Source organism: Salvelinus fontinalis, chromosome 19 (genome assembly GCF_029448725.1).
Source record: "Salvelinus fontinalis isolate EN_2023a chromosome 19, ASM2944872v1, whole genome shotgun sequence".
Classification (NCBI taxonomy): Eukaryota; Metazoa; Chordata; class Actinopteri; order Salmoniformes; family Salmonidae; genus Salvelinus; species Salvelinus fontinalis.
In genome coordinates, this window is record NC_074683.1 from 47790983 (window position 1) to 47863071 (window position 72089).

The following is a 72089-nucleotide window of genomic DNA, read 5'->3' on the forward strand; positions in this document are numbered from 1 at the left end:
TAACGAGTGAAAAGATGACCGGAGAAATATAACAGGCTAAACTAACGCTTGGAACAGGAGAGGGTCGGTGTCTTCCACGCGCGTTACGCAGCAAGAAAAGACTTGCTAGCTAAAGGTTTTTTTCATTTGTAGGGCCTGTGAACGAGCAATCGAGCCCGTTGGAATCGTCATCACGTAAAGGCATCCAGGGGAAGACGTAAGAAGTGTCCGTATAGTCATAGCAACGACAGTGCCCTTTTAACTGACTTCAGAAAAGTGCCCAACATTTCTCAAATCTGACTCCATGTCAGGGAAATTGCTGTAGAATGGGCTCTGTTCCACTTAGAGACAAAATTTCAACTCCTATAGAAACTATAGACTGTTTTCTATCCAATAATAATAATAATATGCATATTGTACGATCAAGGATTTTGTGGGAAGCCGTTTAAAAAATTAGCCACATTAGCATAAATAGTCTAAACAGCGCCCCCATCCCCAACAGGTTAAAGTACTCCATTCTACACTCTATTTGACTCTCCTGCGCCTGACTTCCTCTGCCACTTATACACGCCATTGTGACAGAATCTCTGACCATAAAAAATGAAGTCAGCAGGAGGAGGCACTTCGCTAATGGAGGTTGAGGAACGCGTCCTGGAACACGCGGCGGAGATTTACAGTCTGTGCGCTGCCATGGATCGCATTGTCCAGAGTATGGACCGCTGGGAGAGACAGGGAGCTTGTCCAGTACCTCCACCACCACCTGGAATTCCTTTGAACGTTTTTTATCCTCCGGAACAGAACAGGATCCAGTTATCCCTACCCACGGGATACAATGGAGATACTGCCAGCTGCCAGGGTTTTCTCCTAAAACTGAACTTGTATCTGGCCACGGTCTCTCCAGTACCATCAGACCGTGAGAAAAGCTTCGCCCTCGTCTCATGCCTTACCGGGAAAGCCCTGGAGTGGGCCAACGCTGTGTGTGGAGAGGATAAGGCGTTGGACCATTTTAAGGAGCTCATCTGCCATTTCCGGAAGGTATTCGACCACCCATCCGAAGGCAGAGCAGCAGGTGAGCTCCTCTATCATCTGAGGCAGGGGAAGAGGAGTGCTCAGGAGTTCGCGTTGGAGTTTAGGACTTTGGCTGCCGGCGCTGGATGGAGCGACAGGGCCCTGATCGACCACTACCGTTGTAGTCTACGCGAGGACGTCCGTCGGGAGCTGGCCTGTAGAGACACCACCCTCAACTTCGACCAACTGGTGGATATGTCCATCAGGCTGGACAACATGCTGGATACTCGGGGACGTCTAGATCGGGGTCTGGTTGTTCCATCCTCCCGCACTCTCTCTCCCGAACCTATAGAATTGGGAGGGATGGTGCGCAGGGAGACCGGAGGGGGTACCCGCTCGAGCACCATCTATGATCGCAGAGATCACACTGCTGATCGGTGCCGGGTTGGTTCCTCTGGGAATAGAGAAGGCAGGCAGGGCACTCTGGCATCACCCCAGGTGAGTAGGCACCATACTCATCCAGAGCCCTCTGCTGCACTTATGTTTGTCTCTGTCACCTTTCCGGATTTTTCCCTGCATTCCCAGTATAAGGCGCTAGTAGATTCAGGCGCGGCTGGGAATTTCATTAATAAAAATTTTGCTCATAGTTTAGGGATTCCTGTTGTTTCTGTGGATATGCCTTTCCCTATTCATGCCTTAGATAGTCGACCAATAGGGTCAGGGTTTATCAGGGAGGTCACCGCACCTTTGTCTATGATAACGCAGGAGGGTCACAAGGAGAAGATTAGTCTTTTCCTTATTGATTCCCCTGCGTATTCTGTGGTGTTAGGCCTACCCTGGTTAACTACTCATAACCCCACTGTTTCTTGGCCACAGAGGGCTCTCACGGGGTGGTCGCGAGAGTGCTCAGGTAGGTGTGTAGGGGTTTCCGTTGGTGCTACTACGGTGGAAAGTCCAGACCAGGTTTCCACCGTGCGCATTCCCTCAGAATATGCCGATTTGGCACTCGCCTTCTGTAAAAAGAAGGCGACTCAATTACCACCCCATCGACAGGGGGATTGTGCGATAGATCTCCTGGTAGACGCTGCATATCCCAGGAGTCATGTGTATCCTCTGTCGCAAGCGGAGACAGTGGCTATGGATAATTATATCTCTGAATCCCTGCGTCAGGGGTTCATTAAGCCATCCATTTCACCCGCCTCTTCGAGTTTCTTTTTTGTGAAGAAGAAGGATGGCGGTTTACGCCCGTGCATTGATTATCGAGACCTTAATAAAATCACGGTAAAATATAGTTACCCGCTACCTTTGATCAATACAGTAATGGAGTCACTGCGCGGGGCCCGCTTCTTCACAAAATTGGATCTCAGGAGTGCGTACAATCTGGTGCGTATTAGGAGGGGTGATGAGTGGAAGACGGCATTTAGCACCACCTCAGGTCATTATGAGTACCTGGTCATGCCATATTGGTTGATGAATGCTCCATCAGTCTTCCAATCGTTTGTAGATGAGATCTTCAGGGACCTGAACGGGCAGGGTGTAGTGGTGTATATCGATGATATTTTGATATACTCTGCTACACGCGCTGAGCATGTGTCCTTGGTGCGCAGGGTGCTTGGTCGCCTGTTGGAGCATGATTTATATGTCAAGGCTGAGAAATGCTTGTTCTTCCAACAATCCATCTCCTTCCTAGGGCATCAGATTTCCACTTCAGGAGTGGAAATGGAGAGCGACCGCATTACAGCCGTGCGTAATTGGCCGACTCCAACCACGGTAAAGGAGGTGCAGCGTTTTTTAGGGTTTGCCAATTACTACCGGAGATTTATCCGGGGTTTTGGTCAAGTTGCAGCTCCCATTACCTCACTGCTAAAGGGGGGACCGGTGCGCTTGCAGTGGTCGGCCGAGGCGAATAGGGCTTTTGGTAAACTGAAGGCTCTGTTTACCTCGGCGCCTATGTTGGCTCATCCGGATCCCTCTTTGCCATTCATAGTAGAGGTGGACGCATCCGAAGCTGGGATAGGAGCAGTGCTCTCTCAGCGTTCGGGTGTGCCACCGAAGCTTCGCCCCTGTGCTTTCTTTTCGAAGAGGCTCAGCCCGGCGGAGCGTAACTATGATGTGGGGGACCGAGAGCTGTTAGCTGTCGTAAAAGCCTTGAAGGTGTGGAGGCATTGGCTTGAGGGGGCTAATCACCCTTTTCTCATCTGGACTGACCACCGCAATCTGGAGTACATCCGGCAGGCGAAGAGACTAAATCCTCGCCAGGCAAGGTGGGCCATGTTTTTCACTCGTTTTGTGTTTACGCTTACTTACAGACCAGGCTCCCAGAACGTCAAGGCAGATGCATTGTCTCGGCTGTATGACACAGAGGAGCGACCCATGGATCCCACTCCCATACTCCCAGAGTCGTGTTTGGTGGCGCCAGTAGTGTGGGAGCTGGACGCGGACATTGAGCGGGCGTCACGTGCAGAGCCCTCTCCTCCTGAGTGTCCAGCTGGTCGTCTGTACGTTCCGTCTGCTGTCCGCGACCGATTGATCTATTGGGCTCACACATCACCCTCCTCTGGTCATCCTGGGATAGGTCGGACGATGCGCTGTCTTGATGGGAGGTACTGGTGGCCCACTTTAGCTAAGGACGTGAGGATTTATGTTTCCTCCTGGTCGGTGTGCGCCCAGTGCAAGGCTCCTAGACACCTGCCTAGAGGTAAGCTTTTACCTTTACCCGTTCCTCAACGGCCGTGGTCGCACCTGTCAGTGGATTTTGTGACTGATCTTCCACCTTCACAGGGTTACACCACGATCCTGGTCGTTGTGGATCGGTTCTCTAAGTCCTGTCGTCTTCTCCCTTTGCCCGGTCTCCCTACGGCCTTACAAACTGCGGAGGCTCTGTTTACACATGTTTTCCGGCATTATGGGGTGCCTGAGGATATAGTGTCTGATCGGGGTCCCCAGTTCACGTCAAGGGTCTGGAAGGCGTTCATGGAACGTCTGGGGATCTCGGTTAGTCTTACCTCAGGTTTTCACCCCGAGAGTAATGGGAAGGTGGAGAGAGTTAACCAGGATGTGGGCAGGTTTCTGCGGTCCTATTGCCAGGACCGGCCAGGGGAGTGGGCGAAGTTCGTGCCCTGGGCAGAGATAGCCCAGAACTCGCTACGTCACTCCTCCACTAACCTTACCCCTTTTCAATGTGTATTAGGGTATCAGCCGGTTCTGGCTCCTTGGCATCAGAGTCAGACCGAAGCTCCTGCGGTGGACAATTGGTTTCGGCACGCTGAGGAAACTTGGGAGGCAGCCCACGTCCACCTTCAGCGTGCCATAAGGCGCCAGAAAATTGGCGCAGACCGTCGCCGCAGTGAGGCCCCGGTGTTCGTACCAGGGGACAGGGTCTGGCTCTCGACCCGAAACCTGCCCCTCCGCCTGCTCTGCCGGAAGCTGTGTCCGCGGTTTGTGGGGCCGTTTAAAGTCCTGAGGAGAGTGAACGAGGTATGTTATAGATTACAACTGCCCACTAATTACCGTATTAACCCCTCGTTCCATGTGTCTCTCCTCAGGCCGGTGGTGGCTGGCCCGCTCCAGGAGGCTGAAGTGCGTGAAGTTCCTCCGCCTCCTCTAGACATCGAGGGGGTCCCGGCGTACGCTATTCGATCCATTTTGGATTCGAGACGTCGGGCGAGGGGCCTTCAGTACCTCGTGGACTGGGAGGGGTACGGGCCGGAGGAGAGATGCTGGGTTCCGGTGGAGGACGTTTTAGATCCTTCCATGTTAAAAGAATTCCACCGCCTCCATCCGGATCGCCCTGCACCTCGCCCTCCGGGTCGTCCCCGAGGCCGGTGTCGACGCGCTGCTGGAGCCGCGCGTCAGGGGGGGGGGTAATGTCAAGACTTCTGCCGAAGTCGTTGCCTCTCCTTGTCCGGGCGGTGTTCGGCGGTCGACTTCACCGGTCTTCTAGCCATCATCGATCCATTTTTCATTTTCCATTGGTTTTGTCTTGTCTTCCCACACACCTGTTGTCAATCCCATTCATTACCTGTTGTGTATTTAACCCTCTGTTTCCCTTCATGTGTTTGTCAGAGATTGTTCGTTGTCAAGTGTTGTGTTGATTGTGTATCGGTGTGCGACGGGTCTTCGTACCCAGATTTGTTTTATATTTTTCCCGTGAGTGTTATGGAGCAGATTACTGGGACTTTAATTAAAGTACTCCATTCTACACTCTATTTGACTCTCCTGCGCCTGACTTCCTCTGCCACTTATACACGCCATTGTGACACTCATGGAGTCTGTGAAGATGGAGAAACCACATGGAAAAAGTTGTAAGCAAGTTAGGACCAAAAAACAGATTTTCACCAAAGTCAAATTAATTGATTGTGTTAGAGGTTTCATGATGCTTGTATCTAAACAAAAATAGATAATTTAAAGATTGTTCTATACATCAGTTGGGGTCTCTAAAAGCTTCAATATGAGGTCCTAAACTTAGCATGAAAGTCTGTCCTTGTAGCTGTGTGGGCTAATATAGTCAAACAGTTCAGCCAATGGTTGAGTCAATGGCAAGTTGAGCAAATTGAAGTGTTTTGTTCCTAGGCATAATATAAGTTATTATTGCTAGAATATGAGGTAACAAAATGGCTTGGCCTATTTTAAAAGCTTTTTTAAAAAAGGTATAAAGTGTTTGTTAGGTGTTAAGCCTGTGTTAAAAAGCAATCGTGATTGTGTTGAATTCTGCTTGGGAAATAAAGATAGACATGGTTTTAAAAAGGTAGTGGTACTATACCCCTTGACTTTTTTCACATTTTGTTGTGTTACAGTCTGAATTTCAAAATGGATTAAATTGAGATTTTGTCACTGGCCTAAACACAAAACGCCACAGTGTCAAAGTGGAATTCATTAAAAAGGAACAGCTGAAATGTCTTGAGTCAACAAGTATTCAACCTCTTTGTTATGGCAAGCCTAAATAAGTTAAGGAGTAAAAACAAGTCACGTAATAAGTTGCATGGACTTATTCCATGTTCAATAACAGTGCTTAACATGATTTTGAATGACTACCCCATCTCTGTACCCCACACATACAACGATCTGTAAAGTCCCTCAGTCGAGCAACGAATTTCAAACACAGATTCAACCACAAAGACCAGGGAGGTTTTCCAATGCCCCGCAAAGAAGAGCACCTATTGGTTGATGGGTAAAAATATCAAAAGCAGACATTGAATATCCCTTCATGCATGGTGAAGTTATTAATTACACTTTGGATGGTGTATCAATATACCCAGTCACTACAAAAATATAGCCATCCTTCCTAACTCAGTGGCCGTAGACGAAGGAAACCGCTCAGGCATTTCACCATGAGGCCAATGGGGACTTTAAAACAGTTGCAGTTTTTAATGGCTGTGACATATATATATATATATATATATATATAGGAGAAAACTGAGGATGGATTAACAACATTGCAGTTGCTTCACAATACTAACCTAATTGACAGAGTGAAAAAAAGGAAGCCTGTACAGAAAAAAAATATTCCAAAACATGCATCATGTTTGCAACAAGGCACTAAAGTAATACTTCAAAGCTATTCACTTTTTGTCCTGAATACAAAAGTGTTATCCAATACGACACATGAATGAGTACCACTCGTCCAGTAATGGAAAACATACTCAAAAGTCATACTTGAGTGAAAGTAAAGATACCTCAATAGAAAATGTCTCAACTAGAAGTGAAAGTCACCCAGTAAAATATTACTTGAGTAAAAGTCTAAAGGTATTTGGTTTTAAATATACTTAAGTATGAAAAGCAACTGGAATTGCTAAAATGTCCTTAAGTATCAAAAGTAAAAGTATTAATCATTTCAAATTCCTTATATTATGCAAACCAGATAGCACAATTAATTTTTTTTTTTTTATTTGCGGATAGCCAGGGGCACATTACAACACTCTGACATTAATTTACAAACAAAGCATTTGTGTTTAGTGAGTCCGCCAGATCAGAGGCAGTAGGAATGAACAGGGCTGTTCTCTTGATATGTGCGGGAAAGTACTTTTGGGTGTCAGGGGAAATGTATGGAGTAAAAAGTACAATATTTTCTTTAGAAATGCAGTGAAGTAAAAGGAGAAGTTGTCAAAAACATGAATTGTAAAGTAATGTACAGATTACTCAAAAGTAGAACTACTACTTAAGTAGTACTTTAAAGTACGTTTTACTTAAGTACTTTACACCACTGCACTCCTCATCTTTTTAAGCATTGTGGTGGCTGTATCATGTTATGGGTATCTTTCTAATCTTTAAGGACTGGGGATCATTTCATGATAAGAAAAGAGGATGGAGCTAAGCACAAGTAGATTCCTAGAGGAAAGCCTGGCTCAGTCTGTTTTCCACCAGACACTGGGAGATTCATTCACCTTTCAGCAGGACAGTAACTTAAAACACAAGGCCAAATCCACACTGGAGTTGCTTACCAAGAAGAGAGTGAATGTTCCTGAGTGGCCAAGTAACAGTTTTGCCTTAAATCTACTTGAAAATCTATGGCAAGACATGAATATAGTTGTCTAGCAATGATCAACAACTAATTTGACAGATCTTTAAGAATTTTTAATCGCTGTCAAAGCTGCTTCTACAAAGTATTGACTCAGAGGTGTGAATACTTACACTACCGTTCAAAAGTTTGGGGTCACTTAGAATTTTTTGTCCATTAAAATAACATAAAATTGATCCAAAATACAGTGTAGACATTGATAATGTTGTAAATGACTATTGTAGCTGGAAACAGCAGATTTTTAATGGAATATCTACAATATCTACAATATCTTCTTTAGACTAGTTGAGTATCCGGAGCATCAGCATTTGTGGGTTCGATTACAGGCTCAAAATGGCCAGAAACAAATAACTTTCTTCTGAAACTCGTCAGTCTATTCTTGTTCTGAGAAATGAAGGCTATTCCATGCGAGAAATTGGCAAGAAACTGAAGATCTTGTACAACGCTGTGTACTACTCCCTTCACAGAACAGCGCAAACTGGCTCTAACCAGAATAGAAAGAGGAGTGGGAGGCCCCGGTGCACCACTAAGCAAGAGGACAAGTACATTAGAGTGTCTAGTTTGAGAAACAGACGCCTCATAAGTCCTCAACTGGCAGCTTCATTAAATAGTACCCGCAAAACACCAGTCTCAACGTCAACAGTGAAGAGGCGACTCCGGGATGCTGGCCTTCTTGGCAGAGTTCCTCTGTCCAGTGTCTGTGTTCTTTTGCCCATCTTAATATTTTATTTTTATTGGACTGTCTGAGATATGGCTTTTTCTTTGCAACTCTGCCTACAAGGCCAGCATCCCAGAGACAAAATGTGGAGTAAGTCAAGGGGTATAAATGCTTTCTGAGGGCACTGTATTTCATTCAGAATATACATTTGTAGGCGGCTTAACGTACCCGGTCCTGCGGCTCAACTTACTCCATACCCGGGATAAGTTGTGCCAAGAGACAACTTTTTTTGGACAAGCTAAGTTTTCAAAACTGTAATGAAATCTGATTATTTCCAGGGATGCACAACATCCTGAAATATGTGTAGTTCTCTTTGTTAGAAAGAATATTATATTTCCCTTGACGGAGTGATGTTGATTGTAAAAAAGAGCCCAGCTTGGTTAATTGACAACCAGTTGGTAAAACATCATAAACAAATGACTGAGAATAAAATCCATCAGAACTATTATCTTTTATTTCTATGGTTCAGACTTCACAGTGAATCACCCAAGTGGGTGTTTTACACCCAAGTGGTTGAAATTCCTCACTAATTGCGCCTGCACGTCCAATATCTAGTTGAACAATAACGTTACAAAGAATTATGACTCTGAATAAATGTGTAGCTAACAAACTGGGGGCTTCCCCCTGTCGGGCTGTTTGGATGGAGTGATGGCCGCCACAGGTCATAAATAAGAGGAAGAATGTAGCAGGCCAACTTCCTGCATAATTAAAGAAACGTGCTGCGTGTGATGCTTTGAATGCCTGCTGTTGTGTGTGTGCACCATATGTGTGTATGATACACACATACACACACACACACACACTTTCTCTCTCTCGCCTCCACATCAGCATGAATGTGTTTGTATGAATGAACATAAAGCAGTTTCCTGATCTCTTAATAGGGAAGGCTGAGGGCTGAAGGCAGAGCTCCAGCTCCAGTCTGGTTTTATAAATAGCACTTGACCGCATTTGGGGAGGAAAAGGGCTTTACCAGTCATGGCCATGAGCTGCTTTAACACTGGCTGAATTTAGTGTGGGTGGCTGCTATCCCCATTATGGATAGGCCTTTATTATATTATGGCCTTCAAGAAATAATGAATGAGTAAAACTTAATAAAGACTTGACTGGAGCCAGTAGACTCAGCCAAGAGGAGAGAATAAGCTCTGACCACATAGAATAATCATGCAGGATAATGCATTTTGAGTGGACTGGTAATGGAAAATATCCGACCACTGTTTGTCATTTCAAACAGTCACATTGTAATTACATTAATAGTTTAGTCTATATGAACAGGCAGCGGCACCTGAAATATGCTTTACATAAATATTTACGTTGAATAAGGTAGCACTATACCAAAAGGCCTAGCTTCCAATCTGAAAATGTACGCCAATTAAAGTGTGAGAGGCAGTGTGTGTGTATAGTACGGATGTTTGTCTGGCCCTTGGTCCCATGACCCCAAAGAGACCCAAAAACACCCTCTAAAGCACTGAACTGCCTCTCCAGCTCCGGGACCCGTCAGTCGACACCTCTCGCCAACACACTCATTGTGTCAATCGTCGCTCCTAGTGATAGAGATACCAGCGCCAAGGGATTTCCAAAGGCAAGAGAAAAAGGGCCTGAGTAGCTGTGATTGTTCTCGTGCTCCCCAACTGGCTCCATTGTCATTTTCAGGAGGGCGATCACAGTAATAGCCTTGTAATTGGCTTTAAGTGGATTAGGCCAGAGGCATGGCAGGCAGAGCTGCTCTGGCCTGGAGAGTGAGAGAGCTACACAGCTTGCTGCCTTGGCTGGACTGGGCTGAGCTGGGCCGATCTGTGCTGTGGTGTATGAGTATGAGGTCTGGGGGAACTAGCCTCTAGGACAGGGATCATCAACTAAATTCAGTCACGGGACGATTTCTTCTTGAGCGGACGGTCGGGGGGCCGCAACATAATTACAAATAATTTGTAGACTGCAAATTGACCGCAAGAAGCCCAAACAGAAATAATATTTGACTAAAACATAATCATTTTAAACCTTACTTACATTTGTATACCATCATGTGTCTGTCTCTCTGTTATGGTTGGGAATACTGGGGAACAGATTTCAAAACTTAACTTGGCGCCGATTTCCTGGTGTTTTTACAATCTTTTATGTCCAACAAAAAATTAAAATAATAATTTGCTCAGAAAACTAAATTCATCCCGCGGGCCGCCAGTTGGGGGACATTGCTCTAGGAGACAAGAGGTGCTACTGAGACCGTTTAGGCCTCAGTCGGCAGTCGGCAGTCGGCACCTAGCTATTACTAAGGCATGGGTTGGGGTCAATTAAGATTTCAATTCAGTCAATTAAGGAAGTGAATTGAAGATTTGTTTTCTTTAGTGATTTTTAAATTCCTTAAATTACATTTGTATTAACTTCCTAAATGAAGTGAATTGAAAACTACATTGACCTCAACACTGAACTGGGCTGAATGATGTCTTCAACATTGAGCCCTGTTTATTTCACTATTAACATTAAATCAACCCAGGAGCCTAAGGCTCCTGCATGCAATTTCCTCTCATCAAGTTAAATACAGTTTACTTCATTGATTAGAGAAACCTGTTTAATTAACAGGCTCTTTCTAGCAGGGGTGTCATGCCCTCCAAAAATCTGAGTCGGCACAAAGTATGTGAGGATGGCTGGAACATCTTTTTGAAACAGCTTTTCCCTGCAATTTAGAGTCACAATCATTATACTTCATTCAATGTAAAAAAAAAAATATGTATATTGAGGGGGCACGTGCCCCTGTGCCCCCTATGGGCATGACACCTCTGCTTTCCAGTGTGTCTCTCCTTCCTTGCTGTTGTAAATTTAACTTGGCATTCCTTTGTGAAGCAGGTGTTGGGGATTACGAAGCAAACTGCTTGGTCTGAGGAGAGAGGGGGATGGGGCATTGGCAGGGATGTGTAAAAAACAAGACTGCAGGGTACAGTTGCTGTGGGACATTTGAATTTGAACTTTGTGTCTATCCTATGTTAAGCCTGTTTTTTCCTACAAAGTAAGGTCTTCATATTTTCTTCTAGAGGCATTGCTTTGAAAGGAATGCATGAAACATACATCACACAGGAAGAGAGCAATGTTCAAAGAGCAAACATTATCCTTCACCCATATTAATTGAATCCTTTCTCTAAAAATAGTCCATTCCTCTTTGCCCTGTGTAGCGATGGTTGTGTGTTGTTATGCTGGAGCCCCACCTGCCACACCTCTCCCACCTGACTCCCTGCCCCTCCATCCCTCTCAGCACCTGCCATCTATACTGAGAAGACAAGTGTTGCTTGTGAACAGCCTTAGCCTGTAGTAACCTCTTGTTTCCTTTAAAAGCCTGATGGCTGTGAAACAAAAGCTGCAGTAAGATATTGAGAATCCGATTGGCTGGCTGACTGTGCCCACAGAGGACCAGGCTAGGTCAGAGGCCAGCCTCCCTATTCTCTTTCACACTGTCACTGCCTTTGGCATACCACACACACACACACACACACACACACACACACACACACACACACACACACACACACACACACACACACACACACACACACACACACACACACACACACACACACACACACACACACACACACACACACACACACACGCACACACACAAAACAAAACAAACACACAAATACACATCCTTTCACATGCTCGGCCTAGGACTGGTGTGTGTATCAGTATCAGTAACTAAGCACTGACACTCACACACATGCACAGACAACCTTTGTTTTCCAACTATCTGCATGTCAGGGACTTAAAAGGGGCTTTGGTTGAGGGAAAGCAGTTGTTCAGGGTCACAGTCCTCAGAAAGACGTGGGTTTCAGGCACTTACTGAGCGTGTGCAGCAATGCCAAATTCCATCAGGGGAAGGAGCGAGCTAACCCAGCTTCCTGTTTTCCGAAACCAGCCCACGTCGCAATGTGACCTGGGCCAAGGCCTTTGACAAGCATGATGAGCACGGGTGGCGAGGCAGCTTTCAGCGGCCCTGTTACCGGGGATTATGTCTGTGTTGTTTAATAGCGCTATCATAACCAGAATAGAACGCAGTTTATCCAAGTTATCAGTCAGACCTGTGCTTTGCTGAAGAGCTGTTAGGGAAAGGTCGCCGTGAAATTTCTGCGAAACCCTCTTTGTCTTGTTTCTGTCCAATAGATCCAGGTGAGGGTCATGAAGGAATGCAGCTGCCAGCCACAAACCTGCATTCAAACACGCACCCATGGCATATGCAGCCTCCATAGATAGATTGATGGTGGGGGAGCCGAGCGAGCGACGCATGACAGTCCCAAAATCAGCCCCAGCCAGCCATGTTGGCCTTAACACAACGGACACGCTCTTAAGCCCACAGCCCTAGTAACATTTTATGTGACAAGCATTATAAAGGTGATTTATAGTATGCATGTGTGTTGGCAGAATATTTTCCAGAATATTTAGATGGGGGGATTAGCTGGGCATTTTCAAATGCTTGAATGATGGTTGTCCACCGCGTCCATCTATCGACTGTTAAACAAATTTCATCTGAAAATAACGAGTGGCGACTCAGAATGCCTATTCTGAAGGCCCGTCAAGGACAAGAGATGCACTCCGTGCCAGAGCTGGGAAATGTGCCAATTAAAAGCATTGTGTTGTTTTACGGGCCTTTTTATTTATGGCACGGAGCTTTGCTATACCCCTATAATGCTGGTTATACATCCAGAACCACTTGCATTTTTATCCCATGATCACCCCTGAGATGTCTCAATGTAGACTCAGTGTCCTAGATAACACTTTACATGAAGTTGCTATTTACACCTGTGCAGTAACACTGTCTACTACCATACTCACAATCACACATTGTCATCACAATCTTGAGGAGATCAGTGATGGCATTAAATGATATCCATAAGAAATCTCTAATTTTATTGCCACCAATCATCGTATTCAGATCATGTTTGAGCTGCGCAGGCTCCAGACAAAATGAGCTGCCGTTCCTAATTTTATTTTCTCCTGGTGGAGGCACAGGGACACCTGTTTCGCTTTTTGAGGGTGTATCTGGGCACCCTCAAACCCCCCCTTCCCAGCACACCGTACCTCCCACCCCACCAACGAATCCACATATGTGTGCTGTTCCACCACCACCCCCCAAACCACCACAAGACCAGGCCTTTTTCTCAACCAGGTCTCTTACTCAAGTGCGGGTTTTGCTCAGCTCTGAAGGCAATTTGAAACACACAACCTTTAATCGCTCAACATCGCTCCGCTCTCCCCTCTGCGTTCATACCTTTTCTCAAACCCTGGCCATTCCCACACAGCTCAGTCTGGCCCTTGTCGGAGTTCAGTATCCAGGTCAGCCGTCCAGGCCGCTCCGGACCGGACCTCTTTCATTAAGCCAGGGAGGTGACCCGGTGGGACGTCTATGTACTCAGCAGGCCACCCGCCACACGAGACCTCCGGCCGCTTCCATCTAGGCCCTCAGGTTGATCAGAAACACCTGCCTCTGGGGTGATGGTATCTCAAACATCTCTGTTCCCTCCAGAAGAGAAAAATAATCATTTAAAGAATTTCCTGTTGACCTGTGCATCCACATTTCAGAGACAGGTTATGTGTGTGTGTGTGTGTGTGTGTGTGTGTGTGTGTGTGTGTGTGTGTGTGTGTGTGTGTGTGTGTGTGTGTGTGTGTGTGTGTGTGTGTGTGTGTGTGTGTGTGTGTGTGTGTGTGTGTGTGTGTGTGTGTGTGTGTGTGTGTGTGTGTGTGTGTGTGTGTGTGTGTGTGTGTGTGTGTGTGTGTGTGCGTGCGTGTTACCTCATAGACATATGAGCTGCTCTATGCTGTTTTTCTCACACAGAGCAAAGGGAAACCATGAATCACCAACCAGTTAGATCCAGGACACGTTCTGTCCTCCTTCTCCTCTCCTCCCCCTCCTCTTCTCCTTCTCCTCCCCCTCTCCTCCTCCTTCTTCTCTCCTTTCCTCCCCCCCTCCTCTCCTCCCTGAATATGGAATAAAAACTAGAAACAGAGAGGAATTATTTTCTCATACTTACCTCGGCAAGAGGTGTCTATCCAGAAAAGTTCGTAAGTCAAATTTGATAGCCGGCTGTAACTTTACATTCCTTAATGAAATGAGATAAAAAGTATTTTAAAGCGTTTAATGTGTCATTTGCGTTTAAAGCGTTTAATGTGTCGCAGTTGGCAATAAATCAACATGTTGCTTTAGTTGGACACTCAGTGCTCAGATCTGCATCTTGATGTGTTACTCTCAAAATACATTCAATATGTAAAATAAAAAAGGTATGCAAGGTATTTGAAGGTATTGGAATCTCAGTTGTGACATACAGGTGATTTAGTTTTGTAATACACTTGTTGTACAGTAACACATTGAGATAGTGAATCTGCTGACAGTTAGTGACTCATGATGGACCAGTAACACTTAACAATCCACAGCAAAGAGGAGAATAAACACAAGAGGGCAATAGTTTACCAGAAATCTTAGCATACTTTCTTATATACCCAACCAGCAGTCCGGACTATAAAAAAGAAAAGCTATCCTAGTGTCCCCAATCAAAGTGACGTTTTTTTTTATCCCTTTTTTCAATAATGGTCTTCAGCCAGACTTGCCCAGTAGGGTTCCCTGGGGACAGATTGCACGTTCTGGAAGTATGTAAAACGTCTGAAATCTGCTCTGAGAGAAAGATCAATGACAGCAGAGAGGATTATGGGATACCTTCCAGTCAGCGTGCTGTCACTCAAAAATGGCCTCAAAGCCCAGCAGGCACTGGAACCCTCTCAACTTTGCTAGAGTGTCTCGTAAAATATCCAGCCTGTCAGAAGTGTTTTTGGAATCTTAAATTGTTCCAGTTTCATATTTTACTATATGGCAGGCATACATCTATTAATCAATCAATCAGATTGTTTGCATATTTTACTGCTAATGAAAGAAGCCTAGATGAAAGGATGTAAGGGGGTTGTTATTCAAGCCGTTCTTTTCCACTTCAGAACTGATCTGACATTGGAAGACAATGTTTTGATACGGTAGTGCTGTGCTATAGCAGACTGCGATGTACTGTGTCCTTTGCTTTGTAGATTTCTACTCTGTGTTCTTCTTACCATGTACGTGCCTTTCCTCTGTAAAGCTAAGGTAAGTTTGCGGTGAAGAGAAGTTGATTTTAAATGCTCCTGGAACCGAGTAGGGGGACATCAGACAAATAACGTAAATAATTATTGCAAATAATATTCAGATACATGGAGTTATGGCAAATTACGAAATCATTGCTGCTCTTCTCTCCAGTACATCTACTCATTACTGTGGTCACGGTTGGAAAACAGGTGTTTCCAATAGAGCCCTGTCTCCACGGTCCCGGACCCCCTTCATTTTCTGATGATGGTTCAGATATGATATTTCATGGGTAGAACCGTACTCATGATAGGAAGTGATTGGGCAAGAACGTTCTCCTCTGAGCACATCTATGTAATGGATGCTGATTGGCCTGCTAAATCACTGTGGTCTGTAAGGCTCTAATGAGGGACAGCACAGATCAAGAATAGAATCATCATAAATACTGTATGGTTTCCTTCTCTCTCTCTCTCTCTCAAATGTTCAAATGATTACGAGCTACTTTTCTCTGGCAGACAGAACCAGCAGGACTGGGCTGTGTTTTTTCAGTTTGATAGATGTGCTGTTGAGTCATTGATTAAAACCAACGAGAGCAGATGTCTGTTTACAGGACCTTAAGCTTGTGAGAATAAGATCATTCTTGAATACTGTTTCTTAAATACATGATATACTGGTTAATCATTTTCTCCATCTTTACTGTTCCATACTCGAATAGTTATATAGTATTGCAGATTTCCAATGTTAAAGCCACAGTTAGTAAGATGTCCTGTTATTTCAACTAATGAAATAAACCTGTTTGATTTTGAATAATATATCATGCTGTATATTCAGTGCCTTCAGAAAGTATCCCTTGACTTTTTCCACATTTTGTTGTGTTACAGCTTGAATTTAAAATTGAATAAATTGAGATTTTGTGTCACTGGCCTACACACAATACCCCATAATATAAAAGTGGAATTACGTTTAAGACATTTTTACAAATTGATTAAAATTGAACAGCTGAAATGTCTTGAGTCAATACGTATTCAAGCCCTTTGTTATGACAAGCCTAAATAAGTTCAGGAGTACAATTTTGGTCAACAAGTCACATATGCTGCATGGACTCACTCTGTGTGCAATAATATTGTTTAACATTATTTATGAATGACTACCTCATCTCTGTACCCCACACTTACAATTATCTGTAAGATCCCTCAGTCGGGCAGTGAATTTCAAACACAAATTCAACCACAAAGGCCAGGGAGGTTTTCCAATGCCTCACCCAAGAAGGGCACCTATTGGTAGATGGATACAAAAAAAAGAGTAGACAATGAATATCCCTTTGAGCATAGTGAAGTTATTAATTACACTTTGGATGGTGTACTGTGTCAATACACCCAGTCACTACAAAGATAAAGACATTATTCCTAACTCAGTTGCCCTTAGAGGAAGGAAACCACTCAGGGATTTCACCATTAGGCCAATGGTGACTTTAAAACAGTTACAGAGTTTAATAGCTGTGATAGGAGAAACTGAGGATGGATCAACAACATTGTAGTTACTCCACACTACTAACTTACATGACAGAATGAAAAGAAGGAAGCCTGTACAGCATTTAAAAAAAATCCAAAACATGCATCCTGTTTGCAATAAGGAACCAAAGTAAAACCGCAAAAATGTGGAAAATAAATTAACTTTATGTCTTTTATGTTGGGGCAAATCCAACAACTCCAAATGTGGCAAATCCAACACAAGAAATCACTGAGTACCACTCTATTTTTTAGCATGGTGGTGGCTGCATCATGTTATGGGTATGCTTGTCATTGGCAAGGACTAGGGAGATTTTGGGGATAAAAAGAAACGGAATAGAGCTAAACACAGGCAAAATCCTATAGGAAAACCTGATTCAGTCTGCTTTCCAACAGACACTGGGATTTCAAATTCACCTTCCAGCAAGAAAATAACCTAGAACACAAGGCCAAATATACACTGGAGTTGCTTACCAAGACTATGTTGAATGTTCCTGGGTGACCTAGTTACAGTTTTTACTTAAATCGGCGTGAAAATCTATGGCAAGAATAAAAAATGTCTGCCTAGCAATGGTCAACAACCAACTTGACAGAGCTTGGTGAATAAAAAAAAAAAATAATGTGCAAATTTTGTACAGGTGTGCAAAGCTCTTAGAGACTTACCCAGAAAGACTCACAGCTGTAATTGCTGTCAAATGTGATTCAAACACATATTGACTCAGGAGTTTGAATACTTATTTAAATGAGAAACTGTATTTCTGTATTTCATTTTCAATCATTTGGAATACAAATTATAAAAACGTGTTTTTGCTTTGTCATTATAGGGGAATTATGTGTAGATGGGTGAGAAAAATATATATTTAATCAATTTTGAATTCAGGCTGTAACACAACAGCATGTGGAATAAGTCAAGGGGTACTTTCTGAAGGCACTGTATACCATATATATATATATAGATATATGGTAGAATATCATAGTAATCAAGTTCTATTTGCATGGGAAAATGTCAGGGGATGCATTTACTCTATTGCTTGTGTTTTTGTTAATGGTCCACTTTGTTGAATATATGCACATCTTACAAAGAGTGACAGCTGTAAATGAATCAAAAACATGTAAATGAATTAAAATGTTTATTGAACTTTTGTGTGCTTGGCACCTGTATTTACAGTTTTTTAAAAGGCCTTTCAAAATAATAATTTTGCTATTTCCATTTTTTCTCACATTTGTTTTCATGATAGATTGGCCCATATAATTGTATTATTGCTTGGCACTTAAATACAATTATCTACAACACACCAAAACATACTATAATTACTCTGTTTCCTATTCTATCTTTATAACCTTTCACACAACAACTGTAAAGCTTATGGTTTTTGCTTGCATTCGCCATCTTATATATGCTTTTAAAAAGGTAATCCACTCAAAAATAGTGAAGCCATTCCAGTCTGTGAGGAAAGGAGTTGATAAGATTGTGGTGATTTCACTGTATTTCACTATATGTTCAGTGTCCACTTGAACAGAGCTTCTCGTCCAGCGTGTCCACTGAGAGGTGCAGGGCCAACAACTGGACCCCACTGTCAGACACACATAGTTCCTCCCTCACCCTGACCTTTAGGTTTTTGACTTCATCCTTCCAGCATGTGCTGTATTATATTATATTCACCCTCTGTGCCTCATCCATTATCCTCCCATCATCCCCGCTGAGTGGCCAGAGGGGAAAACCTTCATATTGAAGTCCTTCATATTGATCCGGCACTGTTAATATCCACAACCCTCTCAGTTCTCTCCCAATGTTGCCACAACGTTATGGCATAATGTTGCATAAATGTCTTGTTAAAACTAGAGCAGTGGAAGTGGAGGTGAAGTTTCTGGATCACACAGAGCCTCTGTCACATCCTGTCCGGGACTGGATAGAGTCCATAGCAACAAGGCTGAGTTACTGTAGAGACTGTCATTACTATTGCACCATAACAAATTCATGGGTTCACTCCTGAGAATCCCTCGACAGTAAGAGTATGTGGTCTACTCTCTTTCACATATCCCCCTGTATGTCCCCATGGTTGGGGTTAGTGTTCTAAACAGCCACATGTGCACTGAGAGCACGGTATATGGTTCCACTTCCCCTTTTTAACACTATTGTGGTAATTAAATAACAGTTCCTCCTCCTTGTTTAAAGCATGTGAGGTGAAATAAAAAAAATAAAAAAATAAACACTATGAGATGAAAAGTCTGTTTTTTGAAAGATTCACTTTGTACCTCAGTATTACAAACAACGCTAAATGTAAAATGACTCATCAATAGCATATCTTAGTAGAAGAGACAGAACTTCTTGAAATAACAGGACAGTGAAAATTGGTGTCAGAAGTGGGATCTCAGTTTTTACACCATGTGCATTGACATCTGAGAGGAGGAGCCATACTGACGGCCATCACAGGAGCCAGCCCCCTGCTGGCCAGCGGAGGGATTGCCGATCATGTGCATGCTGTCCATGCCACCGTTGGACAGGTACTGGCGCTCAGCAAACACCCCGGCAGAGGAGGAGGAGCACAAGAGGCCGCCCTGGGTCTTCTCAGGGCTGGAAGCCAGGCGAGGGGAAGTGGGGAAGTTGTATCCATACAGGTTGTAGGGGTTGTGGAGTGAGAAGGCGTTGTAGGATCCCTGCTGCACGTGGTGGTGGCCCCCGCTGAACATGTGGGCAGAAGAGGGGGAGGAGCCTGAGGAGGAGGAGGAGCCAGAGGCAGAGCTAGCTCCACCCTGCATCACATACTGCAGCTGGGAGGCCGGAAATGAGGTCAGCTGACCTCCGTAGGCATCCATCTTCCCGCCACCGCTGCTTCCAGACAGAGGGCCATGGCCACCCCCTTGCATGCCTGCAGCGATCAGGGAGGATGTCCTCTGGGGCAGGAAGGATTCAGACTGCTGGGTGGAGGCCACAGCGCCTCCTGCTGCTTGGAGGCGTCCATAGGAGCTGTCGGACAGTCCCCCGTAGCCCTGCAAGGCCGCCATGTTGCTGCGTGCGCAGGCCGGATACTCAGACAGGCCCATGCTGCACAGCTGGCTCTCCCTGCAGCCCACGTTGAAGGTGTTGGGGGCCAGGTGGAAGGTGGGCGGGGAGCAGGAGGGGGACAGGAGGTGGGCCGTGCCAGAAGGGGAGGGGGCTCCTGTGCTGGAGGTGGTGGGAGAGGTGCCCGTACTTCCTCCTGAAAAACACACAGGGACACACACACACTCAATGCAAAGACAGTGAGACAGAGCCAATGCTACGGAGTGAAACAACAACAGAAGCATTGGCCAACAATCACACTCAGAGTATCTCTCATTTCAGCCATTCGACCTATCGCCGCCAGAATGTCTCATTCCAGTGACTGCTGCCGTTTGATCTCAACCGGTCAAACATGAGAGCTCTGTTTAAGGCTGGTGCATAAGCCACTTAATTCACATGTATTAAATAATTTGATATTACATTTACTGGTCAATTTCAGCTGACTTTACAACTTTCATATGCTCAACATCTGATTTTAAGGACTAATTGCATGACCTCATTACTTCTTTGAAATAGTAGTATTTATTGGATCCTAAACCCTAAAATAACAGTACTTGTTTCTGAGCATAAATGTGGCTTCAGTTTGATACAGTACATGTCTGGTCAACAGAGCTCCGAGCTTGCCCCTTTTCTCAAAGAATCATGCATTCATAATTTAGACATGTATGGACATAAAAATATATATTTTTTTATCTTGGCATAGTTTAACATGCAATAAGTCAAGCTTTTGGAATTGAAGGATAGCTGTGGGATATCACTCACATATTTCTTTATTGATGAGAATTTGGCCCGCATTAATTTTAATGTTCGAGAAATTCAGTTTGAAACCAGCTAAAGAAAATAAAAAATTAATGATTCTCTCCTGGCCTGGGTTCTGATTCTGACTGCACCATATGCCTTCGATAATGTTCAGCTCAGTTCTGCAGGGTTCTGTTGGCCAGGAGTGGGGGATATCATAGTGATGTCATGTTTTCCTCTCTGGTCAGACAGGGGTTAGAGCAGCTTCAGCGTTGCTGAGGGGAACTGTTGATTACCCCACTGGAAGGGCTGTTGATTACCCCGCTGGAAGGGCTGTTGATTACCCCGCTGCCAGGGTGTCTGGTGGCGCTGAGGGGAACTGCTGATTACCCCGCTGGAAGGGCTGTTGATTACCCCGCTGGAAGGGCTGTTGATTACCCCGCTGGAAGGGCTGTTGATTACCCAGCTGGAAGGGCTGTTGATTACCCCACTGGAAGGGCTGTTGATTACCCAGCTGGAAGGGCTGTTGATTACCCTGCTGGAAGGGCTGTTGATTACCCCGCTGGAAGGGCTGTTGATTACCCAGCTGGAAGGGCTGTTGATTACCCAGCTGGAAGGGCTGTTGATTACCCCGCTGGAAGGGCTGTTGATTACCCCGCTGGAAGGGCTGTTGATTACCCCGCTGCCAGGGTGTCTGGTGGCGCTGAGGGGAACTGTTGATTACCCCGCTGGAAGGGCTGTTGATTACCCCGCTGCAAGGGTATCTGGTGGCGCTGAGGGGAACTGTTGATTACCCAGCTGGAAGGGCTGTTGATTACCCCGCTGGAAGGGCTGTTGATTACCCAGCTGGAAGGGCTGTTGATTACCCTGCTGGAAGGGCTGTTGATTTCCCTGCTGGAAGGGCTGTTGATTACCCAGCTGGAAGGGCTGTTGATTACCCAGCTGGAAGGGCTGTTGATTACCCCGCTGGAAGGGCTGTTGATTACCCAGCTGGAAGGGCTGTTGATTACCCAGCTGGAAGGGCTGTTGATTACCCAGCTGGAAGGGCTGTTGATTACCCCGCTGGAAGGGCTGTTGATTACCCAGCTGGAAGGGCTGTTGATTACCCAGCTGGAAGGGCTGTTGATTACCCAGCTGGAAGGGCTGTTGATTACCCCGCTGGAAGGGCTGTTGATTACCCAGCTGGAAGGGCTGTTGATTACCCAGCTGGAAGGGGTGTTGATTACCCCACTGGAAGGGCTGTTGATTACCCAGCTGGAAGGGCTGTTGATTACCCCGCTGCCAGGGTGTCTGGTGGCGCTGAGGGGAACTGCTGATTACCCCGCTGGAAGGGCTGTTGATTACCCTGCTGGAAGGGCATCTGGTGCCGCTGGTGGGGACAGGAGTGGAGGTGGGGGGACGACACACGCTCTAGCTCCGAGCACTTACGGAGCGTCCAAAGTTCATCAGCGGCGTGAAGACTCTAATTAACGTCTAATCGGTTTGGAGGAGTTTGTGATAACAAACAGATGTCGGCACAGACAAAATACTGAGTGGTGTAACGTCATCAATACCTCGGAAGAAGGAGCATTGAAGAAATTGGCTCACTTTAAAGCATCGGGGCCTGTGATACGAGCCATGACCAAGACGCTGAGCTATCACTGATTCTACTCATGTCACAAAGCCGTCCAAAAGCAACAGGGTTAATTTAATAAAAAGTTCAGCTGATTCCAAGTTAGGTGCCAAAACAGGTGGTGATGACCAGAGTGATGAAGAGAATTGACGTGTTGTGAGGTAAAGGAAAGATATGAAGTGACAGTGAAATAGTGTATATTGTAGAAGATTGTAGAGATTAGGTCATAGTTTAGAGACAGTTGTACACACCTTGCTGTTTCTGCATGTTGGTGAAGTCCTCAAACGTGAGTGTCCTCACAGGCGGTCTCCAGAACGCATAGGTCTCCATGATCGCCTCTAGACCAGTCCTGTGTGAGAGAGAGAACGAGAGACTGAAACAGTGGAGAAAAAAAAAGAGGGTCAGTGTGAGGGACGGATACATAAAACATAACAAAGGCGGGGTAGGAGAAAGAGGAAGGAAGAGTTGTGATTGCAAAACAGATAGTCGAAGAGAGAGAGAGGGACATAGAGAAAGGAATGAGTGTAAGTGAGAATGAGAGAGGAGGGAGGAAGAGAAGGAGAAGTAGAGTCAGACTGGGAGGAAACTGGAGCCATTAAAATGTGCAGGTTTTTACTGTGATCATAAATCTGAGTGACGTTTCATCTAGAATCTGTACACGGTTCTCCTTACTGCATGATTTACTCCTGTGTGCGCCGCTGGGCCCTGTCCCAGGGAAATGAGGGCCTGTCCCGACGATGTTATTTTAGGGCCAGTAACTCCAGGGCCATTCCAGCTCATTTGCGCGCTACGCTAATCACACTGGCCCTGGCCATCAGTACGCTCATTCATAGCGCTCAGGACCAAAACCCAACAAATGAGCTCTGCCCTGTTTTACCTCATAAAGTCAAGTGTCACCAGTCAAAAAATCTGATTGAGGACATTCATAATTTAATGCCTGAGAGAGCTCTATATTAAGATATAAATTCATAGAGGGGAAACAACTCAGTAGTTAATTAACGAATTAGCTTGTGTCATATGTCCTCGTTTTAATTCATTTCAGTTCGCTATAATGTGGAATAACTGACAGCTTAACAGTGATGTAGTAAATTACTATAATGCATTGGTATGAGTAGTTAGGGGGATATGTGTGAGGATAAATACATTTTCTGTCTATAAATATCTTATTTCTACATAATCTTTTCATCTGTAGTTTTCTGCAATGAAATTCTAATGCTAGTTCATAAATCATGCACTGTATTGTTTGAAAAATGAAAAAATATGTCTCAAATAACTGTGCCGATAATGCGCTCCAGATGGGAGGGGAGCTTTCATGTGCTGAGGGTCTGGTTCGGTGTTTCCCCTGTTACATATGATAATCCGGACTGAGAGACAGAGCGAGGAAGAGAGAGAGCTCTCCCCTACCCAGAACCTGTGGTTCTATCTCAGATCTAGTGGGGTTTTCTTGGCTGGGGAGAGAGTGATTAATTTTATATGGAGCAGCATATGGGATTAGGAGGTATCTCCAGGGGATTATTTCCATATTAAAGGCCACGTTGGACAAAAGGACAGATTTGCAGCACACAGCATGGCGAACGTTGAGACAGGTTGCATTACACGGACCTCGGGTTAGTGGAGGAATGTATACCTGTTTCTACCTGAATCCCGAAATCCTTTAGCAAATGGGTTGCGATCAATCTTTAGTCTAGTTATCTGCGGGAAAGAAAAACATGACAATCAAAACAAATGACATACATATGACCAATGCACATGTTGGAGAGGGGGAAATGTATCAGTATAAAGATTTCAAAGAAATCAAAGGAGAAATGAAGGGGAATAAATTAAATAAATTAAAGGGGAATAAAGGAATTCATGAAAATCTTTTTTTAAATAATAATAATAGGTCATTTTCCATTCATAAACAAACTAAATTTAAAGAGGAACTGACACCATTTTAGCACCATACATTTCCTTAAAATATGTTTATATACTGTACACCCTCGGGAAGAATATGTTGAATTTTTTAAACATTTTGTGACAAGCGAGCATTTTACATTTGGATACATTCATAGAATGTTTGGGAATTTGTGAAAATGCTATAGCAATATGAGTGGGAAAGCTGCCGTGCATTTGGGCAATTAATAGACACCGCAGTAAATAAAAACAAATAAAAACGTATCTGTCTTGTCCAGGCCCAGACCCTACACAGACCGGTGCACCCTAACCAATCAGAGGTACAGTTGGCGTATATGCAAATAACCCATTGCCATACTGGGGTATGCCTTTCACTTTTAACTGTATGTTTACAGGCAGCTACAACAACATGACTTTAGAAAGAGCCAGATGAGCTAACATGAAATCTAGTAAGGGATAAATGTACAGACAAAAGGGGAAACCAGTATCTTTGGATAAACTGTCAAATGTTTCAGCATGTAGTTGCACTGAGATGATGGGGAATAGTAGCCTGCTCGCTTGCCCTGTTGCAGCCTGCCTTCCAATACCTGCTTATGTCCCATAACCTATGTTTTTGACAACTGAATTGGATTTACCAGCTTGCTTGCGTGCCTGCCAATTTGATCGATGACAAATACATTTGATTGACAAATAAGAGTTTCCTGTGAATAACAGTTGTTCAAGTTCAGAAGCGAGTCAAATTTCTTGTTAGCTAGCTAACCAAATAACACCTGCAACATAGCTATAGCCACCTAAGCTGCTAAAAAAAAATTTGGGGAAAGTCTGCCACTTACCCACTCGTCCGAATGATGACATTACATCCTCCCAGCAGCTAGATAGCTACATCAAAGCTCTGTGTTTTTAGCTTGCTAAATATTAGCCACGTTATATAGCCACGTTATGACTTATGATCATTGCCCATGCTAGTTTGATTGTGTTGAGATATCCACCTAACTTTCACCCTTTTTGCATCAACCAAATGGCTTCAGGCTCCAAACAATGCATGAACTGTGATTTACAACCTGATAGCAATCTTTATTAGGCTGCCAAGCATTGCATTGGCTAATTACAGCTGAAGTCGGAAGTTTACATACACCTTACATACATTTAAACTCAGTTTTCACAATTCCTGACCTTTAATCCTAGTAGAAATTCCCTGTCTTAGGTCAGTTAGGATCACCACTTTATTTTAAGAATGTGAAATGTCAGAATAATAGTAGTGAGAATGATTTATTTCAGCATTTATTTCTTTCATTACATTCCCAGTGGGTCAGAAGTTTACATACACACCATTAGCATTTGGTAGCATGCCCTTTAAACTGTTGGACTTGGGTCAAATGTTTCGGGTAGCCTTCCACAAGCTTCCCACAATAAGTTGGGTGAATTTTGGCCATTCCCCCTGACAGAGCTGGTGTAACTGAGTCAGGTTTGTAGACCTCCTTGCTCAAACACGCTTTTTCAGTTCTGCCCTGAAATGTTCTATAGGATTGAGGTCAGGGCTTTGTGATGGCCACTCCAATACCTTGACTTTGTTGTCCTTAAGCCATTTTGCCACAACTTTGGAAGTATGCTGGGGTCACTGTCCATTTGGAAGACCCATTTGCGACCAAGCTTTAACTTCCTGACTGACGTCTTGAGATGTTGCTTCAATATATCCACATAATTTCCATCCTCATGATGCCATCTATTTTGTGAAGTGCACCAGTCCCTCCTGCAGCAAACCACTCCCACAACATGATGCTGCCACCCCCGTGCTTCGCGGTTGGGATGGAGTTCTTCGGCTTGCAAGCCTCCCTCTTTTTCCTCCAAACAAAACGATGGTCATTATGTCCAAACAGTTCTATTTTTGTTTCATCATCTCCAAAAAGTATGATCTTTGTCCCCATGTGCAGTTGCAAACCGTAGTCTGGCTTTTTTATGGCAGTTTTGGAGCAGTGGCTTCTTCCTTGCTGAGCAGCCTTTCAGATTATGTCAATATAGGACTCGTTTTACTGTGGATATAGATACTTGTACCTGTTTCCTACAGCATCTTCACAAGGTCCTTTGCTGTTGTTCTGGGATTGATTTGCACTTTTCGCACCAAAGTACGTTCATCTCTAGGAGACAGAACGTGTCTCCTTCCTGAGCAGTATGACGGCTGCGGGGTCCCATGGTGTTTATACTTGCGTACTATTGTTTGTACAGATGAACGTGGTACCTTCAGGTGTTTTGAAATTGCTCCCAAGGATGAACTAGTCTTGTGGAGGTCTACATTTTTTTTCTGAGGTCTTGGCTGATTTCCTTTGATTTTCCCATGATGTCAAGCAAAGAGGCACTGTGTTTGAAGGTAGGCCTTGAAATACATCGACAGGAACAGCTCCAATTGACTCAAATTATGTCAATTAGCCTATCAGAAGCTTCTAAAGCCATGACATCATTTTCTGGACTTTTACAAGCTGTTAAAGGCACAGGCAACTTAGTGTATGTAAACTTCTGACCCACTGGAATTGTGATACAGTGAATTATAAGTGAAATAATCTGTCTGTAAATAATTTTTGGATAAATGACTTGTGTCATGCACAAAGTAGATGTCCTAACCGACTTGCCAAAACTATAGTTTGTTAACAAGAAATTTGTAGAGTGGTTGAAAAATTAGTTTTAATGACTCCAACCTAAGTGTATGTAAACTTTCGACTTCAACTGTATATGAATCATGCATTGATTCCATCCATCCATTCTGCAAACAATACCTGACTATATGTAATGGAATTTTGAGTCAAATATAACCTTTTTGTTTAAACCTCTTACAAAGTATATTTTGAGGCATAAACTGTGAATTTGATATTTTGGACTGATATTATGATTGTCTGTTTATTTCATTCATATCTGCAAAGTAGTTAAAACGGTGTCAGTTCCGCTTTAAGTTCACTTCCAGAATTGACTCAAATTAAACTTGAATTGACCCTTAGCCTGGTGCAGATAAACCAATTGAGTGGCAACAGCATCGTAGCAACAAAGAGAAAAGTGTCTGGCCTCAGACCTGTTGGTTCTGGTAGGCGGTGACGGTGGTGAAGACAGTCTCAGGGAAGCTAAAGGTCTTCGCTCCCTCTCCGCTGGGAACAGGCTTTGTGGGGGACAGGTCACTGCTGAAGTCCTTCCTGATCACATGGACACGAGGCTGGTACTTATGCATGGAGTGGAGGATAATCTGAAACCACAGAGATCGTAATGGTTACATTGTGTGTGAATGTGTGTGCATGTGCCATGCGTGTCTAAGCAAGTCTGAGTTAATATCAGGGCTGTATGATTAAGAGGAACACAAGTCCACACTTATGATAAGAGGGGTGGTAAGGTAAGTATTTAACACCAGAGAGCAGAGCCGAGGCTTCAGGCTATGGCGGCCCAGCCTTCCCTCCGGCTCTCTGTCTGCTCTTGATTACAGCCCGAGTGAGAAAGCCTCCCTGGAGCCACAAACAACTAAGGGGGTCATTTCAAACAGATTGGGGAAACAGTAACAAATAACATTGACAATAAATGTAATATTCCAGCCCCCCATCCTCTTTACCTTGCCCCTTGCTCAGCCCAGGGGACCCCAAGTCAGGGCCAGGGTTCTGGGTCAGGTCAAACCCTCCCCAGTCACACATACACACACTGAGCTCACAACAACACAGAGCAGACAAGGGACTTATCTGACGGATCTATTATCAAAACAATACATCTAGTAGTGTCCTTAAAATAAGAGGCCTACTGTAGCAATAAAGTGATTTCAGTTACATATTTATTACTTATTTATATGAATAACAAGCAAAAGCCAATCAGCTTGGTTAATCACCCGTGCGTCAATCTAAGTAACATAATAAAAAAATCCCCATCCAAATCCGTCAGTTTAAACTAGAGATATCTTTTTGCATGGGCTGGTCTCAACCCACCACATCCACCTATGTCGGCTTTCTGCATCTGCGGTGGAAGGTGGCTGAGCTACAGCGGTGTTTGTCAGACCATGAGACATCCCGAAAATCGGTCTTCTCACAAAAACATCTATACTATTATGACCACTATATGGAAAGGGGAGACTCTCTCCGTTTTGGTCTACAACCTCCACAAGTGTCACGGGACTCGTCTGAAGGTAACCCATACAAATGAATGGAAGTATGGAGGTAGTTTTGGAACAACAAAAATAAGGGGTTAAACTAAAATATTTCCTGAGCTTTCTTATATCTCTTAGAGACATAGAACAGACACTTCAAAACCTTATGATACATTTATTGTCTATCTTTTTTGACATTTATTAACATGTTATTCAATGCGTTTCTATGGGCTATAGCAGTAAGGCCAAATTCAATATTTTATCCCCAAATAATGTATACATAAAGAGGTCCTAAAGTTCTAAATCAAATAGCTAAATGATCCATGGTATGACCATCTTAAAACAATTCCATATGTTAGCCCCCCCCCCCCCCCCCCCCAACAGCTTAGGCTTTTAGAGTTTTTTAAGAACCAATAGCCCTGCTTATGTGATTCAGAGGCGTTGGGTTAAATGCGGAAGACACATCTCAGTTGAATGCATTCAGTTGCACAATTGACTAGGTATCCCCCTTTCCCTTTCCCTTTATTATAGCAACCACTGTTAATGGAGAGGTTTGATACTATGGTAAGACGGAGGAAGAAGAGAAGAGTGATGGGACAGATACCCGCCTATTTGCGGTAAGGTTTCCCACACATGAAGTTCCAAAGTTAATTTCCTCTCGCCTCGATGCCTCCAGCGGAACAAAGGCCTTATAACGCTGTGGGAGAGAAAGGGGCCTTGCCTGACTCCCCCCCCCCCCAAAAAAAATACTTGCCCACTGCTGCATTTAACACCCATCTGTTATTACATTTGTCAGAAGAACGGAGCTGCGATAGCATCAGCTGGCCGGTTGGAAAACAGGCCCATATGAGGACCAGAATGTGCCGGCCCATCAGTGCCTCACTAAGCTACATGAAGCCACTGGCATCCATTTTGAGAGAGGATTCCAAAAATGATGTATCTCTCTGTCATGGCTAGGGAGGTTGGGTCCATCTTGAGTAATTACATTACCTGGCATCCCTAAATCAGGACCTCTATGGAGAAATGGATTTGCACTGGCTCCTCTGACTGTTTCAACAACGTCAAGGCCCCGTAATAAAAGCAATCTGGCCTGTAACAGCACGGAGATGAGGAGATCCATCTTGTGCCATAACTACATCAATGCCGATCAACTATTTCAGCATCAGTCGATAAAAGCCGCAGTCTTCTTCTCTAAGAATAGTCTTATCTACACATGGGTGGGATGAAGTAAATTCCCATATTACAATATGAAACACTTTGAGAAATACTGAAACAGTACAATTACTTATATGTCTTTGTATTAGTGTACAGGTGTAACAGTGTACAGGTGTTGGAGGGAGGCAAGAGTATGGTATGTCAAGTTAAGCCGGCTCACCGGCTCACTCACATGGCCCTGATCGTCCAGCTCATTGTTGGTGAGTTTGAGTTTGTCGAAGCTGACCACCTGCCTCATCCAGGTGTCTCCAGAGGCCAGGGAGTCTGGGTGGATGTAGACCCGCGGGGGCACTGGGGAGTCCGCGTTCCCCGCCACCATCCACTTGGAGCTGTGGTACACATACCTGGAGGACAGACACACAGTGACAGACGTATCAGCACCAAACCTTATTTCACATTTGATTCTCTGTTTTTTTCTCACGGGTTTTGCACATGTTATTGTGAAGCACTGAAGTCAGGGAGTTCATGTGTTGCAGATGCAGAGCTTGCTCACAATGGAGACATCAAATATCCCCACACATACTACATATGCCTTTAACAACATATTCAAAACTAAGCTCAGTCATAATATTTTATGTTGCATTGCGAGTTAGGGTACAATATGACTGCCCCGCCCAGCACAGAGCATTCCCCTCACTGACTGACTGAAGCAAGAGAGGGACTCCAATCCACTGTAGCCCCAAGCACAGCTGTTTGTCTTTAGTTCTGGCCATGCGCACAGTTGAAAGTGCTTAACTGCAATGCCTCTTCCATAGTCATCACTCAGTGGTAAAACATGGACAAAACTCTAATTTGGCCTCTTTGTTATTGTCTAGCAGCGTTACACCACCCTCTCGGTCTCTCTCTCTCTCACACACACAGCCTTGAGCCCCCTGTAGACACATGCACACTCTCTCACCTCTTTAGCACACAAGAACACACTCACAAACACACACCAGACCAAACACACACACAGAATGCCAGGCGTTTGTGTAATTTCCTGTTTGGAGTGCTGTTAAGGGTTAAGTTCCGTGTAACAGGGAAAGTGTTGAAGAAGAGAGAGACCTTAGCCCCAAACAGGACTGGAAATTTGATTAGCCCCCTTTCATCTTCCATAAATCTGCCATCTGGCTCCAGCACAATCAATAAAGATCTGACTTTATGTGACACCATTCGGACAGATGGGGCTAGCCTAGCCCGCTCACCCAACACCACACACTTTACACACACTTTACACACACACACACACACACACACACACACACACACACACACACACACACACACACACACACACACACACACACACACACACACACACACAGACCACGGACCACGGACCACAGACAACATATGTATGCATGCAACTCATCAAACAGATATATACTTTTATGGACACAGAAATTCAGACAGACACACGTTAAAGTACTCACACACACTTGCCAAACCCAGGCTGTACTGTATATTGGGTTACCTTAACTGACAAAGTAAGTATCACTATTACATTGCCCTACAGCAGAGTTCCCCAACTGGTGGTCTGCGGGCCGAATTTGGCCCACAAGTGGTTTTATTTGGCCCCCCAAGTTTTCTGAGCAAAATTAAGTATTATTATTTTGATTTTTGGGGGGACATAAAAGACTGTAAAAACACCAGGTAATCACCTCCAAGTGATTTTAATGTTTGGAATATTCCCAAATATTCCCTCGCATAATAGCGAGACACGAGATCGTTTACAAATGTAAGCAAGGTTTGAAATGATAATATTTTTGTCAAATGTTATATATGTTTGGGCTTCTTGCAGTCAATTTGCAGTCTAGAAATTATTTATAATTATGTTCTGGCCCCCCAACCATCCGCTCAAAACAAAACGACCCGTGGTTGAATATAGTTGATCATCCCTGCCCTACAGGGTTGACTGGTGTGTGTTCAGAGTTTACATCATTAAGTTAAGTCCTTGAATGTGAACGTGTTTTTGTGTGTGTGTGTGTGTGTGTGTGTGTGTGTGTGTGTGTGTGTGTGTGTGTGTGTGTGTGTGTGTGTGTGTGTGTGTGTGTGTGTGTGTGTGTGTGTGTGTGTGTGTGTGTGTGTGTGTGTGTGTGTGTGAGTGAGTGTTTTCAAATATAGAGGACAAAGTCAATTTGAAGAGCTAGACAGTGCTGGTGTCTGCACTTGTCTTTTGTGATTCAAATTTAGAACATACCAACTGTCCACATAAAAGACAAGTAAAATATGGAGATTTAACGAGCTCAGTATAAATGAGACACTCCTGAAGAGAGGCAGAGAGCCTAAGTAAAGCAAGTAAATTTCAATAAAGACTATTTCCAGACCCCAACTCTATGAGAACTATGAGACATTCCAGTGACAGCTCGGAGCTCAGTTTGCAAAGCCCTGTGGTGGTCCCCAGCCAGGAAGAAAATCCTATTTAATTTTACAAGATCTTTTGGCTTCTAAAAATACTCCATAATATGTTGGTTCTCTAGACCGTCCCCTCGTAGGCAAACACTTCAGTCAGTGAGAGAGGCAGGGTTCTACGATCCTTCAATGATACATTTACATAAATAAACAACTGGGGGAAATAATATGAATGCATTGTTAAAGTGGTTCCTCAGTGTTCCATTCAAGAAAGCCAAGTCCTGTTTCTCAAATAAAATGTAAACATAGTAAAAATATCTGTAACAATAATATAACATTAATGCATGTTATTGATATATAAACTGAAGATGTACACTGTAAAATTAGAAAATAAATGTAACAAATGCATTGTAACCCATCTGTAGCGCTGCTATAACATTAATGCAACTATGACACTTTTCCACTTAATCTGTCGTCTGCCACGTCACCAATGTATGACACATTGAACTGCGTCCTTCATCTGAGGTAGTACATTAAAACAATATCTTACGGCATAAAAGTTGTATTCCGCCATGGTTAAAGAACCAGGTTTAGGGTAGAAAGATGTTTTGCCATTTCCATAGTGAATAAAGCTATCAATATTATGGTCTCACTCTAACCATACACACATATGATAAATAATTTTCATTCTCCTCTCCTATGGTCTCTTTCTCTCCAGACATTGTGCTCTATGCCAGAAATTCATTCAGATACTTTGGCAGGAGATATCCATCATAAAAACCTATCCCCAAGATGGACAACTGTAAAGGTCATTGTTTCAGGTTTCATTCAGATTTATGTGCATATCAGCATACCATTTGAAATTTGCAATGATCTGTGTATGTTTTTTGGGGTTCATGGGGACTACTCTCCATCTTAAAATACACAACAACTATTTATCGGCTATGTTGTCCAAATTGGGGGTAGAGCCTATTTTGGTTTGACTGAATAAGAACATCAATCTCAGACATGGAGAGTGTAATGTTCCAATAGCACATGTTGTGTATATATCTGTACATCACCGTGCACACACGATAGTACACACCCATCTGAATGAGTGACGGGAAGTTAGGAAATGTTAGGAAGCGCTAATAAGTGTGAGCATACCTTAGGAAGATAGGAGCATACCTGTATCTCTTATTGTCCACAGGAACAATGTCCATGGCTATGTAATACTGCTGATGGGGGTCCATACCCACAATTTTTACTCTCATTGCAGGGAACATCCGCCTGAGAGAGAGCGAGAGAGAGAGATTAGCAATATAGCTTAAGTTTAATATTATATTATGAGTATCAGCATTACAAACGGAACCCTGCACCATGTAGACATTAAGTATAATTCCACTCATGCCACTAGAAATATATTCTAGTGCGCCACTGGGCATGGTTTAAAGTTTGACCAATGTCTTGCCAGTCATATAGCTAATTTCCACCCCTCATCCACTCATAACAGCGCCTAGACACATCATTTTATGATAATTCCTTAAAATGTCTGTATCAACATTCCATGTCTTCATTAAATAAATATTATTCAGATTAAAGAAAGTAGGTAATTTCATCCTCAAAGAAGATTAAAACTGTTTTAATGCATGAGCTGGCAACAAACTCAATCTTCCTTGAAAATATGCACCCAATCATGAGAAGTTTTTTGGTAATTCGATGCAAACCAAACCAGGAAAAACAAAAAAAAACATATTAAAAGTAGGACTACATACACAGAGACATTTTCAAGTTAATTCCTCGTTTTACACTTCAAAAGCTGCATTTTTCTTTTCATTTAAACATCATAAATCTTTGCCCTCATAATGACAAATGAGTTCTGTTTTCTTACTTTCTTTCTCCTCTGAATTTATAGGGTTATTATTAGCAGAGGCATGAAATACACGCAGCTAGTCGTTTAACCTCTACTGCATTTAAACAGACACTGATTATATATATGGGGCTGTTAACAACGTAAATCTGATTCATGAATATCACGAAAACAACGTTGATCATATATTGTTTAGGTAAGTCAGATGTATAGGTTAACTGTAAAGTTGGTGTACATGTGTTATTAAAACAGAAGAACAAACGCGAAAATATAAACCTACAACTTTACAATACAACTTTAAAATATTGTTATGTAATTTGATAGAGGCCTACCAAAAGAAAATTAAACACGCAAACAACTTGGCCCTTGCCATTTCTCCATAAAAACATGGTTTTTGGTCAACTAATTGGTCAGCTTTAAATAAATGAAGATACATTGACGAAAATAATCAGTGGATAGCCAATCTGGTCTAACGAAATGGAAAGCATGCTTTTCAAATTAGAAAACTAAGAGAAATATGCCGCATCCCCGTGTTAGGCCATATATAGCATATACTGCTCTGCCCTCACTCCCTTCTAATACATGACAAATATACAGAGGAATCATCATAGGCCTATGTTTGTTAAATGTGATTAATATCTTACTATTTTCTGTTGTTAAACTTCATAATATGTTCTGTTATTACAGGTAGTAGGCCGATATTAGCCTAAAAGTAATAATAATAATAATATATGCCATTTAGCAGACGCTTTGTCCAAAACGACTTACAGTCATGTGTGCATACATTTTACGTATGGGTGGCCCCGGGAATCGAACTCCCGGCCCTGGTGGTGCAAGCGAGATGCTCTATCAACTTAGCAATACAGGACCATACATGGCTACAAATGTGGAAAAATCAAAAGGCTTGATGCTGATTGACATTAAATGGGAGCCTGAAACATAACTAATATTCCTAATTAATTACAATTATTTTGAAATGGGCAACTGGCTAAGTCGAATTTCGCAATCCAGAGTAAAATAAAGTGGCCTTTAAAACTAAAACCTGTTAGGTTAGATATAAGATGAACACCTTGACCTATATTAAACATAGTTTTGAAATCAACATATTATGCATTATAAACTATAGGCCTACAGATGACCATATGCTTTCACAGTGTTTTTCGTTTGTTTTATGGAGGAAAAAGTCATAACCTCGACCGCTTTATTGCTAGGCCTACTTGACTACATAAATTCGTCGTCCGCCTATTGCATGATCGTTAAATTCAAAATGAACGGGAAATACCTGGTGTTCCTGGCGAGGGGGAAAAGTCTTCATGAGAACAGTGTAGGTTAAGTTATATGCTCGGTTTCGGTTGTAATTTCTGCCTGTTACGTTCACCTGTACGTAACACTGCCCAAAAGAGCAAGAACCGAAAACATGTTTCAAAAAGATTAATTAGAAACAGTTCCTTTCTTTCCCGGCTATTCTCTGACATCAGCCATGGAATACCCTCATACGTCATTTATGGCTTGTGATTACAGAGCGGCCCTCGCGCGTCCGGAGCCCTTGCCCCCATGTGCAACACATTAGCACCCCTCAAAAACATGCGTGCTAAAGAGGTAATGCATAGCGCACGGGGGTCTTTTTCGCAAAAGTAGGCTACATGTGTGTCACCTTAGAAAAAAATATGATATCAAACCTAAAAGGGTTATTCGGCTGTCCCCATAGGAGAACCCTTTGAATAACCCTGTTTACAGGTAGAACCCTTTTGGTTCGAGGTAGAACTCTTTTGGGTTTCATGTAGAAACCTTTCCACAGAGGAACTAAAAATGGTTCCACCATGAGCCAAAAATAGTTATCCTATGGGGACAGCCGAATAAGCCCTTTGGAACCATTTTTTCTAAGAGTGCATGGTAGGTGCCAGAAGAAAATATATTAATCAGCAGAGTCCTTTAAATCATAAATATGCAGCAGCTGCTTTACCTCCCGGCTTTAGTGATGATCATCTCCGTGCCAATTTCATGGAAGCGCTTCCAGAGGTCCGCGCACTGCAGCTCCACCTGAATCTCCTCCATGGAGGCAGCGGGAGACAGCTCGCAGGCCGCCGGGGCTAGGTCCTCAGGGGAGCCGAAGGAGCACGACGTCCTCTCCGCCAGTCCCTCGCCATCTGAACCTGGGCTCGCCTCCGAATCTGTGGAGATTTACAGGATTATGAAAAAATGTAGCCCGGGTAAAGCGGGGACCTCAGGAAGATTAGTTGAGTATTGACCGTTGAGGCCAAATCATCTGTAGCATGAACTCCGAGAAAGCACCGAATCTGACTCACTCAAATAATTTGGGTTTGGTTGGATTTCAAATAATAAAAAAGAAATCTAACTAAAACTATTCCATTTACGTTTGAAATGTCATAAAGTGTCCACAAGGGTAACGCTTGCATCAAACGAAATGTGCATTTTACATGAAAAAACGCCAACCAACAAAATTCTAAAAGCTATATTTAGCCCAACTGATTGTCATGCCAACTACAAACTAGCATTCATATCTGTCACCTTCTGACCTTAGTTCCTTTGTTTTGTCTTTTGTTTTGTATGGTCAGGGCGTGAGTTGGGGTGGGCAGTCTATGTTTGTATTTCTATGTTGTCTATTTCTATGTGTTTGGCCTGATATGGTTCTCAATCAGAGACAGGTGTTTTGCGTTGTCTCTGATTGGGAACCATATTTAGGTAGCCTGTATTGTATTGTGGGTTGTGGGTTATTGTCTATGTTATGTTGCATGTTTGCACAGTGTTTATATAGCGGTCACGGTCGTCTTATTCGTTTTGTTGTTTTTGTGTAAGTGTTCTTCATTAAACTTAGAAGAATGTGTTCAAACCACGCTGCGCTTTGGTCCGCTTCTTACGACGATCGTGACAATATCACTATGTCTACAAATATAATATATTACTATGTCACATAGGCTATGAAAACAGCCCACAACAAAGTTAGAAAAAAAGTTATATTTTCCCCAATGGTATCTCTGGCAACACAATAAAAACAACTACAATAGCAAAATAAATGTATAGCCTGCATATAGAACTTGAATAGTCAAGGACATTTTCCAGAATAACTGTTACAGATCTTAGCTTCCAAATAAACCTATAGGCTTACATTACTACTGGCTGCAGCATTTTATGTTCAACATTGACAACACTATGTAGTGAAAAAAACATTTTGCCATGTAGCAGCTCATAAATATATATATTTTTATTCTATACAGCACACAGTAAAGTTATGGATTGTATATTTCAATTTCTTATTAATGTACTTATCTCTGTTATTATGTGCCAATATGTAATATGATATGATTTATTGAGGGACCTGACATGAGTAGGTTGCTTTGGCAGGACACACCATGCAAACAGGCTTTTATGCAGATTCAGGACTGCTGAGAGACTGGAGTGTGGCCCAGGACTAACCACCAAGTGATCACGACCCCAAAACAAGAGACAAGAGCAATAAGTGGAGACATGAAGACACTGCAGGCAGGACAACTCCACCACAGAAACAGAGAGGGAGATGAGAGAGGTCCAGAGAAGTGGAGCGAAAGAGTGAGAGGAGAAAAAATTATTTTCATCATCCTCTTGAGAGATCCTTTCAGTATGAGGGCAGTGATGACTCTCTCTGTGTTAGCCAAGGAACATGGTAAGACAGTGCAACTGTTGATTGGCCCATACAGCCATCATGCATCCAGCAGCCATCAGCCACACAGCGGGCCAGGCCAGAGATCTGGGCCTGCTCAGAGCCATCATGGCTGCTGTTGCTGCTGTTGTCTAGGCGCTTTACTGTCATCAAGCTACACCACGTCCATCCACTAGCACTCAGAATCACCATGCTGTCCCTCACATGTCACCAGACCAGTCCCTGTCCTCCACCGCTATCCCACTGTCCCCCTCCACACAGACAGCTTGCTCTCAGTCACACCCACTATAAACAGCAGGAACAGAGCAGAGCTACAAAAGTGTGAGAAGAACTATACACATCTGTCCCACATTACACAGGATATTGCTGGGTAGAAAGACGCATGTCTCGAGAGAAGGGGAAAGAATGAGAGAGATGGAGTGAGGGACAAATAAATAAATATATTGAAGGAAGTAGCACCTCATGGCAGCTTACAGATAGAAAGGTGGAAGCAGAGTCAGAAATCTGGTGCTAACCTTAAGTGCATGACTAATGCTGACTAACTAGCCAATCATAGACAGTAGCCAACCTCTGCTAAACGGTGGAGAGCAGCAACCACTTTTTCAAAACCCAAATGAACTATCTTGTGGTTAGGCACAGAGAAATCAACTTGCGGTGAGCCTCAATGGAGAACATAGATCTTCTCAACTGATATGTCTACCAAGTCAAAAAAAATAACAATAATGCCATCTTCTGTTTGTCAAAGCTTGGGTACACACAAGAAATTCAGCTAGTTGAATGTGAATATTAACAGCTTGTAGGTGCAAAGAATATGGATTTCAGCTAATTATTCTTACACAAACTTATTCACTATGTGATTATCTAATTTGGACAAAAATTTTAAGAATAAAATCGCAAAGACCTTTCTATGGAAACAAGTTTATGAATAGAAAATGCATTTAATACAGTTGTAACCGAGTGGGTAAGTAGCAATCTACCAACCTTGAAATTGCAGAGTAACCCAATCCACAAGAATCAGAACCACCTGTTTCCGCCTGTAATTAATGCAGGCCCATGTTAGGGAGAGGCAATAAAATAAGGATTAAACCCTTTTAATAGTACAAACATCTGTTGGCTTGGAGTTAAGCTTTTCTCAGAGGCATCATTTTAAAAGTTGGATTTCTAACATACAAAATTATTTAGAGATGATCAGCAGCAATTTGCATTTTGTGAAAGAGGAATCATCACCCCAGAAGTACCAAGTGACAATTTATATATCATATATTAGGCTGTATCATATATTATTATATAGAATAGGTTAACAATATTGAAACCTCAGAGCTATATGAAGTACGGACAGAATAAGATTAAACATTCTGTCACTTAAAAATCAGTGTCACCCCATAGACTAAAAACATAAAACAGTCTACATGGTTATCTATAATATAATTACAGATTCCTAGTGAGACAGACTACTGTCCAAGCCATATAGGCCAGTAATAGGTTTAAGAGTGAGATTAAAGATCATCTGTAGTGATATATTTCACAGTCTGGATGTTTACATTTATTTGTAAATCCATAAAAGAAAAGCAGTCTCTCTCTCTCTCTGACACAAGCTCGCGCGCGCGCGCGCGCACACACACAAACTGCTAACAGTGCTGATGTTTACATTTAAGGCAGGCAATTTAATATTGGAGGGGTTAATTCTGCAGATAGGCCTACATGTGCTTGTCTGGAACAAAGGTAATGTGTCATACATGCTGGCTCTCTGGGAAACGGGATTGTTATTAATCCAATTGAAACTATTGTGTGGAGGTGGTTTTCTTGCACTTGATATTTTTTCCCATGACGTGTCTTTCAATGAGAATGTTATTTGACCATGTCGGTTTGAAAGCCTCACATGGAGGCAAAATCATTATGTAAAAAATATAAACCGCACAAACTGACCACAAAGACTAGCTGTTATCAGTGATGGCTGGTCTATACGTGTCAACTGGAGGCTAGTCAAGGTTGGATACTCAGACTACTTGCGACTCTGCCAGGAATATGGCTCCTAAATTACTTGAAGCTAGCGAGACAACGTTCCTTTTCAATCAACGACGACTCTAACTTAATGTGAAACCGTGGAGGATATATAACATTTCCTTAACTGACTGAATCGCAGTCAATGGAGGTACTGAAACCCTGCATCTCAGCTGTGAACAAATTCAGTTCGGTCCTCCGCATTTGTGAGGCATCCCCCAAACCCACAACACTTGCTGCTGCACTTCACGCGTCAGACAAGAGCCCCTGTGCATGAGGTTCAAGTCATGTTGCTGAAGGCAAACCACAAAGCTTTGCAGCTTCTAAAATGAACTGTACAATTAGAAAATAAATGTGTAGGCCTAGATTTTTAAACCATGCACGTGACGCTAAATTAGGTTCTAATGAACCAAATAAGATATATATTTTCTATGTATAGGCATATAGTTCATAATACGGGTAGGCTATTAGTTTGAGATCCTTTTAGATACAAAAAAAATGTTGGCCTATATCCTATTTGATAAAAAGCAGGTAAGACTTCGCTACTAGGCCTATTGTGAATCCAATTGTAATGGAGATTGTAATATTGAGATGTTGGTTTACGTGTCTGTTGAAATTCAATGTAGGTTATACTGAGCTGAGAGGAGATATCAATTCATATTAGGATTATGATTCATATTTGCGGCCTGGGAGGGTTAGAATGGGATATAGAATATATCCATCATCATTCATTGATGTATTTAATAAAGTAAGGATATTCAAACTCAAAGCCTCGAGATTGAGTCATTCATGCTAGCTTTGACATCTGTCTCTCTTCGATGAGTTCAATGTTCTTAAATTCAAACCTACCCCATATCCCCCAAGATTTAGAAAAGACGAGAGTCAATTGATTTTGTGACATATAGCATATTAAATAACTTATTAGTTCGTTTTAAATTTGTATAAAAATTAAGTCCTAGACGTCTTTGTAAATAATTTGGAAAAATCTAGAATTTAAAATTATAGGATATGCCCATCTTGAATCTAATGTGACTTGCGTCATAGGCATGCAATAACTTTGGCCTATTGAAAATCGGGATAGCCCAGGCTACTTATTATTACAACATTTGCAACAAAGAAAAGCGAAAACAAATGGTTTACCTAAATATAATTGCGATTTAGGAATATCAAGTGTTTTGACAGTAATAAAAAGCCTGCGTGATTCATAGGCCTTAAAGATTAGCCTGGGCCTTTTGATTATAAAGGCCTACATTGGTTTCTGTGATTCAATGCAAATTATGCATGTTTGGAGCATGGCACAATATACAAATTTTGCCATCACAAGCCACACCTGGGTTACTTATACCTGTTTTTGTGTGAGTCCAAATATAATGAGACAATGCGTGTGTTTTCGTGTGAAGAGAGTTTGTTTGAATGTAGAGCTGTTGTGTGCTTGTTGTTTTCACTTGGTTAGCCTGTGTGCCCTGTATTTTCTATTCTAATTTCGTGAAGCATATCTATAGGCCTATAGGCTAACGCCATAATTTTTCCTATCTGGGAAACAATAGGCCAATAAAACGTAGACCTACGTTTAAACTATTTTTATTATTATGTTTTAGTACTTTATTTTTCCAATAATATAGGCTAAACTATTTATCTATATGAAATGGAATGGACAAGCAACCTCTGCCTTAAGGCTAAGGAAAATATCAACTCAGCTCTCAGTCAATTCTTGACAATTTAAGCAATCACCTATAAAGATAGTCTAAAGTAAAATTGGATATCAGTTTTTATTTAATTCAAATTGATAATATTCATTTTGCAAATCTGAAATCGCAAAATCGCAGTAAAACATTTCATCCAATTCAAAACCATCTTAATTGAATATGAATTACAACTGACCATGTCTCCCCTTGAGTCACTGGCATGGACAATTGTATTGTATCAAGAGCACGCGTGAAAGAGAGACGGGGCAATTTTATGCAGCTAAGCTTCTGCAAATGGAGAAGGGACAATGGCCCCACATGCAACCTTCTTTTTGTACCAATGTGTAGTAATTTGTGAAACAATGGTAATATAACTTTTAACGTAACCGCTTATGATATTTATGATCATAGGCTGTATCACATCCGGCCGTGATTGGGAGTCCCATAGGGCGGAGCACAATTGGACCAGCGTCGTCCAGGTTTGGCCGGGGTAGGCCGTCATTGTAAATAGGAATATGTTCTTAACTGACTTGCCTAGTTAAATAAAGGATACATTAAAATAAATTAAAAATTAAGGAATATAACTGCGCAAAAAGAATATGAACCGTGCTCTGCTGCAATAGGCTACTGCGTTTTTCTGCGTGCGTCATGGTCTAGTGACGCCTCGATCAGACCGACAGTGATCTTGCATTCTGATACACCAGAAGAACATTCAGTTCCATTTATCCAAATATGCATCAAATTGCATGCGTAGATGTGACAGAAGTACACTGAACAAAAATATGAACACAACATGTAAAGTGTTGGTCTCATGTTTCATGAGCCGAAAGAAAATATCCCAGAAATTGTCCATATGCACAAAAAGCTTATTTATCTCAGATTGTGCGCACAAATTTGTTTACATCCCGATTAGTAAGCATTTCCCCCTTGCCAAGATAATCCATACACCTGACAGGTTTGGCATAACAAAAAGCTGATTATAACAGCATGATCATTACACAGGTTCACCTTGTGCTGTGTACAATAAAAGGCCACTCTAACATGTGCAGTTTTGTCACACAACACAATGCCATAGATGTCTCAAGTTGAGGGAGCATGCAATTGGCATGCTGACTACAGGAATGTCCAACAGAGCTGTTGTCAGAGAATTTAATGTCCATTGCTCTACCATAAGCCACATACAACATCGTTTTAGAGAATTTGGCAGTATGTCTAATTGTCCTTACAAACGCAGACCACGTTTGCTGGTGTCAACGTTGTGAACAGAGTGCCCCATGGTGGCAGTGGGGTTACGGTATGGGCAGCCATAAGCTCTGAACAATGAACACAATTGCATTTTAGTGATGGCAATTTGAATGCACCAACATTTTGATGAGATCCTGAGGATCATTGTGAAGCTCATTTTTTAAAATGTATTATCTGTGACCAACAGATGCATATCTGTATTCCCAGTCTGTGAAATCCACAGATTAGGGCCTAGTGAATTTATCTCAATTGACAGACTTCCTCATATGTACTGTAATTTTGTAAAATCTTTGAAATTCTTGCATGTTGTGTTTATATTTTTGTTTAGTATAGCAGCAAAAGGTGAATGTTGAACTTTTGTTGCTCACATATCCAGTAAAAAAATGGTATTTATGAATAAAGTTTGACTGCAGAATTTATTATGCATTGATGCATTATCCCTGTCAATCTGACCGAGGTGTGACAGGCCTATTCATTTGTTAAAGTGATGGCATTTATACAAAATCAATAATTTAGGGTTGGTTAACTCCTTTGATAATTTATGCAAAGTTAAAACCCCACTATTACGGTATGGTACATACATATTATTTATGGACACTATTAGCCTACAGATGTTATTATTCCACATTAGTAGGTCTATCTGAGGAAAAGGTTATAACTAGTTATCTTTGAAATGGTGATGAAATAGTAGCCTTTTCTGTATTCCTCTTTTCCGTGAGATAGGCCAATCCGTAGTTTTGTTTTGGAAGCATTACAATATTAAAAACAAACAAAATATGAAGTGATGGTGGTTATGCACTGACCGGGGTCGATATCCAGACAATGCACAGGGTCGTCGCCGTCTCCTAATTGTCCGTTGTTGGCGAGGCTCTCCATAGACAACTCCAGATCCCTTTCCTCCCAGCCCCGGAGCTTTCTCTTCTTGTTTGACCCGATCAGGGCTTCCACCGAAAAGGCGTGCGCTCTTGAGCTCAGAGCAGCAGCAGATCGCCTTCTGTCACTCATTTCTCTCAAGGCAAATCCACCAGAGGGAAAACAAAAACTCCGTCCAAGCAGCGAGCACAAGGAAAATGCACACGTCAATGTTTAAAACGGTGCAAAAGTCGCCAATAACGAAAGTAATCCAAAAACTATGACTAGAAATGGTGTTTCAAACCTCTAAAGATATGATACGCCATCCCCACGGCGCTTTTAATTGCTCGAAAGTTAGCATTAAATATATTCCTGGCTATCTGTCGCTTTTTGTCTCCCCGTCCTGCTTTCCTGCCTCCTTTCTCTTCCCCTTTCTGTCCTTCTCCCCTCTCTCTGATTGATACTCACTTCTGGATAACTTTTTTTTTTGAAGCGTTAAGGGCAACCCTTTCGCTCACTGTCAAATCGCACACGTCCAATGAGAAGTTTGGAAAGAGAGAGAACCAAAATGTGTTAACCAATAGCAAATGAGAGAAACACCAACTCCTGAAACAAGAATCCTAAACCCGACCCTTGTAACTGACCATCCAACACTGAATTAACATCGTCAGGGCTTTATGGGGGAAAATAGAACTAAACGTATTTTATAAATGTTATGGTCAGCTACCTGCTCCACCGCGCCCCCCTCCTGCCCCCCCCCCCCCCCCCCCCCATCCGAACCTCCTACCCCCCTCTACAAATATGTTACTAAGATTTACTTGAATTACCTGTATGAAATCATTGTGCAATGATAAAATGTCACTGGAAGCCTCCATGCACAGCTATTGAATGTGCGAAGACATGCATAAAGGGCCCAGAACAAGTGATGTTTCCAACTAACCACATTTATAATGCGGTATTATACAAAGGTTGGCTAAGTTTCCGAATTTGTATGAGGATCCATACAATGTCGGAACAATGTCAACTTACTTCTTATCACCACGTATCATAGTCTACTCTAATGCATAAATAGGGCTTCATTGATTTCAATTTTACCAGATTTAATTAAGTTACATTACAGCTTCATGAACAGCTGAAAAACAGAGCGAGCTCAAAGACCGTGACAGGTGGCCTGGTCAGAACCAAGGTTAGCCTATTTGATTGAGGGAAAAATATAGACGACAATAATTATCTTTATTAGGTAATTGAAACCGGTTATATGTAGCCTCTAGCTGTGTACTGTGCACTAGATTGTAGAAGACACTTAAAACAAGGTTTTGTTTATAGTTTTATTTGCCTCAATTGTTTTAATCCTAACGCTTGCATGTTGCTGGTGCGGTCAGTGCGCAATCGCTGGTAGCCTAAATATTAAAACCAGTTCAGTAAAGCAACCTAAATAGCTTATCTAATGAATAACGTTTACACACTCACATGTTTAAAACGAAGGATAGCCAATATTTTCTTATCATATCTTTCAATGTGGAGAAGATGTAACAAAACGGAATAGAAAATGTAATTATTGATTTATACAAGGTTTTTATGGTAGACCTACTCATCCGAAACATATATGTCCTATGATATACATAGGCCATGATCTAAATAAAATGTTGAACTAAGTGATATACAGTATCTTTCTCTAGATGTAGGTCTACGCTATACAGCATTTGTGCAAACGTTAAGTATGAAATAAAACCACAGCGCAAAAAAATTACCATGAATTAACACTTTTAGATTACTGTTTTTTATTAGGAAAGATGTAGTATTAGACCCCTTGACTTGAATCAAACGAGCGTTCCCTGGGCCAAGTCCGCACTACAGAAAATACAAAGTTGCTTGGTAAACCATTAATTTTCAAACAAGCATAACCTTTATTTTATTATTAGAATTAATGTAGGACTATGTATTTTGTATTTTTCTGCATATAGTAGCCTATTGAGATGCCTCTGTAATGAAAAGTGCTGTAGAAATTAAATGACTTATTCTAAAACGTAGTCTATATCAAAATGTTAACAACAGTCTCGAGTTGTGATAAAACTATGATTTCATATCCTTACAAAATTAGCTACTTTTGGCTGCATATTATCGTTTGATTATGAAATCATCCTAGCCTAAATGCAAACCTGGTGCATCAACGAAACAAACTGAACTACTTGTGTCAGGCTAAATAAACTGAATTTCAATCACCACCTGAGCTTGACCCATTATTGATGCATGAATATAGCTATTAATTCAGAGTAAATAATAATTAATAAGCAGTCTAAATGATCCTTAACGACAACAAGATGGAAACAGTTTAATTAATCATGAAATTCATTAGAAAATAAAAGTAGTAAACGAAGATCATTCTAATTCAAGATGTGATTGCTGAATGCCTATCAATGTAAAACTTGAAGTTCATAATCCATTAACTTTGAAAATACAAAAATACAAATGAACAAAAATGCCATAAAAACAGTCAATCGTCGTGGTCCTTTCTCATCCAAATAAGAATTTATCGCATAGGCTACAGTCCTATTGAGCTACACGTGAAATTAAAATGATTTGTCAATCATAATTAAAAACGGGAACGAGGTTAAGTAAATAATAGCTACCCTAATATTTGCGAGGAAAGGTTTGTAATAGGAGTATAACAAATCGGTGGGTGTAGCAGCATCAATTGTGATGAACATGGTCATATAGGCTAACAATATTAAAATGATACCATCAAACAAACTTTGAGATAGGAATATTAACAACATTAGGCAATGTGCAAACGCTTATACCTAAAATGTGGTAAGCATGTTGCCGTCATGTCTGGATTTTAGTGTCTCCCGCCCTACGGTGGCCATGTAGAGTATTTCACACCTATAGCTCTAAAATTGCACAAGGCAAATGTGTGCATAATGTCCAATATTCCAGGACAAAGAGTGTAAATCCCTCAGAGCCTCAGGGAAGAATTGGGACTATAATATCAAAATACTCGAGCACTGTCTCCCATTCTAAAACCATTTAGATCCCAATTTCTGTTACTGGAAAATGTCTCACTAGAAAGTATGCAGGATTTCCATTTCAGATGATCATGAGGGTTTTTCATAACGGACCTATTTGAGCTAATCAGCGGAATAAGATATGGGTTACTTTTCAGTTTTCACTGTAGCCGGATATCATTTTGTTGATTATGAAGTGGCTAAAGACTTCAACACCCACCGTTCACATTCAATTTGTGCAAGAAGTCGTTTGACCCCGTGACCTCGGGGAAATAAACCATGCAACAGAGGAAACATGTCCGGGCGCAGTAAACCATCCAAAATGACGACACATCGGCTGTTTATAAAACTTCCAAATGAACTGGCAGTTCAGGCTATAGGCGACCCGGTCTCCTCTACGTCAACTGACAGGTCAGGTATTTCCAAACACTGAACGCAAAATTCTGAATTAAGGGCCAAATACTAGAAATCACGCAGATTTCTTCAGTGGATTCGGTGTTTACACAGTAAGCTGCTGCAGGGTATAACAAATGAAAACCCGATCGGGAGAAGTTCAAGGCTATTATCTGGTTTCAACCTATGCCTTCAGATAACACAGCAGAATGGCCTATACAAATACTATTTTGAGTTGACCATGCATGGGAATTTTAAGGAGCGTGGAAATAATCCGTTTATTTTCTGAAAGTGATTGTTTGCTCCGACAAATATTTCCGTATGGGAAGAAAATGCAATTGCACGGACGTCAGTTACATATCTAGTTTTGATTTACTTTGATTGCGTCGTCAACTAACGTGAAATACAACAAACAATTTCACCATGTAATTGGATTTAGGTTAAAAGTTGGGTAAAAAAAAAAATCCCTTACCTTGATGCAGTTAGTTTTCCACGTTGATTCAATGTCATCGTTTTTTGGGGGTTGAAATGACGTGGAAACAACGTTGATTCAAGTAGTTTTTGCCCAGTGGGTTATTTCAGGGTTATGTTATTTCAAACTTCTGAGTAAATCAATAAATATATTACCAATAGGACTATAGTACAAAAGTCAAACACAAATTCAAAAATACATATAAAACCCTCAATGTTTGTTTTTTGTTTCATTGACTAACGTCAAATAAAAATGTACATTAAATAGGCTACATTTCCTAAACTTTGTATTCTACTTGCACATCATCATCTGCACATCTATCACTCCAGTGTTAATGCTAAATTGTAATTATTTCGCCTCTATGGCCTATTTATTGCCTTGTCTCCCTAATCTTACTACACTTGCACACACTGTACATATTCTTTTTATATTGTGTTATTGACTGTATGTTTGTTTATCCCATGTGTAACACTGTGTTGTTGTTTTTGTCGCACTGCTTTGCTTTATCTTGTCCAGGTCGCAGTTGTAAATGAGTACTTGTTCTCAACTGGCCCACCTGGTTAAATAAAGGTGAAATAAAAATACATTTTGAAAGTGCATTTGCCTCCGTTACGTTTTTCAATTTAAATTAAATGAATCTAACACTTCATAAAGTATCTGAGTCCGGCTACATGTGTTGCGAATGAAAGTGCCTTATAGTCCAGTCAGAGTACTTCAGCGGCTCTGGGGGTGCAGGCTTTTTCCAAGTTTTGGCCTATGCTCTGATGGAATATAGCCTCCATTGGGATACATGTACAGCTTTTCAGGTGGGCAAATTGGGCATACACTCCATTTCACAGTGTATTATACATATGCCTATAAACCGGACATATTTCGGCTACATATGAAGTCTGGACGATTCAGCCGAGGCAGGCAAAAAAAAACAAAAAAACGAAATAGGCCTATATATTTTTAAATAAATCAAGTCGACCTGTGTAAAAACGTTAGAAATTAGAATCGAGAACTTTATATGTGTACTCAAGTACGCTCGATTCCATTAGGCCTACATTTATATTCAAATTACCTTGACATATATGAAATGTTTTATAGCCTACTGAAAGATCCTGCAAGTTAAATATTCTATAAAAAAATAGCATATCATACTGTATGTCTTAAAGGTAGAGTCAGCCATGTGATGGAGATCAGGTTTCCTCTTAGCGGCCCACGTGCTGAATTTGGCCCGCAGGTGGTTTTATTTGGCTCCCAAAGTTCTGAGCAATTTGTTTTTATTATCATCATTATTATAAATTTAAAAAATCATTGTTGGACATAAAATACTGAACACCAGGAAATCAGCTCCAATTGATTTACATTTTGAATATCGTTTCACAAGTATTCCCACACACATTAGAGACATACAAATGTAAGCAAGGTTTGAAATTATTGATTTAGTCAAATATTACAGTGCCTTCAGAAAGTATTCACACCCCTTTTCCACTGTTGTTGTTGCAACCTGAATTTGAAATTGATTACTTTGCGATTTTGTTGTCACTAGCCTAGACCCAATACCCCAAAATGTCAGTGGAATTATATATATATTTGTTTAAACGGATAAAAAAAAGCTGAAATGTCTTGAGACAATAAGTATTCAACCCCTTTGGTCATGTCTACATTTGACACTTACATGCGACTTCTGCTATCAGAATATGAAGATATCATTGAAAAGACGAAGATGCGCAAAAGTCGCTTTGCAGACCGCAAAGCGACTTTTGCGATTGTGTTCAGATCTGGCTGACCACTTCCGGTCAGGGATGCATTGTGTGCAGATTTCTTCACAGTCTGGACGCATTCAGGCTACTGACACCACATACTGTGTGCGACATCATCAGCACTCCTTCCACAAGTCTCCAGAAAATGTGTGTTTTGAGACCGAGAGGCACCTTTTCATTATAACGTTGGAGGAAATTACATTCCTAGCTTGTGAGGAACGTGTTTGCTGGCCTCATAAATGCTAGCCAGCTTGCTAATATTTAGAAGAAAAACAATGTTTCTTAGGCTCGAGTTATGCTAACCCATTTGCAATCCCTTTAGCAGGCTACAGAGGTAAGCTGGCTAATTAGCTACAGTAGTTAGCTACTGCCACCCGTTGTTGTTGTGTTATCATATTTAGCCTATTCCACCGTTTGTAGAATGCATACTGACATTTGAATATAGAGCGGGAAAAGGGAATCCGGACACACTGTGGACACGGTAGACACATTTAAATGTAGGGGTAGACGCATGACGTGTACGGAATTCCATGATCAGAACTCTATGATCAGAATACTAAAGCTGCATGAACTGTCAAGTCTAGACACAACCTTTGTTATGGCAAGCCAAAATAAGTTCAGGAGTAAGTAAAAATGTATCAAGTAACATAAGTTGCAATAATAGTGTTTAACTCATCTTTTTAAACCACACATACAATTATCTACAAAGTCCCTTAGTCGAGCAGTGAATTTCAAACACAGATTCAACGACAAAGACCAGAGGTTTTCCAGTGCCTCACAAAGAAGAGCACCTTTTTAGTAGATTGGTTTAAAAAAAAGCAGACATCGAATATCCCTTTGAGCATGGTGAAGTTATAAACTACACTTTGGCTGGTGTATCAGTACACCCAGTCACAAAAAATATACAGGTGTCCTTCCTAACTCAGTTGCCGGAGAGAAAGGAAATCGCTCAGGGATTTCACCATAATTTCTTAATTTATTTAACTAGGCAAGTCAGTTAAGAACAAATCCTTATTTACAATGACGGCCTATCCCGGCCAAACCCGGACAATGCTGGGCCAATTGTGCGCCGCCCTATGGGACACCCAATCATGTCCGGATGTGATGCAGCCTGGATTGAAATCAGGGACTGCAGTGATGCCTCTTGCACTGAGATGCAGTGCCTTAGACTGCTGCGCCACTCGGGACCCCGTTCATGCCACTGTTGACTTTAAAACAGTTAAGAGTTTAATGGCTGTGATAGGGGAAAACTGAGGATGGATCAACAACATAGTTACTCCACAATACTCACCTAATTGACAGTGAAAAGGAGAAACCCTGTACAGAATAAAAAATATTCCAAAACATGCATCCTGTTTGCAATAAGGCACTAAAGTAAAACTGCAAAAAATGTGGCAAAGCAATTCTGTTTTTGTACTGAATACAAAGCGTTATGTTTAGGGCAAATTTCAATACATAGCTGAGTACCACTCATCATATTTTCAAGCATGGTGGTGGCTGTATCATGTTATGGGTTTGCTTGTCATCGGCAAGGACTAGGGAGTTTTTTTTAGGGTAAAAAGAAACGGAATAGAGCTAAGCACAGGCAAAATCCTACAGGAAAACCTGGTTCAGTCTGCTTTCCAACAGACACTGGGAGACAAATTCACCTTTCAGCAGGACAATAACCTAAAACACAAGGCCAAATATACACTGGAGTTGCTTACCAAGATGACATTGAATGTTCCTGAGTGGCCTAGTTACAGTTTGGAGTTAAATCTGCTTGAAAATCTATGGCAAGATCTGAAAATGTTTTTTTAGCAATGATCAACAACCAAAGCTCTTACACTCACCCAGAAAGACTCACAGCTGTAATCACTGCCAAAGGTGATTCCAACATTTATAGACTCAGGGGGTTGAATAGGCCAACTTATCTAAATCAAGATATTCCCGTTTTATTTTTCATGTTAAAAATAAATAAATGTTAGAATTTTTCTTCCATTTTGACATTATTAAGAGGGTTTTGTGTAGATCGTTGACAAAAAAATTGACAAACGTAATTTCGCTGAGTCTAGAATTAAATCAAATTTGGTAGCTTATAGTTCTTAGTCATTGTAGGCTATTATTGGCTCATATGAATAGGCTGTATTTTCAGTCTGCTGCTTATGCCACTGCAAATACTAAAGTTGAAATAAACTGCAGTTGGATGTGATCTGACTAGTTAGTTCCCAGGTAAATATGGATCTGGAAAACTACATCAGAGTCCAGCTCCCACAGATGGTCTGCTCCATCACCAGGATGGTGGGAGCAAAGAGGGTGAAAATATTATCCTAAGCAGTCAGGATCCCAGGTTAGTCTATCCAAGTATCACAGGGAGGCTGTGCTCTTCTTTATGTTCCATCTGCAGACAAGAGCCCAGAACTGAACAGGCAGAATGACTACTATTGACAGGGCATTGGCCTACTCATTACTCACTGCCCACAGCCTGTGTCTGATGACGTGCGTGTGTGTCTGTTTATTGTGTTAGAGCTTGAAAGTTCTCATTGGACTTTCCACAGAAAACCCATAGCATATCCTACACATATATTTATTGTTTAAGTAAAAAATATATTGCCATTAATTTGAAGCAAGGCATAGAGATTAATAAATGACAACAACAATATACGTAACTCAAGCAAACGTAGTCAAGCACCAGTAGAATCTTCCATTCCCCATTCACAGAGTGCAAGTCTCTACTTTTTTAAACAGTTTAACAAGTCCCCCCCCCCCCCCCCCTCCTTCAGCAAAAGTCTACTCTGGCGGACCTCCTTGAGGATGGGTGCAGCCAGTTCCTGGCCCCTGTGGGCTCCCTGGACCAGCAGCCTCTCCAGGTGCCTCCTGTCCCCCCTCAGCCTCTCAATCTCCTCCCTGATCGGTGTGAGTCGCACCACCATGGCCTCCGCGACCAGCTGTTTGTACTTCCCCATGTCTAGCCCCACCGCCTCCTCCACCGTGCAACATACTGCGTGCGTCAGCACCAGGTTGGACACACCCAGGCGCGCCGCAGGGTTAAAGGTCACCACGGAGGTGAAGTCTGACGGTACAGCGGATTTTGAGGACGATGTTGTCGGGCGAGTCAAGGAGGTTGACGGTGGCCATCTTCTGGGGGTCTGACTTGGACATCTTGGAGGAGGGGTCGCGGAGGGATTTGACCTTCCGTGTGGAGCTTGATTGGGATGAAAAGAGAATATGCCTTGTTAAGGCTGGGTTGTGTTTGGCAACGATATGGCTATTATTGTTATTAAGGTGAATGTACGCATGGGATATCATTACATCAGTTAATCATATCCCGATAAGAAGAACCAGGTCCTGGCAGTATGCTGTCAGCAGAGAAGTCAGGGGTGCATGGGGGGTGGCACTGGAGGATGAAAGGGGGAGGGTCTCTTTCCTGATGAGCTCTTTGTTTCAGGGTGATTTAAGAGGACACCTTTGATTGGGTTTCAAAGTGGTGGCGGATGACTGGCAGTTCTGCCAGAAGCTGTTGCTCTGGTCTCTTTCCCACAAAACGTCCATCGGTAAACAGCCAAAGACAGCACAAAAAGGCAGCATCAACCACTGTCCCTAACCCGCCCCTGTAATACACACACACACTTTTATCTATCCATCTCAACACGCGGGCGCACACACACATCTCTGAAGTCGTCTTGAGGACATACCCCCTCCCGCCTCCCCAAATCTATTATCACTTTATTTCTCAGATATATGAGGAAGGGAACAGTCCTTTAATCAAAGCTCCATTGCACGCATGGCTGGTTACATCTTGTGCTTTCATGACGGCAATAATGAAGGAGTATATCAGAGTGGGGTTATTAAGTATCCATCAGTAGAACTTGCTGGCCATGTGTCTTTGTGCATGTGCATCTGGACATATGTGTATGTATCCATAGGGTATATCTATGTGTATGAGAGAGAGAAAGAGAGAGTTGGATTTTGAGTATGTTTACATATGAGTGAGTGTCTGAGTAAGAGAAAATGTACTACACTGCCTGCATCCATAGATGTAACCCCTGTGTGGTACACAGTAACTTAATGAGCAGAACACGTGGCTCAGGGAATAAATCTCCGTATGTGATCTTGAAGATGCGGGCTAGGTCCTGAGCCAACTCCAGATGTTGGACCTGATCTTATCCTACTGGGATGTGAGTGGACCTGTAAAAACATAGAAAACCTCACACTCAATGAATTTGTTTTTTAAATATTAATTTAATTTATTTGCTGCAGCACACCCACACTTAATAGAGACTGAGCTCACTTGTAAAGGAGAATATCCGCAGCCTGCAGGACGTGGAAAGACTACAGCCCCACACTCCCCTCATTCTTCTGTTTACTTTTCATCTGGAGAGAGAGCAAGAGAAATAGGGGAGAGGGGTGTAGCAAGAAGAAAGAGAATGAAACATTGCAAGGAGAGAAAAGTAGAAAATGAAAGACAAAAAGAAGAAAAGAAAACAGGTTAGCTTCTCTTTAAGGCGGCATGTTCTCTTTACGAGTGAAGAGCACTCGCTCATACAAACTCAACATGGCTGAATCACAGGACATTTTCCACCACGTTTGACGTGAAGTCAGCTGTTGAGTAAACAAAAGGTGTTTTCAGTGTAGAACCAGAACACTGCTGGCTGTCCTTTCCTTCCCTCTGGCCTCCTAGTAAAACTGCACGTGGCCAAGGAAATCACTGTCATTATGAGAACATTTAAACAGATGTGGCAAGTGAGGTGCTGAAACAAACAGGACTAACAATAGTCAGGATGCTGAACATGAGAAAGGAAATGGAGGAAAATGGAAGGATACCATTGAACTTTCCACCATTTGTAACTTGACTAACAATTTAACTGATCATCAACTCAATTGTGCAGCCATTGATATTAATGCATAATTTATACAAAAAGCAGGATTTGTCTCCATGTAAACTCATTCAGTGGTTGTATCACTGCATTTCAAATCCTACAGTATTCCCAAGCTGTTATGTACCTTTCACTGAGGCAGGTGTCAGAGTCGGGGGAATACTGGAGGCAGCCCACGATCCAGGACAGTTCAGCGTGTTCAGAGACCTGTGGAAGGGAGGGAGACACCACAACCAGTCACTCAACATGGTCCAAGCCTAAAAAATATTATTGGTTTTAAACTAAGCCCACATGTAAAATAAAAAATCAAGTCTCTTCTCCACCACCTCAAATAAACATAACTAAAAACCTTTCAGATCCTCACATGGTGGGACTCCTCAGCTCCACCATGTGGTAGAGATAGGAACTATACTGGATTTTCCCTGTGTCCTAACAACCAGGTGCTCTGTTGCCCAGATGCATAGCCAATAGCCATACTCCATTATACTACATCAGTGACAAGGCATTAGAGCCATTAAATAACTCCAATCTCCTGGACATTAGCAGGGCTGGATTTAATGACTCCCTCTCTGCATCACGCTACAGCCATCCCATACTTTTCTCTCTCTCTCAACATGGGTCTCTCTAAAACCTATGGGCCTTGCCAACAACTCTCATTAGTGGGAAAAAAGGCGCAAAATCCTTCTGCTTCAGAGACTTAGAGTTTATGGGTGCTGGCGAAGTGACTGCCATCCCTCTCCGCTTAAAACGGATTCTAAAGAGTGTGACAAACTCAAAACAGCACGGACATAAACAAAATGTTTACAATGAATACTTGTAGCTAGAGAGGGGGGGATTAGTTACAGACAGACTATGAACGTGAAATAGGACAGATGTTGATGACAGCAGAGTGAGGAAGGAGACACTGATATAGATGTAGGTGCAATAAAATACATTTTAGAATGAACATCAACTCCATTCATATTGAATGTGATCTGTCTTCGTAGTATCTGAAACAAACACACTACTAGTAATGTTATGGATTATGTGATTATAGGACTCTTTTTTTATTTATTTAGGAGAAAGCCAAGATATTCCTATTAACCTCAGAGCTTTGTGGATCTGCTGCTGTTATTTCAGTAAGAAACGGTGTAACTCAGTGGCGACCAGTGGCGTTTTAAGACTAGGGAAGACAGTTTTTATTTCATTTTTATGTGCATGGCCTTATTTCTTTTACAGCTTATTGAATGACTGTCATTCATATTCCATTCACCTAGCTCAATATAACATCGATGAGATATAGGCTACTACATGATACTCCAATTTGACCTACACCCATCATGAGGTTGCTACAACGTAGTCTATAAATTAAAGTTTATAACGTAGATGCACAGATTGAGAGACAAATTGGAGTAATCAAGGTGACAGACAGTGGTTGTGTCCGAATACCCATACTTGCATCCTAAATAGTAGGCCGTTTGCGTATGGAAAAAAAATATGTTTTATAGTATGTGACATTTCGAAAATCGAGTATACTTTCGATGCCCAGATGTCATAATCATTTCTCCTTTGACAACAGCTGATAATAAGATGTCAATTAGATATGGAGATGCACTACCAAAATTAACCAAAAGCGGGAAACAAAACAATCACACATGACACGTTCTCAGTATATCAATCAATCAATCAATTTTATTTTATATAGCCCTTCGTACATCAGCTAATATCTCGAAGTGCTGTACAGAAACCCAGCCTAAAACCCCAAACAGCTAGTAATGCAGGTGTAGAAGCACGGTGGCTAGGAAAAACTCCCTAGAAAGGCCAAAACCTAGGAAGAAACCTAGAGAGGAACCAGGCTATGAGGGGTGGCCAGTCCTCTTCTGGCTGTGCCGGGTGGAGATTATAACAGAACTATGCCAAGATGTTCAAAAATGTTCATAAGTGACAAGCATGGTCAACTAATAATCATGAATAATTTTCAGTTGGCTTTTCATAGCTGATCATTAAGAGTTGAAAAACAACAGGTCTGGGACAGGTTGCGGTTCCATAACCGCAGGCAGAACAGCTGAAACTGGAATAGCAGCAAGGCCAGGCGGACTGGGGACAGCAAGGAGTCACCACGGCCGGTAGTCCCGACGTATGGTCCTAGGGCTCAGGTCCTCCGTGAGAAAGAAAGAGAGAAGGAGAAAATTAGAGAGAGCCAAGATTTTCAAAATGTTCATAAATGACAAGCATGGTCAAATAATAATCAGGAATAAATCTCAGTTGGCTTTTCATAGCCGATCATTAAGAGTTGAAAACAGCAGGTCTGGGACAGGTAGGGGTTTCGTAACCGCAGGCAGAACAGTTGAAACTGGAATAGCAGCAAGGCCAGGCGGACTGGGGACAGCAAGGTGTCAGCATGCCCGGTAGTCCTGACGTATGGTCCTAGGGCTCAGGTTCTCAGAGAGAAAGAGAGAACGAGAGAATTAGAGAGAGCATACTTAAATTCACACAGGACACTGGATAAGACAGGAGAAGTACTCCAGGTATAACCAACTGACCCTAGCCCCCCGACACATAAACTACTGCAGCATAAATACTGGAGGCTGAGACAGGAGCGGTCAGGAGACACTGTGGCCCCATCCGATGATACCCCCGGACAGGGCCAAACAGGAAGGATATAACCCCACCCACTTTGCCAAAGCACAGGCCCCGCACCACTAGAGGGATATTTTCAACCACCAACTTACAATCCTGAGACAAGGCCGAGTATAGCCCACAAAGATCTCCACCACAGCACAAACCAAGGGGGGGCGCCAACCCAGACAGGAAGATCACGTCAGTAACTCAACCCACTCAAGTGACGCACCCCTCCTAGGGACGGCATAAAAGAGCACCAGCAAGCCAGTGACTCAGCCCCCGTAACAGGGTTAGAGGCAGAGAATCCCAGTGGAGAGAGGGGAACCGGCCTGGCAGAGACAGCAAGGGTGGTTCGTTGCTCCAGAACCTTTCCGTTCACCTTCACACTCCTGGGCCAGACTACACTCAATCATATGATCTACTGAAGAGATAAGTCTTCAGTAAAGACTTAAAGGTTGAGACCGAGTCTGCGTCTCTCACATGGGTAGGCAGACTGTTCCATAAAAATGGAGCTCTATAGGAGAAAGCCCTGCCTCCCGCTGTTTGCTTAGAAATTCTAGGGACAATTAGGAGGCCTGCGTCTTGTGACCGTAGCGTACGTATTGGTATGTACGGCAGGACCAACTCGGAAAGATAGGTAGGAGCAAGCCCATGTAACGCTTTATAGGTTAACAGTAAAACCTTGAAATCAGCCCTTGCCTTAACAGGAAGTCAGTGTAGGGAAGCTAGCACTGGAGTAATATGATCAAATTTCTTGGTTCTAGTCAGGATTCTAGCAGCCGTATTTAGCACTAATTGAAGTTTATTTAGTGCTTTATCCGGGTAGCCGGAAAGTAGAGCATTGCAGTAGTCCAACCTAGAAGTAACAAATGCATGGATTAATTTTTCTGCATCATTTTTGGACAGAAAATTTCAGATTTTTGCAATGTTACGTAGATGGAAAAAAGCTGTCCTTGAAACAGTCTTGATATGTTCGTCAAAAGAGAGATCAGGGTCAAGAGTAACGCCGAGGTCCTTCACAGTTTTATTTGAGACGACTTTACAACCATCAAGATGAATTGTCAGATTTAACAGAAGATCTCTTTGTTTCTTGGGACCTAGAACAAGCATCTCTGTTTTGTCCGAGTTTAAAAGTAGAAAGTTTTCAGCCATCCACTTCCTTATGTCTGAAACACAGGCTTCTAGCGAGGGCAATTTTGGGGCTTCACCATGTTTCATTGAAATGTACAGCTGTGTGTCATCCGCATAGCAGTGAAAGTTAACATTATGTTTTCGAATAACATCCCCAAGAGGTAAAATATATAGTGAAAACAATAGTGGTCCTAAAACGGAACCTTGAGGAACACCGAAATGTACAGTTGATTTGTCAGAGGACAGACCATTCACAGAGACAAACTGATATCTTTCCGACAGGTAAGATCTAAACCAGGCCAGAACTTGTCCGTGTAGACCAATTTGGGCTTCCAGTCTCTCCAAAAGAATGTGGTGATCGATGGTGTCAAAGGCAGCACTAAGGTCTAGTAGCACGAGGACAGATGCAGAGCCTCGGTCTGACGCCATTAAAAGGTCATTTACCACCTTCATAGGTGCAGTCTCAGTGCTATGATGGGGTCTAAAACCAGACTGAAGCATTTCGTATACATTGTTTGTCTTCAGAAAGGCAGTGAGTTGCTGCAACAGCTTTTTCAACATTTTTTGAGAGGACTGGAAGATTCGATATAGGCCGATAGTTTTTTATATTTTCCGGGTCAAGGTTTGGCTTTTTCAAGAGAGGCTTTATCACTGCCACTTTTAGTGAGTTTGGTACACATCCGGTGGATAGAGAGCTGTTTATTATGTTCAACATAGGAGGGCCAAGCACAGGAAGCAGCTCCTTCAGCAGTTTAGTAGGAATAGGATCCAGTATGCAGCTTGAAGGTTTAGAGGCCATGATTATTTTCATCATTGTGTCAAGAGATATAGTACTAAAACACTTAAGTGTCTCTCCCGATCCCATGCCCTCGCAGAGCTGTGCAGATCCAGGACAGCTAAGCTAAGTATACAAAAATATAATGTTTTATTGTATGTAACTTTTTAATAAAAAAAAAATAGAGTATGCTGTAAATGCCAGGATGTTATACTCATTTTGGCTTTGTAGCTAATTTGTAGTTGCCTGCCGTGCCTTTAACTATCTATGTGCTTTAGTAGCTAGCTAGGACTAGAAGTTATAACTGTTCGATCAGTAACGTTTGCTAGCTACATGGTTACTTGCTGTTCACCGTCATCTTCCAATTTAACTTTAGCCTTGTTAGCTAGCTGGTTAGTTTCATTGCACATATGGGTGTAATCATTACCCCAAACAGTTGCAAAATATTCTGTTTTGCAACAAAAACTAGTGTTTATATTGGACAGATTCAGGCAGGTTCCCTCCTTGTTTGCTGAACCTTTCCAATAGAAACGCTAGTTTTTGTTGTAAAACGTTTTGCAAATGTTTGGAGTATACATCCCTGTTAAGGTAAAAGTAATGGTAAGCTGCACTCATTACTGTTTCACCTTGGCAATCCAATTTTATAAAGTATGTGGCCATCTAGCTACATAAAGTTCAAACAACTCTACTTTACTCATGTTTTGGTTAATGTACTTAATCTCATGTCTTTCAGGATCTAGATAAAGGAGTGTGAGCTGGAGGGGCAGCTGTCACCTGCATGGGTGAAAAATAAGTGGAAGAACCTTAGACTTAAGCAAAAATACATTGCAGATGTGGGCTCCTCTTTCTCCCCAAAGGGTCCAGATGGGGAGGTGGGAGAAGGAGGTGACCGAGGCCATGATTAAGAAGTTGTTTTATTTATTTTGTATGCATTTTATTTATAGCTGTTAATGTATTCATTTTTTTACTGTATTTGGTGAAGTTCGTTTTTTTTAAACCCAAAGTTGATTGCTGTTCTCATTGAAAGTGTTTCTTGCTTGTAATATTTTTTATTTATTTGATACCGTTACATTTACTGTTGGTGTGTTTTACTTTCAACATCAAAAAATGCACTCGCACATCTGAGCTATCTTGTTGCAGGTGCATGCTAACAATTAGAGAAGTTCAAAGTAAAAAGAAACCCTGCACACTGCTGTCGCTTTGGTATAGTAATAAATTGCATTTTTATAATACTTTTCATAACAATCTCAAAGCGCATCAAAAGCAAAAAACAAACAAGCAATATCAGGAGTAGCCTAGGTATAGTTAGGTCAACCAATAGAGGACAAGTCTTTGAGTGCATGCATCCTCCAAAGCTGGAGAGGGACAGTTCCTGGCTTGATCAGAGGAAGGTGGTCAGGGAGACGGGTGATGAAGATGGAGTCTGGTGACGATCTTGTTGAGGAATAGCTACTCTGGGAACCAGCTTGAGTCATGTAACCACTAGCATCCTTCACAATGTATGGCACCCACCCAGCTCGCATTGATGTGCCATCCTGGATGAACTGCACTACCTGAGCCCTACCTGCACTACCTGAGCCACTTGTGTGGGTTGTAGACTCCGTCTCATGCTACCACTAGAGTGAGAGCACCGCCAGCATTCAAAAGTGACCAAAACATCAGCCAGGAAGCATAGGAACTGAGAAGTGGTCTGTCGTCACCACCTGCAGAATCACTCCTTTTTTGGGGGTGTCTTGCTAATTGCCTATAATTTCCACCTTTTGTCTATTCCATTTGCACAACAGCATGTGAAATTTATTGTCAATCAGTGTTGCTTCGTAAGTGGAGAGTTTGTTTTCACAGAAGTGTGATTGACTTGGAGTTACATTGTGTTGTTTAAGTGTTCCCTTAATTTTTTTGAGCAGTGTATAACAGAACTGATATGTATAACGGAACTGATATGCCAGGCGAAAACCAGAGGATAATTTTTTGAGGTCACCACCCATTCAAACACTTGTCTATGGGATATTCAAAGGAAATCTTCCCAGATTGCAGTTCCTATGGCTTCCACTAGATGTCACCAGTCTTTAGAAAGGGTTTCAGGCTTGTTTAGTGAAAATGGAGCTAGAATTTGTAGTTTTTCAAGGTGGCTCTCATTTGGACCGTAGTCTTGTGGCGCGCGTGGATGAGGGCGCGCACTTCGTTATTTATCTCCGGTATTGAACATACTATTCTCCGTCTTAAATTTGATTGTTTATTTACATATTAGGGTACCTGAGGATTGATTAGAAATGTTGCTTGACTTGTTTGGATGAAGTTTATTGGTAACTTTTGGGATTGCTATGTCTGCATGTTGAACGACTGGAACGGGTGGATTACTGAATCAAACGCGCCAACTAAACTGACTTTTTTGGGATATAAAGAAGGACTTTATCGAACAAACCAACAATTTGTTGTGTAGCTGGGACCCTTGGGATTGCAAACAGAGGAAGATATTCAAAGGTAAGTGATTTATTTTATCGCTATTTTGGACATTTGTGACGCCTCTGCTGCTTGGAAAATGCTTTTAATGATTTTGTATGCGAGGCGCTTTCCTCAGATAATTGCATGGTATGCTTTCGCAGTAAAGCCTTTTTGAAATCTGACAAAGCGGCTGGATTAACAAGAACTTAAGCTTTTAAATGATGTATGACAGTTGAATGTTTAAATGTTTTGAATGTTTAATATTACGATTTTTGTATTTTGAATTTCGCGCTCTGCAATTTCACCGGATGTTGTCGAGATGGGGTGCTAGCGTCCCACCTAGCCTTAAGATGTTTTTAAGGTAGTCTCGAGGTATTGCTCGCCTGAGGTAGTGTGGTCTACAGCTTATCATGAGGTACTCTATCTACCAAGAGTTATCTATATTTTTCATAGCCATCTATTTACTATCACAAACCAACCCTGGCACTACAGGACTGTTTTGCTAGCACAGACTGAAATATGTTCAGGGATTCATCCAATGCCATTGAGGAGTATACCACCTCAGTCACCGGCTTCATCAAGAAGTGCATTGACGACGTTGTCCCCACAGTGACCGTATGTACTTATCCCAACCAGAAGCCATGGATTACAGGCAACATCCGCACTGAGCTAAAGGCTAGAGCTGCCGCTTTCAAGGAGCAGGACACTAATCCAGACTCTTATAAGAAATCCCGCTATGCCCTCAGACAAACCATCAAACAGCCAAAGCGTCAATACAGTGTCTTTACTGACATTTTCAACGTCTCTCTGACCGAGTCTGTAATACCTACATGTTTCAAGCAGACCAACATAGTCCCTGTGCCCAAAAAAGCGAATGTATGTTCAGGGATTCATCCAATGGCATTGAGGAGTATAACACCTTAGTCACCGTCTTCATCAAGAAGTGCATCAAAGCTGGGACCGAGAGATTGAGAAACAGCTTCTATCTCAAGGCCATAGACTGTTAAATAGCCATCACTAACTCAGAGAGGCTGCTGCCTACACTGAGACCCAATCACTGGACACTTTAATAAATGGCTCACTAGTCACTTTAAACAACGCCGCATTTAATGCCACTTTAATCATGTTACATATCTTACATTACTCATATCACATGTATATACTGTATTGAGACCCAATCACTGGACACTTTAATAAATAGATCACTAGTCACTTTAAACAATGCCACTTTAAATAATACCACTTTAATAATGTTTGCATATCTTACATTACTTATATCACATGTATATACTGTATTTTATACCATCTACTGCACCTTGCCTATGCCGCTCGGCCATCGCTCATCCATATACTTATATGTACATATTCTCATTCACCCCTTTAGATTTGTGTGTATTAGGTAGTTGTTGGGGAATTGTTAGATTACTTGTTAGATTTGTGTGTATTATGTAGTTGTTGGGGAATTGTTAGATTACTTGTTAGATTTGTGTGTATTAGGTAGTTGTTGGGGAATTGTTTGATTACTTGTTAGATATTACTGCACTTTTCGAACTAGAAGCACAAGCATTTCGCTACACTCGCATTAACATCTGCTAACCAAGTGTATGTGACCCAAAAAATAAATAAATTTGATTTGGTAAGCTGCCTAAATGACTACTACATCGGTAGCCATGAAGTGCTTTGAAAGACTGGTGACGGCTCACAACACCATCATCCCGGAAACCCTAGACCCACTCCAATCCACATATCGCCTTAACAGATCCACAGATAACGCAATCTCAATCGCACTCCACACTGTCCTTTCCCACCTGGACAAAAGGAACACCTATGTGAGAATGCTGTTCATTGACTACAGCTCAGCGTTCAACACCATAGCGCCCACAAAGCTCATCACTAAGCTAAGGACCCTGGGACTAAACACCTCCCTCTGCAACTGGATCCTGGACTTCCTGACGGGCCGCCCCCAGGTGGTAAGGGTAGGCAACAACACAATTGCCACGCTGATCCTCAACACAGGGGCCCCTCAGGAGTATGTGCTTAGTCCCCTCCTGTACTACCTGTTCACCCACGACTGCGTGACCATGATTAAGTTTGCTGACGACACAACAGTGGTAGGCCTGATCACTGACAACGATGAGACAGCCTATAAGGAGAAAGTCAGAGACCTGGTAGTGTAGTGCCAGGACAACAACCTCTCCCTTGTGAGCAAGACAAAGGAGATGATCGTGGACCACAGGACAAAGAAGGCTGAACACACCCCCATTCACGTGACGGGGCTGTAGTGAAGGGGGTCGAGAGTTCCTTGGTGTCCACATTACCAAACTATCGTGGTCCAAACACACCAATAATGTCGTGAAGAGGGCACAACCACGCCTTTTCCCCTCAAGAGACTGAAAAGACTTGGCATGGGTCCCCAGATCCTCAAAAAGTTCTACAGCTGCGCCATCGAGAGCATCCTGACCAGTTGCATCACCGTCTGGTATGGCAACTGCTCGGCATCCAACCGTAAGGCGCTACAGAGTAGTGGGTACAGCCCAGTACATCACTGGGGCTAAGCTTCCTGCCATCCAGGACCTATATACAAGGCGGTGTCAGAGGAAGGCCTAAAAAATTGTCAGAGACTCCAGTCACCCAAGTCCTAGTCAGACTGTTCTCTCAGCTACCGTATGGCAAGTGGTACCGGAGTGCCAAGTTTAGGTCCAAAAGGCTCCTTAACAGCTTCTATCCCCAAGCCATAAGACTGCTGAACAATTAATCAAATGACCAGCTAGACCAGGGGTGTCAAACTCATTTCGCATCGTGGGCCACATACGGCCTAGGGAGATGTCAAGTGGGCCGGACCATTAAAATTATACCATACTCTGCTATAAATGACCAAAATATCATGTCTTTCCTTTGTTTTGGTGTAAAGAAGCACAAGAACATTAGGAAAATATTGAAATTTAATGAACTATCCTTTTACAAAACATTTCATGAAACACCTCATATTTCCTTAGACAAATGTGCAATTTACTTTTATCATTCACAAATATGCATTGCAACTGATCCCACTGATTGTACAAAGGCACAAAACTTTAATTGGTACTGAAAAATATAGTAATGCACTTTAAGATTAAATGAGACTTTTAAAGAAAGGAATTTTTAAACCACTTACACATACGCATATAAAATCTAAATGTAATCCCTGCGTACACCTTACAAACTAAGGAGAGTGATTTTAAATGTGTAATGAAGAAAGTGTTCGCCTGTCCTGTAAATCTGTAAACTTCATACATGAAACATACATACACATACAATACATACTGAAAATTTATGGAGTTGTATGAACAGTAGAATTCCATCACACAACTTTTGTTTTGAAGCTGCTGACTAACATTAAAGTGCACATTTTTTAAATCACCACAGTAAGGATTCATCTTCACAGAGCTGTATTCTTTCAATGCAAACAGTATCTAAGGCAGCATTTTAAAGGTGTTAGTCTAGTCTGGACTTGTATTTGTTCCTGAAACTTGGCATCTTTTGGCCTGTACAAGTGCATCAACACCAGGTGTCATGTCCTGACTAGCTGTCACTTTCAGAATGTCATTTAAGTGCTTGTTTGTGAGCCTTGAACGCATTTTTGTTTTTATTGATATTCATCACTGAGAAAATTTGTTCACAAAGGTAGGTTGTCCCAAACATGCACAAAATTTTAGCAGCCAGGGCTGTTAATTTGGGGTACCCTGGTAGTAGATACTGATAAAATCTGTCCAGACCTACAGAGGCAAATTTGCCCTTCAAATCTGCATCACACTGCAAATCAATTATCTCTAGCTGAATTTCGACCGGCAGATCAGAAGCTTTAACTGTGAAAGGTGAGCGAAAAACTGAAAATTCTGTCTCAAGTTCACCAAATACCTGAAAACGTTTCTCAAACTCCCGCAGTAGTCCTGCAATTTTGTCTTTGTACTGTTTCATGTCCGCATCAGGTCTGGTCACACACACATCTCTCAGACAGGGGAAATGAGCAGGGTTGCCATTTGCCAGTTGCATCTCCCACAAAGTCAGCTTCAACTTAAATGCATGTATGTTGTCAGAAAACTGTGTGACAACTTTTTTGCGGCCTTGCAACATTTTGTTCAGATTGTTCAAGTGTTCAGTAATATCAACCAAGAATGCAAGGTCCCGTAGCCATTCCTGAGATTGTAATTCCAACACCGGTTTTCCTTTTTTCTCCATGAACTGTCCGATTTCCTCTCGTAGATCAAAGAAATGCCTCAGCACAGCGCCTCGGCTTAACCATCTCACTTCAGTGTGGTATGGCAGGCTTTGGGTAATGTTGCTGTCGCTGAGAAGTTTGTCAAACTGACGATGGTTCAGACCTCTGGACCGGATGAAATTTACAGTGCGAACAACCACCTCCATGACGTGGTCCATTTTCAGCGACTTGCAACACAATGCCTCCTGGTGCAAAATACAGTGAAATGTCCAGAAACGATCTCCTCCATTAAGGGCTTGTACTTTGTCTTTGAACTTTGTCGCGACACCTGCTTTCTTTCCGACCATGGATGGCGCGCCGTCTGTAGCCAGGCTGACAGCGCGGGACCAGTCCACTCCAACTCTGTCCAATGCAGCAACGACAGAGCCGAAAATGTCCTCGGCTGTTGTGGTGTCCATCATTGGCACCAACTCAAGAAACTCTTCAGTAACAGTCAATGTCTCATCAACTCCTCGAATAAATATGGCCAGTTGGGCCACGTCTGTGATGTCAGTGCTCTCGTCAATTGCCACGGAAAATGCAATAAATGACTTGACTCTCTGTTTCAATTGACTGTCTAAATCTGCCGATTGTTCCGAAATCCTCTCTGCTATAGTATTCCTCGTCAGGCTAATATTGGCAAAAGCTTGTCGCTTCTCGGGACATACAAGTTCAGCCGCCTTCATCATGCATCGTTTAACAAAGTCACCGTCGGAATACGGCTTCGATGCTAATGCTATTTCGCTAGCAATTAGGTAGCTGGCTTTTACCGCTGCTTCACTGACTTCTCGGCTCTGGATGAAAGTTGACTGCTGTTTCCTCAGACCCGCCAGCAATTCGTTAATCTTATCTCTTCTCAGTTGTCCTTGCAAGCCGTCATATTTTTCGCTGTGATGAGTCTCGTAGTGGCGTCGAATATTATATTCCTTCAATACCGAAACTTGTTGCAAACACACCAAGCACGAAGGTTTTCCGTGCATCTCTGTAAATAAATAGGACGTGGTCCATTTTTCTTTGAAAATTCTACACTCCTTATCTACTTTTCTCCGTTTGGATAACGACATTTTGGCTAATGAGGGTGTAGCGGAGAGGTAGAGACCAAGGTATTAACAACGTCGTAACAAGCAGCAGATGGCGCATTGATACCGTCTGCTGTTTTCAGTCTGTCTCAGTGATGCGGCTTGTCTTCTACTCTGATGGAAAGAGTGCGCCCCTTAGCGGATAATCCATGAATTGCAGCGAATTAAAAATATTAATTCCATGTCTTTTATGCATTTTTTCCACTTTCAAATTATCCTGCGGGCCTGATCGAACCTCCTTGGGGGCCGGTTCCGGCCCGCGGGCCGTATGTTTGACACCCCTGAGCTAGACGATTTCCCCCCCCCCCCCCCCCCCCACCGTTTTTACACTGCTGCTACTCGCTGTTTATTATCTATGCATAGTCACTTTACCCCTACCTACATGTACAAATTACCTTGTTTAACCTGTACCCCGGCACATTGGCTCAGTACCGGTACTCCCTGTACATAGCCTTATTATTGTAACTTTTTTATTTTGTAAATATTTTCTTAACTTTATTTCTTGAACTGCATTCTTGGTTAATAACTACTTGTAAGTACGCATTTCACGGTGAGTTCTTCACCTGTTGTTTTTGGCACATGTGACAATTACAATTTGATTTGATTGAGTATAAATATATGTGTGAGTGAGCAAATTATGGACTGAGTGTTTGTATGTGTGTTGGAGTGACAGTGTGTCACAACAGTGCAAAGATTGAAATAAAAGGTCAATAAAGATGCAAGGTTAATGCAGATAGTCCGTGTAGCTATTTTGGTAGTTATTTAACAGTCATATTGCTTGGGGATAGAAGCTGTTTAAGAGATTGTTGGTGTCAGACTTGATTACCGGTACGTCTTGCCGTGCGGCACCGGTACCTCTTGCCTGCATCTAGCTGATCTGGGGAGTAAACATTAGTCCAAAATGTGTTTATTTTGGACAAATTCAGGTAGGTCCATCCAGAATCGGCAGAATGAATACACTTCTGATCATCAGTCACACACAGTTCACTTTCATTGCAGCCACGTACAGCATCATCACTTTGCTCATTGTATCATTTCTTATCGCATCTGCACGCTCTCCTCCGCACACCTTTTCCCTTAGCTGTTGTGTTGTGCAGTGAAGTCCACAAGCAATGGACAGCCAAACATTCAAACCATAAATGCTAACCTCTACAGAGTCTCCATCATTGTAACCATATTAGCTAATGTCATAGTCAACAAACTCAAATAAAATTGTATTTGTCACATGCGCCGAATACAACAGGTGTAGACTTACAAGCCCTTAAACAACAATGCAGTTTTAAGAAAAATAAGAAATGTTAAGAAAGTATTTACTAAAATAAACTGAAGTAAAACTAACGCTTTAGTAAACCCACAATCAAATCCATGTGCACAATCAGGCATAACAGTGTACAGTAAGCAGTTTGCAATTACACCAGTGGCAATACATTTATAAAACCAAAAGCTTACCTTGACTTAGAAGAGATGCAGTGTTGGATGGCCTTAGCCAGCTAGCTAACAGAAATAGCATTCCTCTCTGTTTGAGTCAGGTTGTTGAGTAGGCTAAATTAGCTGCATTAGCTAAGTAAGTGAAAGGTTAAATAAGAAGAAGAAAAAAAAGGAAAAAAATAAATATATATAGCTAGCTCTCCCCCTCTGCTGCTTCTCCATTTAAGAAATGAATTTGTTCAAAACTCTTCAACTATTGTCTTTCTCTCTCTGAGTCAACTACTCACCATATGTTATGCACTGCAGTGCTAGCTAGCTGCAGCTTATGCGTTCAGTACTATATTCATGCTCTGATCCTTTGATTGTATGAACAACATGTCAGTTTATGCGGCAAGAGCGCTGATGGGTCGGAGGGTGTCCTCTGGAAGTTGTCATAATTACTGTGTCTATGGAAGTGGGAGAGAACCATGAGCCTCCTAGGTTTTGTATTGAAGTCAATGCACCCAGAGGATGGAAAATAGCTGTCTTTGTAGGGTAGCACTCTGTGCTGCCCTACAGGGTGCTGTTGAGGCTACTGTAGACCTTCATTGCAAAACATTGTGTTTTAATTAATTATTTGGTGACGTGAATATATTTAGTATAGTTTTATCTAAAAAGGATAACAGACGTTTCACTATTTTTATATTTTATGAAGTTCACTGAGTAGGATGGTTTTCCCCTTCCTCCTCTGAGGAGCTTCCATTGGTGTAACTTTACTATGGTCTTTCTCTCGGACACACATATGCCCACGCACACACACTCGCGCCATTCTTTTCAAGCTGAAAGCCCTTCACTTAAGACACTATTGATTTCAACTGGTCACCATTTTTTCAATGAAGTCAAGTGTTTTCTTTGGGCGGTAGTGGTATTTGTACATGTGGAACAGACTCTGGTTAGTTTGTTCAATAGGAGATCCCCTTCGCTGCCAAGATATGTGGCATGAAGCTAAATGGGAATAAAAATAGGCCTTGGTGCGTGTGTGAGAGAAATATCACAGATGAACCACACTATCAAAACACATATGTCACTTGCAGAGATAGGCTGACACATATAAACACACATTTTAAGTGTCCAGGGAGAAGAGAATGTCTATTCGGATTACACTTCCTTTCCTAACTCAGGAGTTTACCCCAAAAAATAATTATCCCCTTCATGTGGCTTCCTCTGAAGTAAATGGTGGTATGTGTTTTCATAATCCCTGTGAATTTGCAGAGCACACAGTGAAGATAAGGATTGGAGTGATAAAAGAAGCGTTTTAAACTGCCTGCATTAGGTAACCATTCAGAGCTTGCCATGATAAAATAAACATTCCAATATAGCCACCACTTCAGCTGACTTTCTTGATGACATGCTGGGAAACAAATCCAAAGCAGCCTGCTCAGACTGCCAAGTCACAAACACACTCTCAGCTTTTTCCAACTGTTTGCAACACCACATTAGAAAATAGGCTCAAACTCTTTTAATAGAGCAGTGATTATGTGTGTGTGTGTATGCATGAGTGTGTACCTGCCTGCATGTGTCTGACTAACCTGTGACTGCTGGAAGAGGATAGATGTCTCTGGGTCGATGCCACAGGCCAGCAGGCTGGCAACCATGACCAGTATGTTGACCCGCAGAAGGGTGGGGTCCTGAGACTGGGTGATGGAGTGCAGGTCCACTATGCTGTAGAGCACTAAGGGGTACTGGCTCTGCAGGGACACCCAGCTCGCCAGAGCCCCAAGGTATTTCCCTAGGTGGGGCACAGATGTGGGCTGGATCCCAGAGAACACATACCCTCCTGGAGGCTCCTGTTGAGGAGCGGAGGAGAGAGAAGAGTTTGAAAAGAGATCAAACTTGAGAGGGAGAAGCAACTTCCTGATGGGCCGCCCCCAGGTGGTAAGGGTAGGCAACAACATGTCTGCCACGCTGATCCTCAACACCGGGGCCACTCAGGGGTGTGTACTTAGTCCCCTCCTGTACTCCCTGTTCACCCACGACTGCGTGGCCAAGCACAACTCCAACACCATCATTAAGTTTGCTGACGACACAACAGTGGTAGGCCTGATCACCGACAACGATGAGACAGCCTATAGGGAGAAGGTCAGAGAACTGGCAGTGTGGTACCAGGACAACAACCTCTCCCTCAATGTGAGCAAGACAAAGGAGCTGATCGTGGACCACAGGAAAAGGAAGGCCGAACAGACCCCCATTAACATCAACGGGGCTGTAGTGGAGCGGGTCGAGAGTTTCAAGTTCCTTGGTGTCCACATCACCAACAAACTATCATGGTCCAAACACACCAAGACAGTTGTGAAGAGGGCACGACAACACCTTTTCCCCCTCAGGAGACTGAAAAGATTTGGCATGGGTCCCGGATCCTCTAAAGTTATACAGCTGCACCATCGAGAGCATCCTGACCAGTTGCATCACCGCCTGGTATGGCGGGGCCAAGCTTCACTGGGGACAAGCTTCCTGCAATCCAGGACCTATATAATAGGTGGTGTCAGTGGAAAGCCCATAAAATCGTCAGATACTCCAGTCACCCACGTCATAGACTGTTTTCTCTGCTACCGCACAGCAAGCGTTACCGGAGTGCCTAGTCTAGGTCCAAAAGGCTCCTTAACAGCTTCTGCCCCCAAGCCATAAGACTGCTGAACAATTAATCAAATGGCCCCTGGACAATTACATTGACCCCCCTTCCATTTGTTGTGTACACTGGTGCTACTCGCTGTTTATTATCTATGCATAGTCACTTCACTCCTACCTACATGTACAAATTACCTCAACTAACCTGTAGCCCCACACACTGACTCGGTACCGGTACCCCCTGTATATAGCCTCGTTATTGTTATGTTATTGTGTTACTTTTTATTTAAATTTTATTTTTTACTTTAGTAAATTTGGGAAATATTTTCTTAACTCTTCTTGAACTGCACTGTTGGTTAAGGGCTTGTAAGTAAGCATTTCACGGTAAGGTCTACACTTGTGTTATTCGGTGCATGTGACAAATAAAGTTTGACTGGATTTGAACAAGAGTAATAAAAGTAACAGACTTTAAGACAACATCAAGAGAAAAAAAATTAGAAATTAAGGAGAGAAAGAAAAACTGAAGTCACCTGCAGAGGTGTTTGTACTGTATGCAGCCAACTGGCAGATTGGGAGGCAGTGGTCATGGTTGTATTGCTGTTATGGAGATGCTTAATAAAATTCATACCTAGCACCTCTGTAACAGTCAATGGGAGAACGTAACCAGCATATGTCCAATGAAAATATAGAACACTCTCCAGCCAGCCATTGAGGCCAGAGCAAAATAGTGGAAAATAAACCAATAAGAGTTGAAAAAAAATGTAGGTATATAGTCAGAGCAGAAATCAAGTGTGTGGAGTGTGTGTGAATGAGAGTCTATACTCAAGAGCATCACAAACCACAGCTATCAGACACAATTACATGAAGACCTTATTTTAAAGCCTTGGTCGGAGTTGAGGAATAGGCTCTTTTCAAAATTGGGATCCTTAACGTTAAGAAAAATCCCTAACCGATTTCAATTGTTGTTGTTTTTTTTAACAAAATTTAAAATCACAGTGCAGTTATCACGGAATGTTATTCTCCGTTTTATAGCCTACTTAGACGATAGGCTATAAGGGCCAGGGGAAAGTTGTGTCAAGAGAAGAGAGAAAAAGGCAAACTTTAGGCTATTTTGCTAGACATACAAAAGAAGATGTTGCGATACATATTACCAAGACATTCTTTCTGTCTGCCCCATCTTCTCTATCCCTCACGCTTGCTCGCCTGCCCTTGCTCATCGCTAATGATGCGAGCGTGTTCAGATTTCAGTCTGTTGCGTGTAGAATATCCTAGCCTATTCATTGATGACAGGCCCTGCTTTACAGAAATTGCGAGACATTGCAAGCCAATAAATTGCAATATACAACATTCCATTGTAAGATACAGCTTTTGATTGCCAATAGATAGGCCTAGTGCACGGTTTTGACTCCGTCTGCCTGGTGGCCGAACCTGCCCTTACTGTGCCCCTCCGCTCTCTCTCTGTCCCTTGCTAGCTCACTATGAAAGATGCAAGTATTTATGTTCTCGGGAACTACGGCAACTAAATCAGTCTCCTCCGTTTCAAAAATACTGAATCTTAGGAGGCGATTATTAGCGGAATGTACATATGTACATACTACCTCAATTGGCCCGACCAACCAGTGCTCCCGCACATTGGCTAACCGGGCTATCTGCATTGTGTCCCGCCACCCGCCACCCACCACCCGCCAACCCCTCTTTACGCTACTGCTACTCTCTGTTCATCATATATGCATAGTCACTTTAACCATATCTACATGTACATACTACCTCAGTCAGCCTGACTAACTGGTGTCTGTATGTAGCCTGGCTACTTTTATAGCCTCGTTACTGTATATAGCCTCGCTAATGTTTTTCACTGTCTTTTTACTGTTGTTTTTATTTCTTTACTTACCTATTGTTCACCTAATACCTTTTTTGCACTATTGGTTAGAGTCTGTAAGTAAGCATTTCACTGTAAGGTTGAATACCTGTTGTATTCGGTGCGCGTGACAAATAAACTTTGATTTGGTTTGATTTGAATTTAATCCTGACACCATAGAGGAAGAGGTGAAGCGAGAGGTTTCACTCTCGCCAAAATAAGCCCAATGCATTTCTATGGACTTGTTTCGGACCTAAGCTTGTCACCTGCCTTCTCTCCTTTAGGACGACTCCCATTGTTAGGGCAGAGATATGAGCATCTCGTCATCATATACAGATCTCTGTTGACACTCAGAAATGGCAGTGGACATGCAAGGAGTCGAGGAATCAATTCTTTTGGAGTCGACTCTCAATCACCAAGTC

At 42.3% G+C, this 72089-nt stretch overlaps 1 protein-coding gene and 1 pseudogene across 2 annotated transcripts; both read right to left on the minus strand.

Moving 5' to 3' along the window:
• Window positions 1–16619: 16619 nt before the first annotated feature.
• Window positions 16620–43479, minus strand: LOC129816870 (T-box transcription factor TBX15-like). Of its 2 annotated transcripts, none has more exons than XM_055871812.1 (8): window positions 42990–43479; window positions 35561–35768; window positions 32916–33017; window positions 29590–29761; window positions 27156–27323; window positions 23832–23896; window positions 22456–22553; window positions 16620–20011 (listed from the first exon to the last, which is right to left on the minus strand). In XM_055871812.1, exons 1-8 carry the CDS (start codon window positions 43189–43191, stop codon window positions 19191–19193), a joined length of 1836 nt encoding a protein of 611 aa, XP_055727787.1. In that variant the 5' UTR covers window positions 43192–43479; the 3' UTR covers window positions 16620–19190. The 2 variants fall into 2 exon arrangements, with proteins under 2 accessions (XP_055727787.1, XP_055727786.1); XM_055871811.1 differs by having other exon boundaries at window positions 29578–29761.
• Window positions 43480–51025: 7546 nt separating this feature from the next.
• Window positions 51026–69025, minus strand: LOC129816212 (tryptophan--tRNA ligase, mitochondrial-like; annotated as a pseudogene).
• Window positions 69026–72089: the final 3064 nt, after the last annotated feature.

Coding starts and splice junctions, on each gene's coding strand:
- LOC129816870 (XM_055871811.1), bottom strand. CDS start 43,191: ATGAGTGACAGAAGGCGATCTGCTGCTGCTCTGAGCTCAAGAGCGCAC. Junction 35,769..42,989: donor TTGTCTGGATATCGACCCCG/GTCAGTGCATAA, acceptor AAATCTCCACAG/ATTCGGAGGCGAGCCCAGGT. Junction 27,324..29,577: donor AGGGCCATGTGAGTGAGCCG/GTGAGCCGGCTT, acceptor CTGTGGTTTCAG/ATTATCCTCCACTCCATGCA.